Source organism: Brienomyrus brachyistius, chromosome 12 (genome assembly GCF_023856365.1).
Source record: "Brienomyrus brachyistius isolate T26 chromosome 12, BBRACH_0.4, whole genome shotgun sequence".
In the NCBI taxonomy this organism is placed as follows: domain Eukaryota; kingdom Metazoa; phylum Chordata; class Actinopteri; order Osteoglossiformes; family Mormyridae; genus Brienomyrus; species Brienomyrus brachyistius.
Window position 1 is genome coordinate 3,736,510 of NC_064544.1, and position 61,280 is coordinate 3,797,789.

The window sequence follows — 61,280 nt, forward strand, 5'->3', positions numbered from 1 at the left end:
CACTTGTGTTCTCACGTACCTGTTTTACGTCATGTTCCAATGCCGGAGACCAGTTCCAATAGTGAGAACAGAAGGTTGACGCTAAAGTCCCCGGATGTCGTTCTTGCCCCGCCCCAAATATCAATTGGTTACATCGGCTGCATCCTCACCAAACGAGACCTATCCCATCATTCATTGCCTCACAAGTTTGATCTTGGGGGGTAGAATTAGCAAGACCACAAGTATGATCTTCGTGTTCTTACTATTCAGAAGATTCCGTAAGAATGGAATAGTCTCTCTCTCGATGTGAGACACACGTTTTCTATAATGTTGTTGGAAATTTAAAGGGAAAACCAGCTGGGTTATAACAGCGCCTCCATTATCCTACTGTTCGACTTTCTGGGGCTTTTTCTCACGCCAGAATTTTTTGTTTGTTTTTAATGAAAATGTTTTTATTAAGGGTACTTCCGGATACGTTCCTCTGATCTGATTTAAAAGTTTAAAACTTCCCAGCTTGCCGGGTTGTCACACAATTTGCAAAAAAAACAAATGTCCTTTAAGCATATAAATAGTTACGTTCCATAATTAGATGCGATAATGTTGAAATTGGGTTTTCCAGGGGAAATTGCAGTAATGATTGTCTGACTTCAACACATAATAGAAAAAAAACAATATGGTTGCTTGCATTCTGCTCTCAGAATAGAGCTTATTAATGGTGACGAGTTCGTTTCTCTTTGGGACAAAAGTATTGCCTTATTCATCCGGTGAATGGGATGCGTTTCATTTGCAGGCTACCTGACACCGTGTCAAAGAAAACAGCAGAGATATGAGGCTCCTGCAGCTGAACAAACCTAAGGAAAGACGCAGGGGTAGATAATCGGAGTTAGACTGGCAGACACGCTGCGGGATGATTACATTTTATATCATTTTGGAAACGGGCGACAATTTAATGCAGTAATGTAATTGTGAAAAACCGTTGTCATACAGCTTCTTAATTACTTGAAATAATCATTAAGGTAACTGCAGCCCTGATCATTAAACATAATTGTGACATTAAACATTTCTGCTTCGGCTCATCTGCTGAAAGCCATCGAATGAATGTGAATAATAGTGCTGATCTTACACTGAGATTGAGAGTAATGGTCATACTGCTAACTTTACTATTATTATTTTTAATTCTGAGTAATGACCGTTTCTCATTTCTGAGTTTATAAACCCATTCAAGGAAGTTTGCCTGTCAGAAGTTGGCTGTGTGCACAGAGAAGCTCAGTAATGTTACCCTCACTGTAATTGTAACCCTGGATGAGATTCGCCAGTTACAAAAAAGGACTTTAAATGGGTTTGTTTGTTGTCTAAAGTGCCTTGGATATGTATGGCCTGACAGAGAGTGTGGATAATCATCACAAAAGCATAAAGGTGACCTTTATCACTGATGGGACAAGGCAGCTAGACCGGGCCGGCTGTAATGACATCACGTGCCCCCCGCTGCAGTGTCCCTAGGCAGGTTTTCCGTCCTACCTCATCTCTGATGAATCACACCTGGTCTCAAACAGATAGTAACTCATCAGGTAGGATGGAGAACCCAGCACTGCAGGATCAGGGCTGCCTACGTGGGAATTTTTGTTGTCAGGTCATTGCCGAGCGCAAACTTGCAATTACATACTCAGGGCAATTCAGAGAGATCAGCTGACGAGAATATGCACGCACAGAGAAGACTTCACCCCACATAATAACAACAGCAACAAAAATCAACAATGGAATAAGCAATTATAGTTTGGAATCTCTTGGTAACATTAATCAGATAATTTGTTCATTTCTGGGTTACACCACTAGAGGGCTACACATCCTTACATTTGCCACACTGTGTAATGTCTGTGTGTGTGTCCGTCATTGTGACATTAAAGGACAAGTTCCACTCAAATTATCATGTATTTGTATAATAACCCTTTTATCTAAACCATATAGTGTAGGATTTTCACATTTCACTCATTTAGATAAACCTGTCACCTGCAGGTATGATGCATGTTGTTTTATTATCTACTAGTCAGCTGAATCCAGAAGGGTTTACAAGCATTCATCCTGAAGTCCATTCCAGGCAGCATGGGCACGGGGCTGGGGTACACCCTGGACGGGGCGCCGGTCCGTCACAGGGCACTGGGCTGGGGTACACCCTGGACGGGGCGCCGGTCCGTCACAGGGCACTGGGCTGGGGTACACCCTGGACGGGATGCCAGTCCATCATAGGCCACGGGGCTGGGGTACACCCTGGACGGGATGCTGGTCCGTCACATGTGATAGGACTGAGGTACATTTCATGGGTGTTCCAATGTGTAATTTTACTAGTTGTCTATGTGCATGATTGGTAACAAAAACATTTTTTTTGGAGGGGGGGCTTGCAGACCTGTTATTTTCCCAAGTGCCCTGAAATCTTTGGCCTGTAGGAGGAAACAAAGATGAAGCTGCACACACAGAGTATCGGGCTCATTATGTGGCTGAGACTGAACGTGTTCAAAATGCAACTGGTACGGCCATGACCCCCCTCCGAGCCCCCAGCCCTATTACTCATCTTCCTCAGTGGCATCATCCTCGTCACCCTCACCCTAGCCAGCCCCTTAGATGCCTTGGGACACATAAGGCCATGTTGGATTTTCTCTGAGCGTTTTCCCAGACTGGAAAGTAAAGAAAAGAAAACCTCAAACGTCGCCGAATCCAACCCTAAATTAGGGTTATATAATGATGTACGCTGGGAGAACTGTTATGACTTACAGACATTAGAGGTGTTTGTTAGGGCCATTAGACAACGTGGTCTTTGCTGGAATCTCAGAAAGCCGTCTGTGGAGAGGATAATGACGAATCAAGGCAGGTTTACTAACACAAAGCTTCACACTTTCCATTGTGTAGCTGGCTTTTATTCCACAGCTTTTTGGGCTGAAGGTTCAGGCCTGAGAGGTCAAGTGGAGGATAAATGTTCTCCCTGAAAGTCCATTAACCCTTCGGCCCCTGATCTGATGACCATCTCATGACCCTCCTCAAAGCCATTTGCCATACTTTACTCAATTGCTTTGGTTCGGCAAACATACTTGAGAAATCATGTTAACCTTGGAGGGAGTTGTTCTTGTCATTCGTAACCCTTGTGTCACTCAGCCAACCGTTGAGTGTAGGGTCGGCGTCCTCCTGGAGATTAATGTTGCTTTGCTACCTAAAACGGTCACAGTCTTCAAGATCAACCTTGAGTTCTTTCAAGTAAAACAAATAGAAAACCATGTCAATTTTCACGTCACCTTGGAAATCCGCAGGTAAGAAGGCAAGAGTTTAATAGTCAATTCCACTTTTATTTTGAAGCCAACTTTTATTTTGAATGTGGAGTATGGGGGGGGGGACTGGAGAATATAGATTTTTAAGTTTGTGGCAGTTCTGGAGAAAGCCAAGTGTTCTGACTTGGCTGAGGGGTCAAATAATAATAAAGCTATCAGTGGATTCGTAACGGGTTGGTTATGGTAGACCCACACCCGAAGTGACTAATATTAGTAGGCTGAAACAGAACACAGCTCCTCGCTAAATTAAGGATTACAATGGCATTACTACCCGTCTTAGTGGCAGGACAAGCAGTAAGATGAAAAATGAACCAGCAAAGTATTATTTTGTACCAGGCACTGTTTATATATTTATATATATATATTTATTATATATTATATATATTAATATTTTCTTTTTCGAAATGTAGGCAAACCCTAAACCTCTGGATGGGTTTTCTTGTTCAACACACCTTGTTGACACTGCAGTACAGATTCTGAGCAATTTTTGTCCATCAAACAGGAGTTACATTAATGTGAGCAATTGACAAGTTGCATAAAAGCACCTCTACAATTGTGTGAATTGCTCACAATTTTCTTCTGGAGTCTGGCACACTTTCTTATCATCTAACCTGTCTCTTATTTCCTCATTCTGTTTTTGTGATGAATTATGAGCAACTACTACATGTTTACCCCAAGGTCTTATGTCACACTAAAACGTCTGCCAATGATTTTTGACGGAGGCCATAGATTCTGTGATCGTCTCATTATCCCCGGGTTGATGTCAATCAGGAGTCCAATAAGGCAGCGATAAATTATGCATGCTATGCAATACAGTGGTGCAGTGGTGTCTTCAAACTCAATTAGCAGTTGTCGTGCTGAAGGAAGTACTCAGTTAATTAGACAAAGGGGAAAGATGATGCAGAATAGCAAATGAGATGCTTCAATACCTGGAACAATAGCAGCAGAGGAATTTAATGGCTGACTTCATGCAGTGAGGCACCTTGACGTTTTTTTTATTAACGTTAAATGTTGCGTCACGTGTGACACCAAAACCTCTCACACACAGGTACCCTGCCTGTTGAACATGACCTGCAGAACTGAGAAGATGAGAAGAGCGAGTCAGGTTTTAAATTGGAAGCACTGGATTCTGCCTTCAGTTTGGGTTAAAGAAATGTCCATCGGCCCATTGTCCATACTACAAATCCAATGCATGGTTGCAGAAAGCTTATATATTGCAGGAAGGAGAGGGTATGAGGTAAGGACCACTTTGGTTGGGATGCCAATGGGTAAAGATGCTCGAATGTACTAGACACATATGTTGGGTAAGACTTTACTTGAGGGGACAAGAATAATGTAGTAGTACATGCTTACTTAATGCATTAATTAACCAGTAACTAAGTGTTTGTTAAGTACTGATCCCATGTTCATTCATCATTAATTAATTATGTACAACCAAGGGTATTGGAGGGGTATGGATACCCTGGCAGATTCAGGGGGCCCAGCACTTTACGGGGGCCCTTGAATACATAAAATGATATGTAAAATTAGGCAGGGAGACCTTAGGGGGGTATTTTGCCAGGGGCAATCTCAATTAATCTGACTTTCAATCTCAATTAATCTGACTGTCAAGGCTGACAGTGAGAAGGAGATTTGAGGCTCAAGAGTGACGTTTTGTTGGTAGCTAAGATCTGGACACCAGGAATAATACAGAACTACATTTCTATATGAAAAATCTGGGCATTAAAGTAAGTCATACTATCAGTTTACCATATTAATGCCCCGATTCATGAAGATATCAAATGCCTTGGAAAACATTGTTAATTGTATATCAGAAAGTTATGAAGACAGGATAATGCAATGCAAAGAGGATGTTATTTTTATATGCGTACGATGTAACGCATAACGAAACACAAACCTTAGGCTGGACCGGCACTGCAACTAGTTTGATGCCTTTTTAAGAGACTGTTGCAAAGTCTCACCCATCTCCCGTGTCACAGAATGTCAAATATGACGTGACAGGCTTATGTGAATTATGTTTTAATAACAAGGATTCCCTGACTGATCATATGACGTCATTATGTAATCATCAAGTAATCATACAACGTTTTTTCACTACATTTTTTATCATACTATATACGTATACTGTCGTTTTCTCACAGTCTCAATTTAGGATCCTAGTCATGTCTTAGTGACACAGAGCATATAAAACACGTCTTACCGAGTAATCTCTTTGATTCGTGTATCGTGTAATTTTTGCAAATGTTGGTTCCGTACATATACAAATACGCACACCGCCCCCTTGTGGGCATGTTTGATCCAACAGCTATTTTATTACGCACTTCGCGTGCAATCGGCAGGCTGCTGTCCCCGGTGACTAGTGGCGTCGCGCGGCCATCGTGTACCGTTGCTGGCGCCTACTGAAAAGATCCGATACAATGGTCCTGTCCCCTTTCCTGTCATAAGAGGATTGTCTGCATTTCATTTTTTTCTAAGCCTCTTTTACATATTAAATATTCCTTTGGAGAATTAAGTCAAATGCATTATAAATTGTAGCATGCACTGTGTTTGAGTACATTTTTATTTTGAAAATTGATGTCATCATAGAAAGTCTCCTATAATACTGATTAGGCTACAAAAAGGTGTAACGTAATGAAATACAAAATGAAAATAAATCTACACTGTTGCTGACGTTAAAAGCATCATTCAGTGCATTTTTAATGCATGGTCTGTCAAAAAAGTGTCACTTTAATATATTACTCCATTCTGGCCTTATCCATTAGCTGCTCTAATTGAAGAGACTAATGACATCGAAAAAATACAACTGCGATATTCACATTTACAAAGAAATCCATATTTACTACAAAAAAAAAACAAGGGTTTTTTCATGGCTAATAAAACCGCAAATTAAATTTCTCACCTTGGAAGAACAGACTAAAGAGTGAGAAAGTAAAACTCTTTTTAGAAATGCAGGGTGAGCCTTTTGGGTTGATTTCTGGCACAGCCTTCAAAAAGAGCATGTCTCTGGACTGTAGGTAGTTATGGGAGACGGATGGATAATATATTTGTTCATATTTAATCCGAGACGCCTCCACATGTCTTTCTCCACGTTAACAACGGTTTGGGGATTTGTGTCACGGTTTTGACGTTGTAAGTATTTAGAGTGAGTAGCTTGCGGATTTCCCCTGCAGTGTTGGGATGCCCTTCTCTGTGCTCAGTCACCCCACCCCGTCTTGGTTAACCGGTATTGCATTTCAGTCACACGGGCAAATAAACATCTCTGTGGTCTCATTGTCCAACTGAGTAGCAGTCCGTAACGTCCGTTATGATTTATTCAGCCTGGATTAGTCAAAGACAGCCGGACAAGCTCAGCGCAAGAGCTTAATGCATTCACCCGTGAATGTAATGTCCGTGAGGGCCGCAGCAAACTGGGGCACCCCTCCAGTGAGCAGTGACTCTGCGCAGGCCTAGCGGTGGATCTCCGTGACATCTTCATCTTCAAAAAGCCTATGCCAGTATCTACGTTCCACAGTTTTAACCATCTTTTCCTGTCTTATGTCCATGACTCGATATGTTTAAATGTTTTTGTACATAGTAGCAGTCAAAAGTTTGGGCACAGCAAGCCGCCTACAAAGGAAAGTGATAGTGTCACATCACATGACTTGGCCACCTGACCTAAACTCAGTAGAGATGGTTTTTGACCAGAGAGTGACGGAAAAGCAGCCAATGAGAGCTCAGCATATGTGGGACCTCCTTCAGGACAGCTGGAAAAGCATCTCAGGAGGCCTGGTGAAACTGGTGTGGAGGAGACAGTAGGGTCAACCAGTCCCTGAAGCAACTGAGGTTAAGGTCTTTACTCAAGGGCTCAATGGTGGGATCACTCTGCCAATCTACGGTATTGAACTAACAACCTTCTGAGTCCCAACCCACAAAACTGCCCTCCCCCCCAAAAAAAATGTTGAATGCTTTCTTCGGACATTGTATAATTCCATACATGTTATTTTATAGCTTTGAGGTCTTCATAATTATTCTGAAATGCAGATAGTAATGCAAATAAACCCTGCAACTTCTATAGGTAGGTGTGTCCAAATTATTGAGTGGTTCTGTGTTCATATTTGGTTTATTACTATTCCTTGCACTCCAGCCAACAAGATCTAAATGTCATCTCAGCATGTGACCCAAAGATCGTACAGCTGCAGATGGCAATAAAGACACTTTGACTACGTCTCGCCGAGGGGACCGTCACTTTGCGTCAGTCAGGCGTCATTAAGGACCACGATTTGCTCACACCGCACCTCGAGGGAGACAGAAGCCTGAGACAACAACGGAAATGAGGGTTTAACATTTATGACTCACCAGAGTAAACACATAAGCATGCAGCTTTCATTTTCAGAAAATTAACACACTGCTCCAGACGTTTACACAGAGGGGGCAGAGAAGATAAAGGGAAGAAGTGCGGGAGATTTATAGCAGGTGTTATTCTTAAACAATCTAATATTAATTATCTAGCCACCATTTAAAAGCATCTCTGTAAGCCAACCGGCCAGTTTGTCTTACAGAAGCAGAAAGAAGCTTATATACTGGGCTAATTAATGGCGGCAGCTCTGCCTTTTGATTCAACAGAGACGGAGAAGAGGAATGAGGTGTTGGAGCTGATTTAGTGCTTGTGCTGTCGACTAAATGAATACATGGGCCAGCACTGAGATCGCTTTTGGCCAAGGATTGGGGGGTGTCAAGGGGAGGGGCGGTAGCCAATAGCGGAGCCAGAAATCACAGCGGGGGTGGGCCCGCAGAAGTCAGGCGGGCCGGTCCCTTAGCAATTCACCTGGCGACAAAATCACGCTACAGACTCAAGTACGTACTTTTTGCCAGTTTTTAAATGACACATGGCATTACTAACGCCAAATGAATTTGCCTGTCAGCAGCACATTTCCTCCGACTGATCTGATCACACACACACATACCTGTCAGACATAATCGTTTTATCGTACCATATCGCTCGCCATGAGTGACGGATGGGCGGCGCTAGCACGTTAGCATAGCAGCGGAGATGAAGCAGGCCATGGCCAATCGACAGAAGTGACACACAGTGAGGAAGAAAAGAAGCGTGAAAAGAAAGATGTACAGGAGGATCAGCGGAGTGGTAAGACAGGAAGTGAGAGAATGCATGGAAAACTGGGACAGGTAAGGAACTAGCGGCTGAAACGTTCCCTCATTTTACAACCTTTCATTATTTTTAGCTTTGTGTCGTATGCACTAGCGATGGTAATATCGCAGGCAAACCCAAAGCCAATGGTGAGCTCCATCCACCAAGCCAATGTTCCATCATGCAGAGAAGCGTCTCCCATAATGACCAGCATGTTCTGGCGCCTGGAAAGACTGGCCAGCAAAATTTCCTGCCGCAGATCTTAATTTGGCACTTGTGGCGTCACGTCCGACCACCGTATGTACTGGTGCAGAGCCCAGGAAAGTAGACAAGATAGGAGAGGCCCCGGCACCCACCAGAGTACGTATACGGTAAAGCGCTACTCACAACAGCGACTAGGAAAGGAACTCAGGCTCGTAGTAATGAAGGGTTGCAGTAAATGTCTTTATTGCATAATAATAGCAATATCAAGAATAAATGGACTATATTAGTACAATACCTTTTTAAAAATGAATACCTGAAAATTAAGATGACAATATAATATGTATGAGCTAGTGTGTAATTATAATATGACCTGAACATTGTGCAAGAAGCTGGAAATTGCAGTTTTCTGCAGAAAATACAATGTTTTTGAGAGAGGTGTCAGATCCAGTAGCAGTTCAGTGTTTTCCATCGTCAGTCTGTTGTGGGTTTGCATCCCGCCACAGCTCCTTGCCTGGAACTGTTAATTTTGCCGGTTAATCTGGGAGAATTTTAGCAATAATATCCAGGTCGGTGTCCCCCAGAAAGCCCAGTCTAAATGTAGCCCACTAACAGGAGAATATACACTGTAATCAGAATCTGAATCAGAATCAGATCTCACTTTATTGCCAGTATGTGCGAACACACCAGAACCGTTTGTGGTCCAGGACCAAACATGAAGTACAGGACATAATTATAAGACATACAAGGGAACAGCTCACAGAACAGTATGTGAACAAAAGAGGATCGGTATGAAGAGAATACAGATCAACAGAAGACAGAGCAAGACGTCTTAAGACAGTAAGTTAAACATGAGAACTAGTGCAAGAACCATTTTAGAGTGAGTTGAAAGGATACTGCATCCTACCGATGCACTGGGACGCATCATCAGTGATGGTTCCTGGGTCCATAGGCTGTTTCGAGTCTCATTACATGATCCCCTCACCCAGGCGGGGTCAATCAAGCCCCGACCTGCGTCCCTGCAGCATTAAGCCACGACTCAGCCCTCTTGATCCACAGCCCCCTGGAAGCTCGTTCTCCTGTTTTCCCCAGTGGCTGCCCTTCTGAGCAGCTTGTTCATGCTCGGCAGGGTGTAGATCCTGTGGACAGAGAGGCCTCTGCAGCTGACTTCCACTGGAATGCACTGTGCTCGCCACCCCTGTCTCCAACAATCCTCCAGATAGCCCCTGGTACTTGGCCCACTTCCTCTAAAAGGGCCTCCTGCATATGATCTTCCCAGGGCACAGTCAAATCTAGCCTCGGACAGAATGACAATGTCTGGCGGCAGTGATGTTACCGTAATACGTGCCGGAAATTTAAGCCGCTTGATCCACCGTGATCAAATTGCTTGATTTACCATTACCTGCCAATCCTGTGCAGTATGAAGTAGTTTCAGCTGCCCCCCTGCTTCCTGGGAGGACAGTGGGGTCTCTTTATTGTTATGACTGAGAAGATACTCCTAGCAACTGCTGCCAGCACCTGGTCAGGGCACCGCCGGTGGAGTCCCTCCCTAGGGCCTTCGGACAGCTGCTCAGGATGTGTTCCAGTGTCGCTCTCCCAGAACAGAATGGGCAGGAAGGTGTCTCAGCCTTGTCCCCCAGCTGGTGGTTTGCAGGGATGGCTAAGATGTCATATACACCTTGCATAAGAAACTGAATGTGTTGAGGTTCTGCTCCCCAGATGTCAGTCAAAGGGAACCATCATCCCATTGTGTTCTCCCTTCTTATCCAACCTCCCTCCTGCCTCCTGCCTGCCATCCTTCTTCTTCTTTCCCTGTCCAATGCTGCTCTCACCTCTTCCTGGACAAGCCATCACATCTCCTTGCCCTGGATCCTCTTGTATTGATGCGTCGAAAAGTTGCCCAGTCCTGATCTTCCCATCGCCACTGCCTCAACCACAGCCTTGTGCCTCCGCCTCGCTTCTGCCATCTCCAGCTCTCTAACGGTACTACATTTCCCGCCGGTTCAGATCTCAATGCCTGCCGCTGAGACTTTGGGGTCCTTGGAGTCCCAGTACTCCGGCGATTCTCTAGTACGGGAGACCTTAAACTCTTCTGTGACGCTGCAAAAGGTAACATGAATGCGAGATGTCAAACAAGAGCGGGATATTCCCGGGTTGTGTGAACCGCACCCAGGTGATGACATGATAGCACGATAATATCAGACATGTTTGTATATTTTTAAAAATCCAAACAAAATCTGCATGTTTTTCTCTGTTATGAACAATACAACCGTCAAACTAGTTGAGAAAATTCACGCTAGTTTTCCTGTCTAGTAACCAGCTCTTCGGTACCAGAGATAAAACGAATAAAAAAAATGTAATTCTCATTCCCAGTGGTCCGTATCAATAACGGCAAAAAGGATTTTATACTAAAGATCAGAAAAAAAGAAACGCGTATATTTATTCATTTTACTGTGTGCAGACTGGGACCGGGGCCAGATGACTGTACCTGATGGAAAAAGTGCCGCCACATTGCGTGTGGGGTTATCTGCGTGTGACAGAAAGCGACAAGACGCCCGGAGGGACAATGCATGGCGCGGCCACCTTGCAGTGCCAAACTACCGCTCAGTAACACTGCATCTTTTCGCTAAACCTCATCTTCATGCATCTTAAAGGACAATATCACCATCTGGGCAGGGCTATGATACAGCGACAGCTTTGTAATGAACAACTAAAGCGCTCTGCTTGAATTAGCGGACATCCTTAATTTCGCAGTGAAACAGTGACATTAATTTATCTTGTTGTTTGAATCAGACTAAAATATTTTACTATTAGATTTATACGAAACAGTTACTTTTCTAGGTTATTAAAGAAACCTGAGTAAACCTGATCGCAATGTTAAGAGTCTGCAAAGAATAATTCACTGACGTACATTTTTAATTCGGCTTCAATTTTTCCTTATGAATAGTAAGAATGAGTGAGTTTGTGCAGATGCCTTAATATTCGGTGTATAATTTTTTTTCCCAGTGAATCCAAAGGGTCGTTTTAAAAAAGTGGAAGAAGAGGGACAGCATGTGGTCTAATAAAAGTGTCTGTTCACATCGTCAAACGATCCTGGCGTGAAAATACATCTTAAATTAACACGCTGATGTTAATAGTGTCGTTCCATAACTCATACTGAGGAATGTCTTCATAAATGCCATCCCACAGTGTTTTCATAGTTTATGTTTTTAATAAGCATTTTAATGTTAAAATATATAAATTCATCATATTTTAGTATCTTGAAGTTGTCAGCTTATGCTTAACACCACTCCCTTGTCAAAATGTATTAATTCTGTATTATTTTTCCTAACAGTGTTCCAGAGAGCCAGCAGTGTTCTGAGAGGGATATCTCTTACTGCAGCTGGTGGATTTATGACCATCTCTTAGAGCAGTGTTTCTCAGACTGCTCCCCTGGGACCCCCCTAGACAGCCCATGTTTTGTTCTGGGGAGGGAACAAAAACAGGGAACGTCTGGGGGGTCCAGAGGACCGGTTTGAGAAATCCTGCTCTAGGACGTGCTGCTCTTGGGTAGTCTAACACAGGAAACTAAATGAGGCAGCCATTTTGTACTGGAGTGAGTGCTCCTCAGGTTAACAATAAAGGATTTTAATTGGTTAGCCCTGAAGCCATCTTTTGGAAATCAAGATGTAGAGGTTATAGCTCAGGTTAAGGCCTTGGTTCGGCCCACATGACCTAATATCAGATGGTGAAGTCAGGGGCGATCCACAGAGCAGCTTGGTAGCAAAAGAGGAGGATTAGTGGAACTGAATTTAGCAGAAGAGGAATCAAAAAGTGACCACAAGGGGTAAAAATAAATATGAATGCAAAACCAGAAGTAAAAAAAAGATTACACTAAGCACCGGGAAAGGCTGAGGGAAGTACTACAAGCAATAGCTACACGATTGGGGGACACGCAGGGAGCAAACGCGACGAGTGACGAAAGCAGAGGGCAAGGGCACATGTGTACACTGATAATGAGGAGACAGGTGTGGATAATTAGCGATCAAGCCAACACTATCCACTAAACACTGGGAGATACTGTGAACTAGGTGAAGCGCTGTAACAACAAAGGTAGGTATAAGTGGGGAAAACCACAAACAAAAGAAAACAGAAGAACAAATACAGAAATATAAACACAAGCACGTAATAATGCTGGGGAAACTAATAGCTGAAATAGATGAGCAACACAGATGAGGGCCCAGCCATAATGGAATGGGAGCTAAACCTACAGAACCACAGTGAAAAGAACAGGATGTGCAGTGACACCTGGTGGCCAAATGGGGAAGTGACCGACAAAGCAGGGATGGACCCTGTGCTCAGAATGGGTGCTTTTACTGTCCATCAGTGAATTTCTAGCCACTCTAATTTGACTTAAAAATGCTTTACAAACCATCAAAGTGCTGGCAGATTTGCAGAGATGATCATGCCTCTAGATCCGCAGTGGCTGGTGCAACAGGTAGCCTAATTCGTACCTTTGACGCCACATTTTCAGCAAGTAAACAAGCGACTCGTGAAACCCGGGAATCGAGGGGAGACTGAACACAACAACCGGTGTGACGTGAGTCCCTCTGTTCTCAGTCCTTAAGGGGTGTTTGACGGATCAGTATCAGTCCCAACAGCACAATGCCTCCCAAAGACAGAGGCAATCAAGCCCACAGAAAGCATTCGGCGCCCAAATCCTTTGGCCAGACTGATGCATTGTGTTTGTGGTAGATGTTTTGTTAGATAGGTTGGTAGTGAGTGACGGAGCTTAAGCAGGGTGAAACGTTACAAAGGCCTTCAATTCGAGGGCAAAAAAATCCATCATTCTTTTTTTCTTGTAGTTATACATGGTAGTAAGTTATGTGTAAAATCACGAGATCTGTCCTGCTCTCATTCATTTGCATATATATATATAACTCAAATACAAGATGGTATTAAACAAATGTGTGTGTATTTCTCTCAGTGCCTGTTTCCTTGGTGAGGAGGGGATCACATGGGTGCCTCTTTCTCCATATAAGGTAAAAAGAGAACGTGGAGTAGAATGTTGATGTCAGTGGGGTTTATGTCGCTGACTTGACATCGCGGGACATGAGCTCTGTGTCCGACAGCACTGACAGCCGCCCTGAAAATAAGAGCGATTGTTCTCTGCACCGCTGAGAGCTGCAGTGCTATCGGGGAAACGCAAGTGACTCTGATGGCCTTTACAGCAGATACACAAATTCTGCACTGCAGTTCATCTCAGGTCACCTGCTCACTAGGCGATGACGTCACATTTATTTTCACTTTGGATTTTTATATTCAATTGCTTTTTCCCCTTGAATTGGTTTATTTCATTTTATATATATTTTTTATATGATTCTATTACTGCTATTTCAGCAAATAATACTGAATAGTTGTAGAAAACAGGTGAGGACCAGATGTAGAAATGATAAAGATGGACCAGATGTACCTCACAAATCAATAACATTTTTCAGGTCCCCACAAAGATCTGTGACTGCAATCAAAAAACTAAAAATGCCACAAGTCTTGTATTTAGTTTGGTTGCTTATGGTTAAGGTTAGGGCTGGGTAGGGGTTAAGGTCGCCATGTTGGGATTAGGGTGTTACCCATAGAAATGAATGGAGAGTCCCCACAAAGATATGATTACAAACCTGTATGTGTGTGAGTGTGTGTGTGTGTGTGTGTGTGAGTGTTGCATTGTGCTACAGCCTGCTTTAATGTACGTAATTTTCTAGAAAAATGAATGAATAGTTTAAATCGGAGCTTGCCCTCGTGACAGATGAGCGGCCATCATTAAGTGTGAGATTACCTGTATTTACACTAATCCTGTGGCTTAACTCACTTTTACTCACCATTATCAGTAACTGATCCGTCTATATCGGAACACACTGACATCGCTCTGCAGCGTCGTGGGAATTATTCAGCGTGACGCACGGCTGAAGGCACACGGGGACACATCCAATTCAGCGGATTGTCACAGATGTCCTTGTATCGGGCATTTGGTGCTATTCCAAAACCGTGAACAAGAAAGACCAGCTCAAAACAGTGACGCTGTGTCCTTGAGCCAAACATGCTACCTAAAATGGTACAGAAGATAACCTGCTATACCACTAGGTTAAAGAGCTACCGGTATGTATGTGGGATGCTGGGGATGCGCACGCCTCCTCAGGGGGCCCGAACCGGTCCTGCCTGCTTAAGATTTCCTGGGCACAGTGGTAAATTGTCTAGATTGGGCCGTGATCCCTATGTGAGCCGGGAAAAGCAGCGGCCAAATAATGCTGGCGAGTGTTTGCCGAGAGGGACACCATTTAAGGAGCTCGGCCAGTAGGGCCTATCCAGGCGTGGAACAAAAGCTTCCAAGACACTTATCAGGGCTGCGCTGGCTTCCAGATGCTGGCACTCAGAGGGACTTCGCTGCTCCAAATGGAGAGCGCTGCTGTAAGTGATGTGCACTCTAATTTATTTAAAAGGAGAAAGTACACATTAGGTGTAAGGTAATCAGACGTAGCGACACAAGGAGAACATTAAAACGTTTATACTTTAGTGATGAATGAAAGGGGAGAGGAGATACAGACATCTGCTCAGAAGAGTGCGGTTTGCTTGGGTAATTAATTCAACTGAGACACGTACTATTTGAGCTGGTGTTTTGCAAATGTTCCTTTAGAATGGGCCAAAGTAGCAGGAGAGATCAGATTATGGGCTCTGAATCCCAAATGAACTGTGAACTGCTCACAAGGCAGATACTTTGTTCGACACTTTCTCTAACATCTTTTCAGCAGTGAACTGCACCTGGTCTTAGCTGATGAACAGGATGCCGTTAATAGTAAGAACTTACTATTCAATAATTGACATAATTAGTAACATAGCATTTGGCGAATCAGTTCATTAACTGAGTGATGTTTTAGTTTTGTGAAACTAAATTTCTGGAAGCAGATGAGGTATAGGAAGCGAGCATCCTACATGAAGCATTCCCACGTGAAGGCGACTTTGGTAAACACTGGTCCATGCACACTTACTGCAGGCTAGATTATTGATGATGCCGGCCAGTGGTCATGTGACCCAGACACGCCATGTGATGCATTCTGTGATTATATACAAGCTAAATAATTTATAATTGAAGGCATGGCAGCTAATGGAGGAAAGGGCAAATGGCCTTTATTTATGCATGTATTCATTTGCTTTTGGGGGGGCATGCTGTGCTGTCAGGTGATGCGGTGTGCTCTCGTGAGGCATGGTGTGCTGTAGGGTGGGGCGGTGTGCTCTCGTGAGGCATGGTGTGCTGTAGGGTGGGGCGGTGTGCTCTCGTGAGGCATGGTGTGCTGTAGGGTGGGGCGGTGTGCTCTCGTGAGGCATGGTGTGCTGTAGGGTGGGGCGGTGTGCTCTCGTGAGGCATGGTGTGCTGTAGGGTGGGGCGGTGTGCTCTCGTGAGGCATGGTGTGCTGTAGGGTGGGGCGGTGTGCTCTCGGGATGGTGGAGGATGCGCAGTGAGGTTCACGTAATTTATGCATCGTCCCAGGAGGAAAGTGTGTCTCCACTCCAGCAGAGGACGCCGAGCAGCATGATATGCCCCCTAGGCAGGGGGGAAACTTGCAAATGAAATGAAAGGATTCCCTCTTACAAAAGAAGGAATAAGGGAACATAGTGACATTTATTCATCATCCAGCAGAGGGATAGGAGGGGGAAGGGAGGTTGAGTCCGTTGAGCAGGACGGGACACAAAATGTTGAACACCCTGGACGGGACGCACAGCAGTGGACATGGGAAGATGGTGGCGCAGGAGGTAGTGCTATTATTCGGCAACCGGAGGGTTGCAGGTTCAAACCCGGGTTCCTGACCCCATCAAAGTACCCTTGAGGAAAACACTGAACCCCAAATTGCTCCCGGTGTGCAGGTTGGCGCCTTGCATGGCAGCCTCTGCCACTGGCGTATGAATGTGTGTATGAATGAGTGAATGTGAGGCAGGAAGTGTAAAGTGCTTTGATAACTCGTAAGAGTAGAAAAGCACTAGATAAATGCAGTCCAGTTACAGTACATCATGGACAGGACGCTAGTCCAGCATGGTGTTCGAGATGTCGGTCCCATCCTCAGTCCACACCTGAAACATCCAGACACTCCCCAAAACTCACAATTTATACTTTAAAATAGCTACTCAAAATTCTATTATTTCTATTGAAAAGAGAGAAGAAGAAAGTACAGCTTTCATGACATACTGCTGCCAGTCAGAGACTTTGATTTGATTTGTTTATTGAACAGTGAGTAACTTTATGCCCGTAGTCCCCGGACTGGAAGCACAAAATCACACCATGTCTTAAAAATGAACCACACGCTTTACTGTAAATAAATGAAAATAATACAAAAAACACAATTATATTCAACACACCAATCTAAATATATATAGGTATATATACTAAAAACACATAGGTAACTGACCTGCTTTCTCCTGTTATTAAGCAATGGCCCTCTTGGGGCAATGTACTGTAAAAAGTTTTACATTTCATTATGTATTTTTTCCAAAGCCAATGACATAATACTCAGTGCATGTGATATTCAGCCCTTCCTGCGAGTTGAACATGTGCACTATTTCCTGATCAGAGCTACGTCTATTGGTTCCATTCCTTGTGACACAAAGATGACAACATCATAGCAAGATTTCAACACCTCAGCCTGTACTGTTGTTTGCTATACCACGCTCCATAAAAACATTCTAAGCATTTAGCGTTTAGCATAAAAACCCACACTGTACCTACTATACTCTCTTTCAACAATGCTGATTCCTTTCTGCAGTACAGAAGCAATATCAGCGGTAAAAAACAGCTGACAGGCATCTTTGCGGTTTCCCGAAAAAACACAGTTTAAATGACTGTGTATGTGGCAAGAACATCACCGCTACCTGAAACATGACAGATGCCAGATTCTCCGTCTCCGCAGATGTTAGTTCGGACTGTTCATGACTCAAGAACTTCACTCACTTTCACATAACGCATATCTGCTACACAACTAAAGCAGGAAGATCAACTCTGCCTTACTTCTCGATTATAACCTTCTGATAAAATCCCAGTCAGTCGTATCAGGGAGCTTTTATTTTTGACTTTCCTGTGCCGAGATGAAAGGATATCGCTTAATGTCTGTATAATTGTGCCAAACTGAGTGCGTTGGATGACCAGACCTGAAGAAATATATTGCCCAGTGTGAATTTGGAAAATCAAAAGTCAAACAGGCCTTTGCAATAGCTGGGTAAAGGTTTTAAATTACACTTGAAAATACGCACAAAATATTCTTCTCGAGTAGCTACTTCGCTCCCGATGCTATTATTTTTTTTCTGTACAAAATGTGCTTCAGCTTAAATATGATATTATTAAAATAACAAGACAATGGCTGACTGGCAGAAGACGCTGTGCTTGTGAAATGTCACAGTAATTTGTTTCATGGAAGTAATTACCGAACCGACAACTCTGCAAACAAACTGTTCCAAATACAAAGCGGACTCTGCTTGAGTAAACAGAATCATTGTTTCATGTATGATGAGGAAATTCAGCATGACAGTTTGTCTTTGATGGGCTTTTCACCTCACTGATAATTAGTCTAAGCTACATTTCAAACTGGCTGCTTAACTGAATATTTCAAATGACATAATTTAACAGCTGCACCAATTTGTCTGTGAATTCAAGAATGTGCATTCAAAGCACTGATATGTTCTTTGATAGTTGCCCACAATTAAGACAGCAGTTTCACTGTTATTGTATAAGTATTAGAAGATGTTTGAATTTCACCAGACCATCGTATCAATGAATACAGGATTCAGCTGTCAATTCCTTGGTATATGATTATAACATTTCCTAGGCAATGAAAATATTATGTAAATTACACATCTCTTAATAATGAAATCTATAAGATAAAACTGGAGTTACTTTTAACAGAACATGGTGGAGCTTTTGTGTATAAAGAGATCAACTTCTCATCTAAAATTGGGAATATTCCATCCATCCATTTTCCAAGCCTCCTACTGGGTCACGGGGGGTTCAGAGCCTATCCCAGAAGCAATGGGCACAAGGCAGGGAACAACCCAGGATGGGGCCCAGCCCATCTTAGGGCACACTCACACACCATTCACTCTGACATGCACAACTACGGGCAATTTAGTAACTCGAATTAACCTCAGCATGTTTTTGGACTGTGGGGGGAAACCGGAGTACCCAGAGGAAACCCCACGATGACATGGGGAGAACATGCAAACTCCGCACACATGTGACCCAGGCGGAGACTCGAACCCAGATCCCAGAGCTGTGAGGCAACAGTGCTAACCACTGCACCACCATGCCGCCCCGGGGAATATTCCATTCGGTGGAATTTTTGTCCCACAACAATGACACAGGTGACATTGCCATTTACTGCAAGAATAAACCGTACAGCGAATTGGCAGATCCACATGCCAAATTTCCTGAAAATGTTAGAACAATCACACAATTTACTCACGAACCAAATACCAAACTTAACAATAGGAGGCGGTCTGACTATAAATATCTTCTTCAGAATTTCTGTGTCTCGTTCCATTCCAGTGATCACTCAGTTCCCAACAGAAGGTTAATCCTTTGCAGAAGTGAGGGATATTTTGTCACAGTTAATAAAAATCTCTTCCAAAACCTTTGCAGTATTTAATGCTGACCTGGGAGGGTTCTCCAGTTGTGATTCTTCTGCGTTGGACCTTCTGTTCCCACAAGTCGGGAAGTTGGAGAGCAAAACACTGAAAGGCCTCGTCCAGAAGCTTGTCGGCGTCAGTTTCTCTACACGAAGCAAACATATTACTGTGCACAAGGTGTACGGCAGCGGTATGTCGCAGCCTAAATTAACAGGAACGTCTCTGAAAGTTCTACGTGAAAATGAAAACAAGCAGACATGGTGAAACGCAAGAAAAACACTCAAGTGAACTGGGAAAGAAATACAACCGACCGCTAAGTCTAACTGTTCTGAAGTTTAATTGTAACAGACATTTCACAGTGAGACGTCACCTTTCTAATCTTCTCAGGAAACATGAAAAAGACGTTAAATTCGGCGAAGAGAGGAGCCACCAATGTTACGCGTTATTTATGTGGGTGTCTATATATAGAACTTTAAATGTGTATATAAATGCAAACTGAAAGTGAATCTGTACTCATTTGCTTTATCATTTCTCTCTCTCTCTCTCTCTCTCTGCCGTTCACCCTTTCCGTTGCGATGGCCATTCACAGAAGTTATGTAAAGTCCTTAGATACGGCCTCGATGAAGTTGGGCGCAGACATGAGGATGGTGAAGGTGCAGATGATGGAGAACAGCGAGAAGGCCACCAGGCAGAGGCGGTCCACCACGGCCGCCGCAAACTTCCACTCGTTGCAGATGGCCTCCCCCTCGTCCTGGTCCCTGAAGCGCTGGGCGATGTACTGCACCTCCTCCAGGATCTTGGCAATCTCCGGCGCGTGTTCCCCCAGCGGCCGGGGCAGCTCCCGGTCCTCGGCCGGCGAGCCGGGACTCCGCCCACACATGACGCCTGAGTCGCTGCTCGGGGGGAAGCAGGGGTTCTCCACCGTGTGGTAGCTGTAGTAGATGTTCATATTGCCGTTGCTGCTGCTGCTGGCCATCTGGCTGGGAACAGCGTTCATCTCCATACTACTGCTGCTGGAGCGACGTTGGAGGGACGGAGGGCTGTACCTGTATCCGAGGATCTTCCGGTCCTCCCCGGGCTGCTTCATGCGTAGAAACCAGGCGCACCAGTTTAACAGGACCACCCTCACCTGGGGTCCAACAAAACCACAGAGAAGGACAACGGGATCAAGCCAAGTCAAGAACACATCATACCCTTAACCTCACCTGGGCTACAGCAAAACCACAGACAGAGAAGGTCAACGGGATCAAGTCAAGGAAAGTCAAGAATCCAAAATATCTTTAAAATTGTTATTGATTGCATATCAGTGCAATAATGAATGAGCAAGGTGAAAATCACTTCTCTCGAAGAACATGGATGCTCATGTCACGTTTGCCAGAAAGCTACCTTCTGGAACAATGCTCTGTGAACAGATGAACAAAGAGTGGATCTTGTTGAACTTCTGTTCTTTGTGATGGAAATTCAACGCCATACTGCACAATAAGATAAGTGAAGAATGATACTCTTGGGTTGGTGGTACCATGGTTTGGGGAAACGTTTCTGCAGGAGGAGCCCGACAATGTACCATCACTGATGGAACCGGCAATTCCACTTTGCACAAGAGAATCCTATGAGTAAGTTTCAATCCATCTATCCATAAAACACAGCTTGATCGTTCAGCACAATGGCTGAAGACTGTAAACTATAAATACATTCTGGTCGAGAAAACCAAAGCTTGGACCTAAACCCCAATGACGTTTCCGAGTGATTTGTGCTTGTCAGCCCACAGACACCGCTGACGTGAATCAGTTCTGCATGGACGATGGCTGAAACGTCTCCCGGGTAGCTGTGACAGACTGATCGATAACCAGGAACATTCAGTTGCAGTGTTTGTTTCCAGGGAAGACATAGCCAGTTATTGAGTGTCAAACAGTCACACTGAATGTGGCATAACTTTCTTTACTAAATCAATAACATAAGCATTAAAAGTTGTGCTATTCTCTAGGGTTTCCTTCAGTACCCAGCGGAGGTCATATGGCAGGCAAGCTCCACTGTTGGCTCCCTCCATCCGATACAAAGTGAAATCGGCTGGCTAAGTCAGTGCCCCCTCAGAAGATAGCGCCCTAGTTGGCTGCCTATGTTGCTCGCGGGATTTTAATTTGCACAAAAAATGTTCTGAGGGCAGAAGGAGAAATGACTGGTTTAGAGAGACAGCCAATCAGATTGTAGCGGAAGTGGGTCCAAGCAAGAGGAGGCAGGACCAAGCCATTTGATTGGTCATTATTGGCCTTTGCTAATTGGTTGGACCCACCCCCTCTACAATCTGACCAGAAATCATTTTTCCTTCTGCCCTCAGAACATTTTTCTATAAGTAAAACTCCCACAAAGCCCGTATTACCTAATGGGCTGACCGGCACCACTTTCCTTTCAGCTGTTACTTTTACGACTTTTGAATGAAGATCAATTACTTTTCGGCTGCTTTCATGTCAAACAAATGCAAACATGCAGTAAGTAAGGGATGGCCCATGGTCTCCTTGGTATTCTACATGGGCTGAGTACTACGCATGTATGACTAATGGCAGCTACATTCCTTCATTCTTCTTCACTTCGCTGGGCAAACCTTAATGAAATGTATATGATCGATGGAGCCTGCTGCTGTTCATGACGGCCCAAACAGTAATGCATAAAGGTGGTACTGATGCTACATGCGCAATATTAAACTGGATCGCATTTGTCAGGGGCACTAAATCACATGGAACACGTCACAGAACCTCACTGAGCCTGACATAGAGTGTCTAAGGTGACTGAATATCAGCATTGCGTTGCGTAATATTTTTACCATCATTTTTCCAACCCTTTCACTGGCTTCCTATGCGTATTAATGCACTTGAAAGAAAACATAAGCATGCATTTTGTGCAGTTAGATTTAGCTAGTTGCTAAAACCAGTGAAATGCATTAAAAAGATATCAAGTACGATCAGCCACTGCATGCATCGCACTGTAAACTATGACACATTAGTGGTGTGGCGACCGGAGCGCTGTTGTCCTCTTACCCCACAAGCAGACATAGTATGGGAAAGATTTCGGGTGGCTATTGGACCAGGATATCAGGAGCTAACATCTGCAGACTTACCCACTTTGGCATCTTTCCACCTTGAGGATCGTGATGGTGGAACTGAAGAACCAGCACTGTCACCACCACAGAGAAGCCCACGATCATCATGATGCTAGCAAAGTATTGTGCTGGAACAGCACAAAGCGAAGTTAAAGAACCGCAGGCATCCCACAGATATGTATAAAAGCTTGTAACATGTTATAGATGCATGAAGTACGTGGATAGATACTTGGAAAGAGGGTAGCATTTTTGGGAGTAAGAAACATGGTACATCTTACCCATGCTAACAGGCATCTGTGAAATGCTTTATGAAAATATTTCTGGGGGTAACGGCCACAGAACATCTTTGCACATATATGACACTGTCTGTTAAGACAGGGTTTCTCAACCCAGTCCTCAGGGACCTCCAGACGGTCCACATTTTTGCTCCCTCCCGGCTCCCAGCGCACCTACACCAGGTATTCGGTGTCCTTGATTGGTTCAGGTGTGCTGGGAGGGAGCGAAAATGTGTACTTTATGGGAATCCCCATTGATTGGGTGGACTGGGCAGTGGTGGCTTCATGGTTAGGGAAGCGCACTTGTAATTGAAAGATTGCAGGTTAAAATCCCCGACCAGCAAGGCACCTCTGAGGTGCCCTGAGCAAGGTACCACCCCCCCCCCCCCCAGGTGCTGAATTAGCTGCCCCCTGCTATGTCAGTTAAATGCAGAGAACACATTTCGTTGTTGTGCTGTGGCGTGTCAACACTGATCTCTAAATTCTAAACTGATGCTATCTTGGTGTATAGTTAGTCACTGTTTGGAATTTGTAGCTGAAACCCAAGAACAACAACCCACAGTAGAATATAGACGACTGGCATTTTCTAATGTTCAATGTGTAATTTCAGCAGAAAAATACACACAGGAAGTCAGAGACACTCTTCTAAGGCATCGTGGGTGAAAGCATTGAAGGAATCTTTGCATGCAGAAAGAACACAAACGTTACTCCTCCGTTTCCAGCTGTACAAAGCTGCACATTTCATGTTTCATCTATAGTCATGACACATTATCTTCAAAGGTTATTGTCAACTTCTCAAGCGGTTTTTTTTTCCGGAATATTTAGAAATATATACAGAAAAATGAAATAGCAAACAGTATCCAATTTAATACTGCCTATGTGGGAAGAGTACTGAACCCTCCATCACATTCTCTCGATTTCACAGTTGGTTTAACATTTAGTTTCTGCTCAGTGGCAGCTTTCAAGACAAACTTCTAACTTGCCAGGTCAGATGAGCCTAGGGACTCGGCAGTTTTTTTTTTCAACATTTGATTTTTCCAAGTGACAGAAGAATCTGAGAGACAGTTAATTTAGAAAATGTGCCACAGAATTATTATACGGCCACGGGGACAGCAATAACCGATTAATTTAATATCTGTCACACTTTGTTAGCTAATGATGTTAGCGAGTCAGAGGAGCCCTCCTAAGCAAGTGTAATAAAAACTGATATTTAAAGATTATCTAAAATCTGACAACTTTTTTTGAATACAACTTTGCAGGAGATTGATTATTAGAACGACAGATTTTCCCCTTTCATTTCTTTTCCATTCAAGACAAATTATTTGCTCGATAACAGCTTTGATCGTGTGCGACTCACATTATTGCCAACACAGTAGGTACTAACACACGAGAATCGTCTGTGGTTCGGTGCCAAGCTTGGACTACATACAGTAACGATGCTACAAGACAGACAGGAGAAACACTTCACAGAACACAGTGGTGGATTCCCTCCTCCTCTCTGCCAAGTCCCACTGACCCTGATTCATTTTACGTAAACTCCCCTTTAAGCCTCGATAAGATGGCGTGATGTATGACTGTCTCATGTTCTCATCACCATGCATGTGGTGAGACGCTTGAAAATACCCAGCAGTGTAGCTACCATCCAGCTTTAGATTGGATAGATAACAGTAACTGGAAGCCTTCCAGTCAGCCCAGTTCATTCTCTTTCCCCCTTTTTTTGGGCTCTTGACACGTGTGGAGACCTTTAAAATCCATACTCTTAGAACTTTTCTTTAGGTAATTGATTTTGTCTGTCAATCTCCTTTTCCAATTTTCTCGGCAAACAATCCTGGAGTCAGGGTCTGAAATCCAGTGCTGCAATTCCACGCAGGGTCAGCCCTGGGGTGTGGACCGCCCCCCTGTTTGGGAGGGCAACTGACTGCTGATCCCTTTGTCAGCTTAAAGCAAGTGACACATTCACTAAAACCCATTAACACGAATAAGCACTGAGGTTGCTTAATACTGCAGACTGACAAAAAAAAAAAACAATCCCTGAATTTGCAGACAGAACTTAATTTCAAACCAACGCGACGCTCCGAGTGAAGTTAACATTGCTGGTGGTGTAACGATTATCTTCAGTAATTAGAGGAAATTTCAGTGACAGAAAAATGCAATGCATGACGTTTTTGAAGAACGTTTTTTGGACAGACTTACCAATGAGAGGGACAGAGTCAGACGTAGCCGGCATAATTTCGGCCACCAGCAGCATGAACACAGTCAGAGACAGAAGGACCGTAATTCCTGTGAAAACAAAAGTCAAGCATCCTTTGCCACTTTCGTGGAAATCACAAGAGAGACTTGAGAAACATCTTATTATACTAACGCTTTTTACATTAGATACATTTCCAGACTCTGATCGGTTCAGTCCCATATCAAAATGTCATCAGTGTAAACCTACCTGGTAAACTGCCCAAGATCTGCTGAACGCTCTTACAAAATGTGTCAGGAGACGAGGTCAGTCCGAAAGGAACACATGTGAACCTCAACTTCCCAGACAGGGCACTGAAGGTACCCCCCCCCCCCCCAATCTGGAAGCCAAAACATCTAGTTTTGCAAAGTATTTTGGCACTGTGCTGTCACAAGAAATTTGTCGTCTTATCAGCAATACGTAAGGTTGCTATTTCGCATGTTACTTCATCTCATTTTTTTAAATCTATGCATAATCTTATGAGCCTCTTTCCTATCCATTACTATGAGCGTCGGTTTGGGTATGGGCAGTAAGGACATGTCCGCACCAATATTTTGGGAGTGTCGTATGTTTAGGTGGGTGGTGGGTCCGGGACGGATTTGGTCCATACTCCTGTTGAAACCTACACCCTTACTTTTCAGAATTCTCCATTTGCTTATTGGGATTCTAGGCTTTGCAACTATGCTGTTAGCCTTTAGCTTCTGCCATAGGGCTTGGGACACCTCTCCTGCAGCATGGATAACTGCTATATTCAGCTTTTCACACGTTATTCTGTTAGGGTTAGCATCTGTGTTAGCATCGTTAGCATTCACATTGGAAATGAGGTAAACAGGCAGCGATTCAGCAATGGGATCACAGCACACAAACATACCGTCAGTGGTGCCGCCTGTGATTTCCTGCCTGTGTCAAACGCTAGAATACCACATGATCAGTGAAAGGTGAGCTGTCTGTTCCTAGTGTACTCCTGAGGCTCTTAGTCTCAAAATACACGACTCTAAGGTTTGGAAGCACTTACTGAAAATCATTTGTTTGCCATCGAGGCCTTTTACTAAACGTTGAATAACAGCTAAAACAGGGACAGACGCATGAAAAGCAAGTGCATCCAGACATTTAACTGGAACTGTACAGATAAAAAAAAACAGACGCTTCCAAGGCCATGTCTACCAGGGCTGAGATGGGCATCACCATCTCTCAGCGTGACATCTGCCTGAAGGGCGAGAAGGTTACCGTGAACCGCAGAGCAACTCACCCAGTGAGATCTTCTCGCCCGAGTCGGCGGGGAGCAGGAATACGAGCAGGGCGAGGCCGGAGATGAGCACGCAGGGGATGAGCAGGTTCAGGCCGTAGTAGAGCGTGCGGCGGCGCATCACCACCGTAAAGGTGACGTCCGGGTACGGCTCCTTGCAGCACTCGTAGTAAAGCTCGTTCCTCTTGGCCGGCATTTCTGCGAGCGCATTAATGGTCGCAGGAAAATCATTACCGTATGTTTTCACCACCGTCAACAAGAAAGATTCACTGTCTTCTCGGTAATAATGTCTGAATATTTTAAGCCAATGTTCAGTGTTTCCGTTCACATCCCTCTCGATCATTAATTATACATGCTGCTGCCTGTTTAAGAGGGACGGCTGTAGGAAAACTTAATAGTTTCACTTCACCTAGTTCACCATAGGTCATTTGAGGGAAATAATTTGTTTAATCGAATAAAGTCCCGGCGCAGTAGTAACTGTCCTGGGAACTCCTCGGTTCCCGGTCCTTTTGGGGTGTCGATTAAAATGAATTCGGCACACTATGTGGTTAAGGAGAAAAAAAGTCAAGTTAACTATTTTAATTGCATCTCGAATGTAATTAACGAAAGTATTAATATGTTGATTAGCCAGCACTCCCGTTCAGTTTTAAATATGAAAGCATGCATAACCGATCTGTCTTAATCTCTTAAAATTTTGTAACATGCTTTGTATATATATATATATATATATATATTTGTATATATTGACAGTCTTACCATGAAAATCATCTTATAGATATATGGCTGTGGACCGAAGTCCCAGGAGGACAACACTGGTCAAGTTAATTGTTAATGAACGTGCTGCCAGACAGCGACATGGCAGTGGCTGCGAGGGACAGTTGTCTATAACTGATACGTTTTCAGCTTACAGAAGCTGGAATGTCCTTGGAGACCCAAAAGCTTTAGATTAATTGATCGAGAAGATAAAAAGAGAGAAGTTTTTTGAAAACTAGGAAAATTCTCCAATGTACATTCGTTTCCAGGATTCATCTACACATTAATAGGTAGTAGTGCCACAAGGCTAAATGGGCATTTCTATCAGTGCTCATTGATGGGACGAGAACATATGGTATGAGAAGGAAACAGACAAGCTCCCATACCAACGAGGTCCCATTCTCCATTGGGGATGTAGGTAGAGGTGTCCACGGCAAGAATCTGCAAGTCAAGCAGCCAGCCGTTGTGTGTCCAGGAGCCGAACTTGAGCTCACATTTCTGCACGTCGAAGGGAAACCAGCGCACGTCGATGTAGCAGGTGCTTTTCAAGATCCCTGCGCGACACAAGATGCTCGTCACATCTATCACATTGTCGGTCGACCAGCCGACCAAAGGAATCTTAGCGGTAGCCCTCGTTAATGCTAACATCACATTGGCACATGGCCTTCAATACTTCCGGGGATGTTCATGTAGAAAATAGCCGAGGATCTTAAATGGACCACAGGACAAAATATGTCACATTCAGTTAGGGCTGAAGGCCCTTGAACTTCAAGGACCCTCACCTGGTGGAATGTACTGGCAGTACCCTGAAGCATTGACCAGGACGTTGGTGTGAAATGTGGCATCAAACCTTTCATCTGCACTGGAGGTAAGACAAAAGAGGACAGACAAAGAGCAATTATGGCATTTGCATCACTGCTCAGAGAAATCTCAGTACATATAAATGATACTTATCTTGAGTTTTCATTCAACCTGAATATCGTTCATTCAACCCGAATATCATATATGAAAAAGGTTTTTTTATTAATTTGACACAATGCATCCCATCTGGTTCCATATCTCAGAGTCACTGTCATTTCCAACTTGCCTTATGTAGTTAATCAATATCTGATTACAATCTTGTCAACCGTAAGTTCAATTCTAATTAAATGTTTTTTTTTTTTTTTTTTTTTTTGCTCTTTCAAATTTCTGGAGTATTGACAGCTTTTGTATTCTGTACATTTCATAAGCCTGTTCCTTTCTGTAATTATTCAAGGTCCTCACTGTAGAATGCATCTTTTGTTTTTCATTTCAGATTTTTTCTTCTGTTTTCATCTTCCATAATCACTTATCTGGTACACAGTCACACTGGGCCTGGAGCCTTTCCCAGAAGCAGCTGTCACAAGGCAGGGCATCACCCAGGTTGGGATGCCAGTCTATGAAATGGCACACCATCACCTTCTGAGGGATCTTTAATGACAGCGCTTCATGTAAGTACAATTTACCTAGGAAGGAAATCAGAACCCCCTAGCGGAACCCCCCACAAACCCCACACACAGAAAGCCTGGAGGGAACTCACACAAACCCCACACACACAGAGCCTGTAGGAAATCCTCACAAACCCCACACACAGAGAGTTTGGGGCTGCAAGCAAATCCACAACCATGGAGAGTTTATACTGTCTCCCTGTAGTATTTTTATGATTTTTGGTTGAATAATGCGTTTCCAAACAAAAACTAAAGTTTTCTAAAAGGTGACAGTAATCACAGAAGCCGGGAAGCAGGAGAAGAGAATTATGCAGGCCTTAATATCCTGAGATGTAAAAGACAGAATGAATGTCAAATCCTGAGCACTTATACCACAGCATTCCTAGCTGGAATGCAGAGTAACTCCCGACAGACAGACTGCCAAGTGAGCTTCCTCAGGCGTTTGAGAGAGACGCAATGTTAGTCTAGGGAGGAGATGAGCATCCCGGCGACTCAGAAAGGAGTCGAGAGTGAAGCTGAGCATCGCGGATGGGAGACCACTGTCACATCACCGGTGCTTTGACTACTCCTGTTTTTTTAGATTCTTAGATTTGGGCTGCCGGCACTGAGAATGTGTTGCAGAGGCATCATTCATAGATGTGTTATTCTATAAAGTCACCGTTAATGTTGTGGATCATCCTTCCGGTTTTAATTAACGTGTTTCCACTTAATTAGCTTCTATTTAATGAATTGTTTAGTTTGTTTTGGGTGTGGCATGATAGATCAATAAGGAATCTCACCTCTCAGGCCCTGTCCCCGTTACCTCTGTGTGTGCATGTTCTCCCAGTGATTGTGAGTGTCTTCCCACAACCCAAAATCATCTAGCTACGTGAATTAGGCTACGTTCACACTACCAAGCTCAAGTGACTCAAATCCCACCGAACTGTTTTGCCTGAATGTGACTCAGATCTGAATTCTTTCCGGGCTGTGTGGACACACAAATCCATTGTTTTCACATCAGATTTGAGTCACTTTCATATATGGTCCTACATCGGATACGTATGCGATTCATGGCCATGCGATATGATTGAGAAGAGTCAGATCAGAATTCATGTGGTTCTTTTCGCCTATGTGCTCAGCACTGTCATCATCAGTCAGCGTATTGTTGCTGATGCTGATGACTTGTGCAAAAACATATCAGTGTGAACATGCGTGCCATTTCGGGGGACAGATGCGTTCACGTTACAGTTAAATACAGGTAACATAATTATGAATGTGAGACAGGCAAATCCGATGTGAGCAAAAAAATCAGACAATGAGGTTTGCAAAGTGATTGTAGCCTTGGTGTCTTGAAATTGCTCCTGTTGCAGGAATAAATCTGTGAGTGGATGTCATGCGATGGACTGACTTGCCCTTTGTTCCGGACTCACCACAACCCTGCTCTGAATAATCAGTTCAATTTGTTTTTCTATATCTATACACAGTTGCCTTAAGGAACTTAACAGCAGTGCGTGGCAATGCATCATTAGTGTAAAAAAAGCTAAATGATGTGTTAGACAGGGGGAAATGATTATGTATATTTTCTGTTTGACATCAATTTGTTTATTAGTTTCACGAGAGTCCATAATCATCGTTACTCTCTCTAGATCTCTGTGGGCAACAGTCTGAATTTGAATTCGCAGTTGTGGGAGTTTGTTTCATCTCAAATGACGCATAATAGGCATCTTAAAGTAGCTGTTCTGTCCAAAATGATTTGGAACAATCTTCAAAGTCTAAAATTTAAAAGGTAATTTAAAAAGTAAAAGTCAATTAAAAATTTTAAGACGCAAGATAAAGATCTGCTAACATAGATAAACTTTTGGGTTTAAGGCGATTTTGTGTTTCTTTACCAGCTGATCACCATCCCCATCTGCGTGACTGCGGCTCAATTAGCGAAATTCAGCTGGTTCTAATGAGGCCAATTAAACTGCATAAATTGGGCCATTTGAGCAGGCTTGTTCCTTTTGTGTGATGCTGATTCACTGTAGTTTGTGTTTACGGCCTTCTAAAAGCGTGTTTGCAGCCTCTTTTCTAAGCTTGCCGCTTGAAAGGGGATTTTGCATGTGTTAGCAGAACAAAGATCTTTCGGTTTTGGCAGCCTAGCTTAAAATACCACAGCTGTTCCATTTCGTCTGGCCCGTGTAGCAGCACTCCGCCCTAAGAAAGGCCGAAATATCTCAACTAAATATTTTGCACTGGAAATTAAGGTACTTCAGAAACGTCGATATTTAGTGATATGGTTGGGCGAATGGTGCATGTCCTATAACTCAACCCCAGGCGTGACAGTTGGAACTATCGTCTGCCACATGTAGCCACATTTTGAGCCGCTTCAGATCTGCAAAGAACCACGTGGCACCTGTGAGGTTCCAAGGTGTCAAGACTCTTGCCCTGAGGCAGAGACTAAGACCAGTAAACCTATCAAAGAATTCATACTGTATACAAACAAACAGGTTTTCCAACAAAGCGTTAATCGTTTGCAAGGCTCAGAAGTTTAATTTGTTTTCCTGATATCTGGAAATGAAAACGAAACAGGGAAGAGCAAGAAAATGCACAAGAGTAAAACGAGACTGATTCACCATCTGGAAACAAATATTCCCCAAGCCTTGTATTACGTTTCACTGCTGGGATCAAACGCGATGTGTCTTTGCTGACGTCCCCTCTGCTCTTGTGGGCTGTCACGTCTTTAAGCTTTTTGTAGTTGATAAGTGATTCAGAAGATGCCAGAATTCTTATTCTTCTAAATGATTCATATTTCAGATTTCCTCCAGCTTTCAAATCAAATATTTCAGATGTAACCAGTACAGTTCAAGGTCAGCAATATCAGTCATTATTTTACAGACATGAATGTCTTCAAAATATTGGATAGCGTCCATTTCATAGGATATTTCTCCAATACGAGATCAAAATAAATTTTACTTTCTGATATATTTAGCTGTAATGGTCACTATACAAATTGTGTAACAAAAAAAACTACATGTACTCAATAGTGATGTTTTAAAGAAGTTCCTGAGAGTTCAAATCAGAGTGCGCCGTCTGGGAAGCTAGAAAACTGATTGTACAGGAGAACAGAGACGTTTGCTGTACAAAGGATCTGACCCAATTCTGTCCCCAGCTTCTAGTTAGAAGTGTGAAATGAGATCATGTCAAGGAAGGTGGGCGGGTCAGACTAAGGAAAGGGTAGAGAACAAACGCAGCACCGGTCAGGGAAAGGATACAATATAAACTGGTACTGCTGCTTGGGGCCTCTGGCATACAGGCATTAGGAGACAGAGCAGGTCCTGGTCGGATCCCATGCGGCACCCCCAGGCAAGCTTAGCCGTCACTCCACCCTCGGCAAACTTCACTGCCCAGTTTTTTTTGTCCCTACATGTTCACCTCGGGGGGGGGAGGGGGGTGGGGTGATGCCTGCCAGGATGGTGTCACTAATGGCTTATTAAGTTAGCGCTCACTAAGAAGATGGCGCCCTACTCAGGCTACATCACAGGCGCCCCCTGTCTGAGACAAAGTGAAATCGGCTGGCTAAGTCAGTGCCCCCTCTACCCACTAGTAGATGTTTTCATGTCTCGGCTAAAATCACACGGACACACTGTCACCCTGCGTGGCACTTCTATGCCCTTTCGGCTTCATTTCTTATGTCAAAACAGAAAATAGTTTTACTTTTTATTACTTTTATTTCTATTGTTTTAATGTTTTTTTTAATGAAATTTTTACTTTATTTTTTCTTATGTCAAACATTTTTTTTTCCGCACACGATCCAGGGAGCAGTCGGAAAACGATTTGGTCTCCTAACGTGCAGCTTTTTTGTCCATGTGACAAACAAAACTCGAAACTTGAACTTCGAAGAACTTGCCCGCATAGGGAAGCGTAGATGCTGACCGACTGTCACTACGCTGAAGGCCGAAACGCCCTTTTCTGCTGCAGATTCTCCTAATCAATGGACCTCATCGCTATGTGGCACAGCTGCCTCTTGTATAACTAGAAACGACAGAGATGGAGAATAGAATAACCCCCCCCCCCCCCCGCAGATGCCAGTAAAGGGACTCAGATGAGGAGGATAAGGCAGCGAGAGCCCGTCAGGAGACGCCGTTCCACGTAATGAGCCTTCTGTTTCCTCTGGATGGTTACCATGGAGTCCCGCGGAATTCCGGACCGTGTGGGCCAGCCTTGCTGCTCATTTAAGGAAGCATTTTTTCGTTTTTGGTTTTCCTGAGCGCTCAAGCCAAGTATCTCCTGTCGGCCGGTCAAAACGTGCGACAGAACATAACCGCAGTGGAACACAACTCACAAAACCAACTGGATGCAAAATGGTGGTTTTTGATTCGTACTGGAAATGAATGAACCGGGAAAAATGTTCAATTTGAAATGGAGAATTCACCCTCTTTCCAATAATGAATGAGTATAGTATACAGTATATAGTATAGTTTACCATATCTACTAACCAATGGGTTTCTGATGCAAATCCAGCGTGACTTCCATTGTGGTCTCTTATATGGCCCAGGTTACTCATGTTATTGTGGCACAAAACAGATCTTAAGCAGTTGAATGATATTCGTAAATCATTGTTGGCTGCCAGTGACACAGGAGTTAAGTATCACGTTGTATTACGTTATTTATCTATGAAGTATCGCATAAAGTAAACAGTGTATCAGATTGCAAATAAAATCGCATTCTACAGTAATACTGTAATGTTAAATGTGACACTGCTCTGTAATGGAGGATCTCAGCTCTAATTGGGGAGACGCACTGCCTTGGGACTTCTCCTTTCATCTTACTGTTCTGGCTACATGGAGGATTTGTGGGGCATGAGTAGCGCTGCTTACCCTGATCCTCATCAGTGCGGAGTAAAAACTGCCCTCCTTTAACAGTCTGGTATGTGAGGAGTACTCTAGTTAGTCTGTAATTTACTACTAAACTGTTAGTGGGGTGTTTATGCAGCTGCTATGCAGAAAAGGTTAAAAAATTTTCATATTTAGTTTCGCATTCTGACTCATTAAATTCTTGTTTAATAAAGGTGAGACATGGACGTTCAGGGCACGTGTGAGGCTGAGCAAACTAGGCCTGTATGCCAGTTTCAATCCCTTGCTCAGCAGGGTAGCTACTTCTCCGTCGGGCCCCTGAAAACGGCCCTTAACCACCTGAAAAGTGTACCAGAATGTCTGGCCTTGTGCGTTACGCTCACCCCTGCAGGTGTGTGTGTCTTACAGGGATAAGCAGGATGGAATATGTGAACTAACACACTCCAATGTACATCACCTCATACTTGTACAAAATCCAGATGGAGCCGTTGTTTTGTTTCCGGATGTTACCGTAATCATCTTCATGCTCCTTAGCATCCCGCCATTAATCTTTCATTCTGACCGTGAATCGTTTCGTGTCATATATCATTCCAGAAGATAATGCACCTCGACTCCGTTTTGAAGCTTTCGTCCCTGAGGTGGCCGAGGGTGCCTCGCTTTTCGAGGAGGTTCCCTTTCAGGTCTGTGAATTTCCTTCAAGGCGACGCAAGACTCTTTGATAAATCAAATGTCGGCGACAACATTCATATCTTGACTATAAATTAATACTTTGCTTTTTCAAAATTGAATTGCCAGAAAACTACATTTTTGATCCTATTTTTAGAATGGATAATACACTGTCGTTTGCATTTTCAAAATGTAAATGATTTTCATCTCTAAAATCGAGGGTGAGGGTCTGAAGGAATGAGGATCGTCCCAAGGCATCACGTGTTGAGAAAATCTGAAAAACTCCCAGTAAACTTCAGGGGTAGAGTGTGGCTCCTTCTGATAGGATGGTGTCTATAACCAGAAGGTCTCCAGTTTAAATCCCAGTTAGCAGAGTGATTGTCACCGTAAGTCACTTTATATATGAACTGTAAAAATAAAGGGAGCCAGTCCGTGAGTAATGATTAGACATTGCCACACAACATGTCATTTCCCATTTTTGTTTTAAACAAGTGGCTATCAGCCCATCGGAAGTACGCTCACTCTTCTCTCCTCTCTGGTGGCTCAACTCTTACGAGACGCTAACTTAGATTCATCATTTGATTAAAGGTTTTGCTAGAGAACTGGGATACATATCTGAGAGGGAGTGAATCAGAGCTTGCTGAAGACCCGCAGCTGCAGCTGCTCAGTGTTTTCCAGAATTTAATGATGTAATTAAAGTTGCTGAGATGCTACAGTACAAGTAAAACATTTGAAATGTATTGGTACAAAGCAGAACGCTTAAGTATAATTAGAAAAAACAAGAAAACCTACGACGGTTAGGGTCTCGTCGCAATGTTGGGACAATGCCTAGTTTAAATGCATGTTTTTCTTCAGGCAACAGAATGTTCCAGAAGTTGCAAATCGATACAGCGTTTTAACAAACAGGCAGACTTTATCTTCATGATTATTGGCCCCCAGTCACCGTTAAATCCAGACGTTTCTCTCATTTCACTGCCAACAGAGGTGCAGCTAGAAATTTTAGGCCCCATGAAACTAAAGCGTTTAGAGCCTCCAACTCAGACCGATCCATTTGTTAGGGCCCCTGTCACTCACAGGAAAACCAACCCTCCCCCCCCCCCCCTTTTACAGCTCCTCCCCTTGTGAAAACCATCATTTGCTCAAATTCTGTGTAAATTCTGCCTGCTGCTTCCACATGACGACGGATATCACTGAAGACCCGACAGCCCGGCTTCAAGAGACCCTGCATGGTACCAGGAAGAGCATGCGGGGGATTCTGGGAAATAAACGGATATGTGAATATCCGGGGCTTCCTTGACTTATAAAAACTATATTTCTATAAAATAAAGCACCTGTGCTTTTATTAGCCATCTAGTTTTGTTTTCTTTAAAACTCTCCTTATCGTTGGGCGCTGTATGTTGGATTTTTGTAACCTGGAAAGGCTGAATGATGAAGCATTCCAATGAACCTGCTGCACAAGGCTTGCTTCATCATCATCATCATCATCATCATCATCATCCCTTCCAGAATTTTCCTCTGCTCTGGGCCCCATGCTGCCTGATTTTACCCTCCCCCCACCACCTCCATGACCTGATCTCTGGAGGATGGAGGTTGACTGGAATAACAATAGCATGAAAACGAATGATCATCTTCATCATCGTCATACAGTAATGGTTATGTCATGTTTATTATTAATTATGCACTGGAAATGGACGCCAGCTCTTTACCTGTTGTAGAGGAGGATGTCTGGCACCCAGACCTGACTGGACGGGAATCGTAGGTTTTTCACCCCCGGATACAGCTCAGGGTTCCAGCTCAGATAGACGTCGGTCCAGTGCTGAGGACAACAACACTGAGTGTGAACCCCCACTGCTTTGGTCCACTGACAGCTGCCTCTCTAAATGAGTTTGGGATATGTAATTAACAAGGGACGTTGGTCCGTCCAGTTTAACGGCACCGACTTTATATTCATAACCATGAAAAAGATGCAGATTTTCCTTTTATTTGATCTGCATAATTGATGTTCTTTTGTCATTCAGTTGTATTTAGTATCAAAATACTTCTAATCTGTATTTGTTTCCTTCAATGCATTTTTCATGATTATAAATCTAAATATGTTAATCCCCTTGAATAACAAAGGTAATGTTTGGCTGCATCGTTCAAATTTGTTTGTTCGAGCTCTGCCGTGCCTTTCTGTAGTGAGATTATTTATTATTCAGTATCACGCTGTGACTGAAATGAAAACAGTCTCCAAGGAACACCTTTGTAATTTTAATATTCTGGGCAAATTCTAGGGCACTGTGTGGAGCACATGTCTTGCCAAGATCGTGCAGTAAATGGTAGCTTGAGGGTCAGCCGGATTTGTCCATTACTGAGGAAATTAATATATATTTTTTTTTTAAAAGAAATGAAAAATGAAATATTGGTGGTATTTAACAAAAAGCAAGATTCCCGGTTCCCAGACACGTAGACCAGCACTTGATAATCGTCAGCCTGAAAGGATCTCGATATCGAAGTCCATTTCTCCTTGTCTGTGACAGACTTTGCGATGCTGATTTCTCAGCTGATCGTAGCAGGACAGAAGATAATGGGGACTCTAAGCCGTGAAATTGTCCTGAAATGATCCGGTTCCTGTGACCAAGCGTTACAGCTTTCTAAACTCGCAAATTATCCTCACGCAAATGCGTCCGACTTACCAGCTGCAGCCAAGCATTTGTAATCAGGACCTGATTCTTTTCATCCTAGAGGAAAGATGGGGGGAAAAAGGAGCAAAATCAGTCCGGAAAATAACGGTGACCACTCAGACACTCCATTTGAAGGACCCGCAATTACGCTCGGAGGGTCTGTAAGCTGAATCTGGAAATGCTCTCCTCTGCTGGTAATAACTGATGAATGACAGCAGATTGAGAGACTGAGATGAATTAAAAATAACAGAAGCTGTCAGCCTGTCTATCCCGGTTTGACAGTCGCCATGGCTCCCAGCGGCCACTGGAAATCAAAAGCTACAGAAGACTCCTGAATTTCATTTTTGGGCGTCAAGGCAACAGCACATTATTACAATGCTTTTGATTTTTCCTTTGTGCTTTGAGGATACTGAAACTCTGGCAGTGTTGCGGAACACAAACGAGTGTCGTCTCACTGTTTCCGCTGAATGCGCGGCGTGATTTACGAAAGCCGCACGCCACAGTTACAGCGTTCCGACGTGAGGGAACGTGACCTGCAATCCGTCAGTCGCTTTTGCTTAGCAAAACCATGAGTTAAATAAATCAAGTACAGCTAAAAGTCTCTGCAAGACAGACAGATCGCCACCTTCTACAGCTGCCCAGATGATCACTGTCATCCCCCTGCAGCTGCCAGACTCCCCATTATTAACAGCTAGACTGGCACAAGCAAGGTGGCGCCAGACTGATGGGCACCCAGAAGATCCCAGCATCCAGAGGTTAACAGGAGAAGATCTTAAACTAATCCACCCAGTCTCCTGTGCCCCCTCACCCATCCTCCATTTAAGGAAAGAGAATCCTCCCTGATGTGTGAACTTCCTTTTTCATAACAATCCACGGCTCTGCTGGGAGAAGCGGAGAATCGTTGGCGTGTCACGCCAGGGAAGCTACTCGCCAGCCGCCTCGTCACGAATCCGTCTCCCGGTTAAGCATTCAGGTGACGGCGCTAGCAAGCACTGTGAAGCAAGTGTTTACATTAATCTCCATTTAATGTTATCTGAACATGTTTTATTGATTTAATCGTTATTCGGCGTGTGGTAATAGATTGTCTGTAGTATATAAAATACCACTGTTTCTGTCCTTTGGGGGTGACAAATTCCACAGTTACATTTGTACACGAATCAGATGCTTTTGTCCAAAGCGACATACAATTACCTGCCGTGGCTCCGACAATATTGTAAGAAGGATGCTGTAAGACATTTGTCTTATTTAGCAGACGGCTTTGTCCAAAATGATGTACAAGTTACAAACGTATGGCTCTTGAGGAGCCTTCCAGGCATAAGTGCAGTTAGGTTATGCTTCTAGTGAATGGCTGAGTGGCAGCATTATTGGAGCATGAACTACGCAACATCTTCCAAACAAAGCGAGAACCTGGTAAGTCAATAGGTGCTTTCATCTTGAAGTAGCGGAACCAGGTCTACGGGTCCTTGAGCAAGATCCTTAACCCCCAGCTCCCTGGGCACTGCTATGGGTGGCAGCCCTACACAGACAACTTACTCTACAAAGAGCAAGTTGAGGGAGGCGTAAAGAGAATTTCCGCACAGGGATCAATAAAGTATCAGTTATCATTATTATTAGGCTGGAGTAGGGACTAAAGGGTTTCAGAATTGCCTTCGAGGAACTACAATCGGGCCGAGTTCCAGCGACGTGAGAATGACAAAGGATCCTTCTTGTTGTTGAAAAATGTTCTTGCAGCGTGAAAACTTCGAGAAGTGCAACATAAGACCATTCAGGGAACATCAGTCTAACGGAGGAATTCCCAGAACAGGTGGGTCACGTGGCGAGTGTGTGTGTGTGTGTGTGTGTGTGTATTGGGGGAGGGGGGGACAAAACTGTCACGGGGATGGTGGTAAACACTAAAAACACTGTTGGTTCAGACCTCAGCGCTTAGGAATGTTTTTCTCCCAGGAGAGAAAGATGAATTTTATCTTATAGGATGTAATAAAGGATGATGAATGTGCTTGTTGACTGAGATCGCCCCCCCACCCCCCCCCCCCCACTCAAGCCATGAGTGTTTAGAGTATTTGACACATACAAAAGTGACCTCATCTTTAGTTTATCCTACCCCCCTCTGTAATGGACTCCTGAGCCCGAACTCCTGGAAATGTTTTGGCGCCTTAATGGCCGATGATGAATTGTGGTAACAAAATTAGAGCCCATCCCCACATGGGACAAGTGGAGTTCTGGTCATTGTCCGAGTGACTAAGAAAGGCAGGAGATAAGGCTAGCAACCCCCCCCCCCCCCCTAAAAAAAAAAAACAAAAAACTGGAGCTTTCAAGACACCAGTCTGGCCCCCTTTTCCATTACCATTACCAGAGGCCAGTCAGATAACTTGGGTTGTCCTGGTTACAGTTTCATCAACAAGTCAACTGGATTTCTGGTAAAAAAAATCCCCTGATGTCTGTTAATTTCCAGCTTTAACACTGGTTTCTAACAATTACATGATTCTGGGCTACTGGTCTCTCACCAATGAGGGAGATAATAAATCAAATAGTCAGTGAAGCGTTCGACTGCCTTGTAGTTTCTTTTCTCAGGTTTCAACTACAGTTTTTGTCATGATTTATAATAAAATCGACAAAAACTTTGTTTTAAATCTGGGACCTGGGACCAGGGTTCGCGTTTCCACCATGGCTCCATGTGTCGTTCTCTGCCTTGCACCCATAACCTCCGGGATGGGGTCCAGACCACCTGAGACCCTGAATAGGGTAAGTGGGGATGGATGGATGGGAACGACATAGACGTGCATAATGTTTTCTAGCTTTTAGACACAATTGATTGTAAGCAGGATTCTCCAGACGTGTCCTTATTGGCTTGTTATTGAGTTTTATGGTTGACTTGTAACAAGTCTCTCATTAGCACTTGGTTGAAGATGGCTGTAGGAAGTAATGAGGGGAGAAATGAGGGCTGAATTATTGTGGTCTGCTATCTATTGCCTGGATTCACTGAATCGGTGAAGTAACCCAATGGAAAGACGGTAGGTTGAATGATATTCCAATGCCCCCTATAGTGAGTAATTATTTGATATCATTCAGCCAATGAGATGCAATTGACAGTGTATTAATTAATTATAAAGCAGTTTTAGTGATCTGGGAGACAAAGAGAGCCCTGTTTCATGTGGAGACGAGACAATCTGCTCTGCAGTCGGAGTATGTCGAGTCCCAAGGGATGAGAAGTTCTGTAAGCTGATTTACAACCGTGCAAAGAACAGCCAGCAATCCCCAGCTGCACAGTCATGATCCAACATCCTCCCAGACTTCAAATACTGACACAAAGAAATGAGAGCCTGTCACTGATTAGAGGCCCAGATGTGGCTTGGAATTAAGGTGGCTTCCAAAAAGCTCATTCATTCAGTTTATGTGAAAACGCCACAAACATGATGGGTCCTTAAATGGGAGATGGTACAACAAAAAAAATGCAATATGTTGGTTGCCATATGAACATCAAATTAGACTCTACTAAAGACATCCCAAAATCAACCCTGTAGTGGATGAGCAGTTATGTGAAATCAAATGAATTAACGGAAAAGGTATTTCAATTTGTCAAATGACAGGGAATCTTGTGGGTGGGAATACAGAAGATTATAATGCAATGTCAGTCACTGACAGACACAGCCCACATGCTGTTGGACACATTATTGGCTTCCATTGGGTTAAACCAAGTATTATTTTAACAAGGGGGGTGATAATCCCTCTGACCACTGCATCCAAAGCTTGGTGTCTAGCACCACTAGCTGAAGCTATGGCTTTAAAGCAAAGCACGCCGTTCTCCGTTTTTAATACTGCAAACCTTCCTTCATTTTTTTACCATTCTACTGATGTTCAAGACAGCTAACAGCTCCCTACCCCCCCTCCCCCAAGGCGAATGGAGACAACCGGTAATATATTGTTTCTGCTACTTCCTGCGCCTGCTCCTCATGATTACCACGATAAATGATTGTGAAATGGCCACGAAGGGCCCCATCGAATGTGACATTTCCTGAAATAAACTCGACTGCACTTCACTAGCAGAAAACAAATTTGATTATCTCACTAGAAGAGCCCATTTTTTGCTCTCAGGTTTATTTCTTTATCAGTCTCGCGTCTCTATCTGATCTGAAACCTTTTATCTAGAATTCCATTTTGAAATTGTCTAAATGGTATAAGATTACTTTATGGCCTTCAGTTGATTTTCTGCTCTTTAATTCCCACAGAACTTCTACCCTTCACTGTCCATAAAGATTATATTTTTATCCCAAAGGCTGCTTGGATCATTAGATATCATACCTGCATTATGTTTTCCACATTATACTGGGTAGTGGGGAAAAAATCATATCTGCTTTGAAAAAGGAGTCACTGAAGGAGGTCTGACCCCAGGGACGTGTTAAATGACCCAAACGCAAAGCCTTTTATCCTGGGTTTTGCTGCACATTCACCCTTTACTGTTACGGGACCGGTTGCTATCAGATGCTCACTGGATGCTGCTAGCTAAACCGCCTTTTTCATCTATTCCTGGATGTTTTCATTACTGTAAATGCTAGGGCTGATTAAGTCCTGGGCGGATTAATGTATTGGGCTATAATCTAGGCCTGTGTTTTATAGCCCAGTTCTCAGGGACCTTCAGACAGGTTTTTGCTCCCTCCCAGTCCCTTGGGGACCCTCAGACAGGTTTTTGTTCCCTCCCAGTCCCTTGGGGACCCCCAGACAGGTTTTTGCTCCCTCCCAGTCCCTTGGGGACCCTCAGACAGGTTTTTGCTCCCTCCCAGTCCCTTGGGGACCCTCAGACAGGTTTTTGCTCCCTCCCAGTCCCTTGGGGACCCCCAGACAGGTTTTTGCTCCCTCCCAGTCCCTTGGGGACCCCCAGACAGGTTTTCGCTCCCTCCCAGTAATGTGAACTCTCTGGGGCCACTGGGAAAAAATGCAAAAGTTAGTTAAATCGGAAACACCTGTGTGTCCACGGTGATCTCATCCCGGGACACCCATAATTTAATCCATCCCTAATTCTTACTTGGGACACCACGTGGGATATTACCAGCATGGGAAAGCCTGGCCTTCCGGAGGTTTCTGAAGGCACCCACATGAGTGGTAAGGTCAGCAGTGTGAGAGAGAGAGAGAGAGAGAGAGAGAGATGAAAAGTGTGCAGACACACCCGCGCGCGCATTCGCTACGCTCGCATTCGCTACGCTCGCATTTCCCTTTTGTCCTGTGTCATTTCGGTGTTTCTGTTGCTTCATTAATATAGCTACGATTTCTGTGTATTACTATATGCGCCATATGGTTCGTTGTGGCCGACGACAATCCGTAATTACAATTAAACACCTACATGAAAACTCATAATTCACCTATCAGTAAGAAGCATCTGATTTGCATCCGGAAGTTTTAGTGGGTATTTAGTATCTCGGACTGACCCTGAAAATACAGCAGTTAGATACAGAAAGGAAAAAGAGACCAAGATGGGGAGAGAGAGAGAATCATAGAATATGGGGAGAATAACAAAGTCCTATAGAAGAATTATTGTAAAGCACAAGACTGTTTGACGTTCTTTTTTGCCGTTTTACCACCATTGACCAGGACGCCCATTGTGGACTTAATATAGACCCATGGCACACTAGAGGGTGTCACTTTGGACCAGTTTTTAAACCATTAAACGACTAAGCAAAAGCTATTCTTTCAGTCATTCATCCATTTCTATGTTCTTTTATTTAGGGCTTCACCCCTAGATAAAGTATTATTGAAGGTCCTATGCCATTTAAGAGGTGACGACCTTCCCTTATCAAGCGCAAAACACTGAGTGGCCAAGCTCCGTATAACCCTCACGCATATAACCCTCACACGAATAACCCTCACGCGAATAACCCTCACGCGTATAACCCTCACGCGGCCTTGTGAGGTTCCACCGAGGAGGTGACATCAAATGATGGAGTAGAATCTTCACCGGAATCCTCAGTAGCTCTGAACCCAAAGCAGAAGGGGGTTCCTTGCTCCCAAAACCTTGCTGTCGTCTGACACTTATTTTTCAGAGAACAGAAGGACTGAAAATCAACGCGGCATATTACAGGCATCTGTTACGCCACCAGCAGAGTTCCGAAATTAGACGGAGCGCTGCCAGGCTCTTTACAGAAACAGTCGCCTTTCTGGATGGATACAGAATTTTACTGCTGTTTATCATGCCTACGGTATAATTGCAAAACAAACACAACAACAAAAGCAACACATTTTCCAAAGATCTCATGCTCTCTGCATCATTACAAAGGCAAAACACATCTCCGTCTAATACAGAGCTGCAAATGCGGAACGTTACTCCTAGTGCGAGATTGGGATTATTCCTAGTGTGAGATTGAGATTACTCCTAGTGCGAGATTGGGATTATTCCTAGTGTGAGATTGGGATTACTCCTAGTGCGAGATTGGGATTATTGTCTTAAAGAGCTTCAAAAAATCAAAACTGTATGACGTATATATAATTATCTGCAAAGTAATAGTGCTTCTCATTCACAGATATCGTATGAGTCAATCCGACACACTCTTCTCAATGGCTTTATCTCTGGGACTTGAACAAACGCTCTCCCGTCTCTCTTCGGCTCCCCGGCCTCTGACTCACCACGTCGATTATCTGCAGGAGCGTCATGCCCAGTTCCACCAAGATGGCCGACGAGTCGTTCAAGACGGGTCTCTCCAAGCGGTTGTAGTTCTCCATCAGCTCCTTGTACAGTTTCCGCTGGTGCTCCCCCTGCAGCGACCCTGACGTGACATTAAGAGGGAAGACAAGTTGCAGAAGCTCTACGACATGTTTGATACGTCGCTAGCAGTACACTGGTGGTTCTCGAATGATGTAAATCACATAATCTGGTAGACAAACCCTTACATAAGTCAAATTTTACATACGTTGGATTTGCTCCGTCCATACAATCCAGGGCACCTTTTAACAAACATACAAGCCAAAAATATACTCGGAAAATGTATTGCTTTTGTCCCTACTACGTAAAAATGTAACATTTCTTTATGGTCAAAGCTAGACAGGCCAGGAACATTAAGAAGTCATTTTTTAACAATCACATATTAATTAGTCTTAACATGTTATCTAAAATTGTGTGGTTTGGTAATATTACTATGCAAGCGTACAGATTTATATTGGTAACGTAATTATTTAAAAGGAGATTCTTATCCTTTGGTTATTGTACTAATGAAAATGAACACGTATAATTGGTTTCCTGTGCCATCATGCACCAGCAAGAAGGTTATAGTGACTCAGTAAATATCATCTTGTGGGTTGAAGGTTTGAATTTCTCCCTCCCTGAGTGGAGTTTTGTAGGTTCTTCCCGCGTTCCACACGTTTCCTTCCCGTGTTCCCACACGTTTCCTTCCCGTGTTCCACATGCCTCCTTCCCGTGTTCCCACACGTTTTATTCCCGTGTTCCCACACGTTTCCTTCCCGTGTTCCCCACCTTTCCTTCCCACGTTCCCACATGCCTCCTTCCCGTGTTCCCACATGCCTCCTTCCCGTGTTCCCACACGTTTTATTCCCGTGTTCCCACACGCCTCCTTCCCGTGTTCCCACACGCCTCCTTCCCGTGTTCCCACATGCCTCCTTCCCGTGTTCCCCACCTTTCCTTCCCGTGTTCCCCACCTTTCCTTCCCGTGTTCCCACACGCCTCCTTCCCGTGTTCCCACACGCCTCCTTCCCGTGTTCCCCCACGTTTCCTTCCCGTGTTCCCCCACGTTTCCTTCCCGTGTTCCCCCACGTTTCCTTCCCGTGTTCCCACATGCCTCCTTCCCGTGTTCCCACATGCCTCCTTCCCGTGTTCCCACATGCCTCCTTCCCGTGTTCCCACATGCCTCCTTCCCGTGTTCCCACACGTTTTATTCCCGTGTTCCCACACGTTTCCTTCCCGTGTTCCCACATGCCTCCTTCCCGTGTTCCCACACCTTTCCTTCCCGTGTTCCCCACACGTTTCCTTCCCGTGTTCCCACACGCCTCCTTCCCGTGTTCCCACACGCCTCCTTCCCGTGTTCCCCACGTTTCCTTCCTGTGAACTGAAGTTGTCCCGAGAACATGAGGAAGCGCCGTCCTTCCTCGAGGCACCAGCGATATAATGAAAAAACACAGATTCCTACTGACTCTCCTCAAAGCAAATTGTCACAAACACTTTAATCACAAAATCAAGAGTTTCAAACCTCTTCTGGAAAAAATTTAAAACATAATGTTTTCTGTGTCACAAACAAGAAATGGAGTTCATGTTATCTTTGTTCGAAAAGTAAATTAAAAATGCCAAAAAAAAGCTAGCAAGCTAAATTCTCTCGGTGGCGGCTACATTAATCTTCTTTCTTCACATGCCAGTATTTACACTGCTTCATTTAATTCAAACCTTGTGTGTTGATCTTCCTCCCAGTGGTGGGCCAACGGTGAAGATCGGGCTTTAGTGGTGCAATAATGGTTTTCAATATCGTCATTATTCATTTGTTTTGTTTTGTTTTGTACATCTAGGATGTAAAACGGTTCTACACTTGTCCCAAGGATATGAGAGCTGTGTGCCTTTTTCAAGCACAAACATACAGCCTGTTCTTCAGTAACCGCTTTGTCACCCCTAGGTAAGCCGCAGCAGAGTTTGGTTGGCCAGTCTGACTCAGAACAGGTTGACCTTAAAAATACTTCACTATTATTCATAAAAGTCTGTCTTCCTGATTCACCGTCACTCCCATCATGAAAACAAAGGTGCTGTGCAACTCAGGGAGTTAGGACTCTGTCTATGATCGGTGGGGGGGGGGGGGGGGGGGGGGGCTGAGCAAGGTTCCTAAAAAGGCTGCACACTGCATGACCCTTTTGCAAAAAGAAAACAAAATTAAGTCGCTTTGGTTTAAAGCATCTGCAAAATAGATTAAATGTAAGAGAAAAGCGTGTCATCGAAAGCAGCCACTGAAGGACACTGAGGGTAAACAACAAACACAAAGAGCCAACCGTTACATGCTGGCTTTAGTAGGTTGGATGGTTTACTGTGTGTGTGTGTGTGTGTGTGTGTGTGTGTGTGTGTGTGTGTGTGTGTATGTGTATGCCAGCAAATTACTGCAATCATCGCCATGCAAATTCAACATTAAACGGACCATTCAAAGAGTCCTACTGCTCAGGCACTGAAATAAACCGTTTTAAGTTTGGAAATCAATCACAATCTTCTGTAAAGGCATCAGAACTATATGATAGTTCCATAGCAAACACCACACATGCAGGAGGTTTTGAATTACTCATAAATTTTTGAACATTTGTATAAATACTGCAAATACAGTATTCTAGTGGGAAGTACTGGTACTCGGCTGTAACTCAGCAATAAATATATTATGCCAATCAAAACGGAGGGTAGGCAGTTTTAATTCAGGAATGGCAGATCTTAAGTGTATAATATTGCTCTTCGTTAAAAAAAAAGCATTAAAAAGTTTGTTATGAAAGTGTATTTTCATTTCATTTTCTATTTACTTTCTTCCCGATTCCGATAAGACATGCACCAGTGGGAAATTCCAGAACCATCTTTCATATCTTCGTCACTGTTGTGTAAATATTAATGAAGAGCCCAAAATAAGTATGTAATGATACTTGCTTCTGTCTTGAAATTTGAAAGAATATTAAACGTATCATTGCTCGCATAAACATGATGTAAATACCAAATATTGCAGGCGGAAACCCTGTTTCCATGGTGACCCATATGCGATGCACAGTGGCCCTACACTTCAAAATTCCTTTTTTTCCCCTCTTGAAAAGCATATTATTTTTCATAGCCTGTGCCCGACGCAGCAATAACATGTGCATTGTCAAGGTGAATATGTCTCTTTCTCGACCGGGACCGGCGCTGAAAGTACCCCTGCTTTGCTGTTCACGTTATTACTATGCGAAAGCTGGGAGTTTGAGCTGACAGCTCTTTCACATTATTAAATTCCAGCCAGAATGTGAACAGGGCCTTCCGGGACCCAGACTTCAGATAAGTTGTAGAGCCACACGACGTCTTACTCCGTCAAAGGTGTTCTAACTAAGGATGTCATCTCTAATGAATGCAGATCCATGCGTGATTGGACCATGTGTCCTTTTGCCATAACTACAATTTGGGCTCCTTTCTGAGGACGGGATGGTGATGCAAAGCGGCGACTGGGTTTGTAATTTTGTTCACTGTAATGTCCTCTACAGACACAAGAGGCTGATATATTAATAAGAAACCTCTTGCCCTTGGATAAACTTTGATCTAGACATTGATCATGTGACATTATCTTCAGTCTTATTGATCAGTCTGCCAGCTGAAGCCTTTATATTCATCTTCAGCTGGTTAAAATGACAGAAAGATTCAACAATACAGCCCAAAGTGTAAACTCTGCAAAATGAATAACTGTTTCTCTTTGGGTTTATTGCGTCACACACCTGCCCACAGAACCTGTGCTGCCTAGGAGAACCAACATAAATGTCGCTGGTATTTGGAGCTCAGGACTTTACGTGCATTTCTGGGATCAGCATGGAGTCTCGTGGCACAAACAGCCGATAACCAGACATGACCCATTTCTGCAAACTGCTCCAGTGCATTTTCAGTTTGTCTTGTGTCTTGTTGCTAACTAATAATTTCCCAGGAATTATTGCAGTCAGACACATCCGCTCTGCTGCAGATGTTATAGAGGAGGAAGACTCGCGTCTTCAGAAGGGCACCATGGGGCGCATTCGCGGTCCCTGCCCCCCCCCCCCCCCCCAAATGAGCCATAGTACCCCCCCTCAAACACCTCCCACCAAGGACACTGTCTTATTTTAAGTTATTTTATTTTTAAATAAAATCGTGTGACAACAAATAAGCATAGTCTCTCCCAGGGGTGATGATCCATATTACGGTTTGTCTGACCCCCTCCCCTACAAAGACCCCCCCCGCATGGAAACGAAAACGACATTTGTGTTGCTTAAATCTGTAAGAATGTTGCAAATTGGTTTTATAACAAAAATTTGCATATCTGCACATATCTTCCACACAGACGTTTCCTGTTCATTAGTCATTTTCTGACCAACTCATTCAGTTCTGCTCTTGCCATTTTGCTGTTAATTGCTGTTGTAGTCACTGGTTCCCAAAGGGACGGTAAACACGAATGTCTGGTGTTTTTATGTTATTGCAAAGGCGTCACTAATTAAAAAGCCACCAATGAGGCAGCTTGTCAATGAACTTCTTAACTCAGAACAGCTCCTTTAGAGCTATAATTTGGGTTTCAATTATTACAACTTGAAATAAATGTTTTACTTATAACTCCTAGTTGTTTCAAATATATGCTTTTTGTAAAAAAAGGAATAAAGTAATGATTCTTAATACCAATAAATTTGAAATATTCTACTGAATTACAGTAGACTTGTCAGCACTGTTGTGCATGATTATAATATCCATTTAGTGTAAGAACTCGTACATGTGTAGATGTTACTATCCTCGTACTTTTCAAATGCATGTTTTTATTCCAAGGACATACTAAAATATTCTATGACCAATTACGCAAATTAAGTGCACAACTTTGTGAGCCACGGAGCGAATCACAATTGTAATTAGTGTTCAGATCGACTGTGAATGTGATCTTCATGAGAAACGTATAGAGCGTCTAAAACAAATTAGCAATAAATGGCAAACCTGCTACTTAAAAATGAAATATAACTTGGTTTATAATTAAGAAAATGTTACAGTCCGTCAAAATATGACAAAATGGGGGGAGATGCATATCGCGGGGGGGGGGGGGAGTTTAAAAGCATGTTATTGATGCTAAAACAGGCAGATTAATATTAGGACTGGGGAGGGGAGACAGATTACTAGTGCTTTACAGAGACAAAATGGAACAGAAGAGTGTCAGGGATCAGTGGGGCCCAGCAGAAGCGAAGTGGGGCTTGAGCCCAAAATACATTCATGATTATACACATTACTTATCATTCACAATGATGAAAAATCACTGTGTCTGTATGTGTGTGTGTGTGGATTATGTTTTATATTACATTGTGGGGACCAGATGTTCCCCACAATGTAATACAAACCTGTTATTTTGACGTTTTGGAGAAAAATGGTCCCCACAGAGATCTGTGAATGCAATACAAAAAGTAAAAAAAGTCTCATATTTAGTTAAGTTACTTATGATTAAGGTTAGGTTAGGGTTAGGTTAGGGTTAGGTTAGGGTTAGGTTAGGGTTAGGTTAGGGTTAGGGCTGGGTAGGGATTAAGGTCGTCATGTTGGGATTAAAGTTTTCCCGTGAAAATGAATGGAGAGTCCCCACAAAGTTATAACTACAAACCCGTGTCTGTGTGACTGTGCCCTGCAATAGACCGGAGGGAGGGATGAAGGGAGAGAGGGAGGAAAGAAGGAAGGAAGGAGGGGAGGGAGGAAAAATGACTAATTACACAAATTAATGATCCCTACATTCCAGAAACACAAATATGTCAGGTTTTGTTATTTGGGCAGAATGGGGAACAGATGGAGGGATATTAACTATAGAATACAATGTGGAGACACACAGACTTCAGGATAGAATGAGTACATTCTGCAGTCATCATTCACAGATGTGCAGTAAACAATCCGTTAGGCAAAGAAAAGCAAATTTTCAAAATGAATTATATCTGCCTTTAGGGGGGGATACATGTCCCTAGGGGCTGTGATTAACTCCTCTCACGGCCGAAATGTCATTGCTGCACCTCCTCGCCTCGTCAGCGCCTGACGCCCCTATCGCCACCGGCAGCAGACGCCTCCAGACATAGTGAGGTGGTGTCACAGCACCAGAAATGACCTTCTGAGCTTCTGCTCATTACCTTATTTATACAGGAGTCCCACACCACATTAGGCAAAATACCCCATGTCTGTAGCTATCTCTGTGTCAGAGGAACCAAATCAACTTAAATGGGTAAAACAGGGGGTCAGATTCCATTTTACCTGGCAGACGCGGCGAGATTATCCAAGCTAGATACAATCTGTGAGCTTTGGAAACATTCCTGTGATATTTCAGCCTAATCCAAAGCATGTGGAAGTCGCTTATCTCTGCAAGCTTTAAAATCACCAGTGCCGCTGGTTGTAGTGCAGTAGGGTTAGGGAGTCGTGCCAGTGTACAGAAGGTTGTGTGTTTGAATCCCGACTGAGCCCTTGAGGAAAAACAACGTTAACCCCAACTTAACGTCTTGTACATCACTTTGGGCAAAAATGTTTAATAAATGAATGTGAAAGTGTAGTGGGTGAGCACAGAAGTATCCGGAAGGTGGGACCCCGTCACGTTGCGTCAGCAAAAAAGGGAGAATAAAACAAAGCTCTGTTACAGCAGAAGAAACATGGAGGTGAGAGTGAAACGTGGAGCCTGAGCACAGTGTCTGTCATTTGTCCACGGGCCTGGAGCAATTCTCAGCGGGTTAAGAACCAAAGCAGATGTGGCTGCTCCGTCGCGCACGGGATTCGAACCAACACCCTTCCGATCACAGCCACAAAAGCCTAATCCACTGAGCCACATACTGGCTGCCGTCCAAACCAGACACCCTTCCCTAAAATACCAGCTGTGCTAAATAACCAAATGGTCAAATGAAGAGGAACACTCTCCTAGGCGTGTGGGTAGATGCTGCCCCATTCCTACACGACTGTGGGCTTCAAACCTGCCTCTGGTTATGTAGATGTGGAGTTTGCATATTCTCTCTGCATAATACTCCAGCAGAAACACTCCTCAGGTAGATGAATCGGTGCCTACTGAGTGCGTGACTGGATATGTCAATGGCCTTCCATCCGGGGGGCCGTCCCCTGCCCTGTGCATTCTGGGATAGGCTCCATGGCTTATTGCTGTTAAGGAAGACAGACAGATAAAATACAGCCATCACACCCATAAAGACAACCAAAAACTCCGGTGGTGTGCAGCAGAATAAAGAATCCGTCTCCCATTCAACACCCTCCCGTGCATCACTTTTAATTACAGCAAGCATCCCGCGGTTTTGACAGCTCCGCGATAAACGCCTAATCTCACAGACGACGGGGCCCGTTCCGCCTGCCTCCCACCGTCCACCCGTAGTGCCGTCTCCTGCCTTTCTCCGGCTCCCCGTGAAGCCAAGCCGCAAAAAACACCCTCTGAAGGAGCATAAATATCTGTTCCCTACAAACCAAACAAACGCACGGGTCCCTGGGGTGGTCGAGGTGGGACTGTCCCCCATCCAGAAGTAATCCATTAATAAAATTAGGCATGAAGAGAACGGGGGTCTCGTCAACAGCAGGGAGCTCAAGGAGACCCTCCTCTCCAGCTCCATGATAAAGCCCACGGTTATGCTAATCCATAAATCTGAGCAAAACTGCTGCAGGGCTGAGTTTCCAGAAGCCGCCTTAAAGCTACGGTACGTCATTCTAAGTTCTACGTTAAAAGACATAACTTGCGAATGGAGTAGCGCTAAGAAGGCTTCGGGAAACTCATCCCAGTTTAGTTGTGAACTAGTTGGGAAAATGTCATTCACTGTCATATTAGGATTAAAATATGTATTCAAATGGAAAAGGGGCTACGTGTGATTTAAAAACAAGGATGGATGGATGGATGGATGGATGGGTAAAGGTGGCCTTAATCTATCCATCTTTCTCCACCAGATACTTTGCCAGCAGTTGTGAGGAGGCTGTGTTGCATTGTCTCAGGGTTGCCGACCCTCACACATCTGGCGTGACACTCACGCTCTCAGACTCTCGGTCGCACACGAAATCTTACGGCAAATCGATATTATTCCATTATAAACCTAAAATTTGTCAACATCAAACGCATTCAGCCAGTTTTAGAACCCTGTGGACTATTTACAAGGTAATAAAACTCATACATACATGTAAATGCTTGTGCAGCCAGCCGACCGAAGCTGGCAACCCCATTAACTACTGAACCAAAAATAAAGAATCACAATATAAAGAATGAAGGTGATTCTGACATCGTTACTTTCAGAAAAGAAGCGCTAAAATAAACACATACGCTAATTTAAATAGTGGTTTATTTATTTATTTACTTCCTAAACTGGACTTTTCAGTGTGACGGAATGACTTCCCCTCCACAGCAGATGTTACCTATTTTCGATATATAGAAACGTTTATTTTTCAGGCATTTCAGCTGGCAAAGCTGATATCAGTAAAAGCCTTAAGCGTCCTGGCCGAGCTGCCCTCGCGTCACGGATTAATGCCCACTCACCTCCCCCGCCCCCCCCCCCCCACCCAGAGCCATAAACTTTACAAAAATCCAGAGGCTGACAGGGGACATCAGTAATACGTTGTGTAATCCGTCTATTCTGCAGGTCCTCATATGGACACCCAACACTCAAGCCGGTGACCTGGGGACTGTTCCTGCAGACTTAATTACAGGGAGAAACCGTATACGGAATCTATGAAGGGTATATATTAATATTTAAAGCATTTCAGCACCTCTTTATGGACCCTTAAGTGTTACTTATCCATTGCTCAATCCATCCATTTTCTAAAACCACTTAATGCACATTTTGAGGGAGTTTTTATCTTTATAACGTGATTTATAACGTCATTTTTTTGGCCAGTAGTGTCTTAATGGTTAGGGAAGCGCACTTGTAATTTAAAGACTGCAGGTCGAATCTCCGACCACTGAGGTACCCTGAGCAAGGTACCTTACGGGGCCCCCCGGGCGCTGAATTAGCCGCCCCCTGCTATGTCACGAAAGTCACATATGGGTTAAATGCAGAGGACACATTTCGTTGTTGTGCACCGTGTGCTGTGGTGTCAGCAATGACCACTGATCTTCTAAATAAGAATCTGACTGATAAAATTCAGTGCAGTGATACAAATGATAACCATACTGATAAAAGCCCTTTTCCAGTCTTATTTCAGTACACTCCCACCAGTACCATGGCTGAGTATTCTCTTACCAGAGTATTACTTTAGCATTCTGTAGATTAACTCAATCCTGCTCTTCCATTTTTCTGCTTCTCATTCTTTTGCTTTCTCTCTCTATCTGCATCATTAAATTAACTCCCCATCTTAACAAATAAACAAACAAATAATACAATCCCCCGCGTGCAAACTAAACACAAACGGCTCAAAACAAAGTCATGCCCATAATACTAATCTCCCGTCTGTTTTTTTTTTTTTTTTTACAGGTTAAAGAGCAGCATGCAATAATACTTCCTAAACAAAGGGGGCAGCACCAATCATGTAAACACAGCCTAGCGCTCCCGTGTGTGGCTTACAATTCCATGCTGTGGTTTATGATCGTTTTCTAACCAATAATCAATCAGGCCCACTGTCTTGTTCACATAATTGATGCAGGGAGGAATGGTGGATTGTAGGTACGGCTGTCGCCTTAGGCTTGGGGATTCGACTCCCACCTGTATGTGGAGATTCGTCCAGGTACGCCAGCTTCCTGCTCCAGTGCAAAGTAATGCAGGGCTGATAAAATTCTGTTGTTCGTCACCTGTGACGGACTAGCATCCCAGCCGGAGTGTGCACCAGCCGTAAGGGCTATGCTGTCTAAAATATGCTCCAGTCCAACCACAATGATAAGAAGCTGGGATGGCAAATATGGCATCCAAAGTGGTTTAGTGACGCCTACTTTTGTATAAGGCGCTGATTGTCATTTTCCTATGCATTTTGTAGAAAAATGTACACAGTTTGTACATTCACCTGTAGAGAACAGGCAGCCAAATAAAACCCAACGCTGAAGGAAATCGGTTACAGCTTAGCGGTGTGTCTGTCATTGTGGTGATGGATGAATAACAACATCGCGGCTCACAAGGATGCGTGACTTTCAGTCACAAGAAACGCACCGCTGGAATGACGGGACGCATCACGTCCGATACTCCCGGCATCAGACTTTTGCATGATTTCTCTGCATTTCTAAAATACATCTCAAATTAACCTCACACCTGGAAGATACCCCCCCCCCCACACACACACACACACACACACACACACCACTACCATCAAAAAAACATTAAATTAAACCAGTGTTGCTTTCAAGCACCCGGCATACAGGAATGAGCGCCGTCACGTCCGTCTCCTATAATGTGGTAATAAGTGAAAACATTTACACGTGTTGAAAATTACAAGTTCGCACAGAAACAGCCGTAAAAATTAAGTTCTCTTCTACCCACCGTCAGCTGTCGGGTAAACGATTATTTACGTCCTTAAACTACTGATGGACGAGTTCAAACAAGTGTAATAAAATGAAGAAAATAGTGTCATTTATATACAGTTTACAGTTATCGATTTTATGTGAAGAGCTGTACCCATAATACGTTAAAAGGATGTTGAAAATCGCGAAAGCAGCTATAGAGCGATACATATACATATAGGACATAAATGTACAGCTTTGCACATATACACACATCCACACAGGCGTTTGAAAATCATTCTCAAAGAACGCGTTTGCTGTTAATGCAGTGAACCAATGATAATACCGGTAAAATTCACTGCAGAACAATAGACCGAAAGCATGCGAAGACAGTGAAACAACTTTATGTATTATTATTATTATTATTATTATTATTATTATTATTATTATTATTATTATTATTATTATTATTATTATATAGCGTCTCACCTCTAAAAAGAAAAGCAGAGCACAGAAACATCCCAAGACAAACAAATTCCAGAAACTTGCGAGCCGGCATTTTGGGAGATTGTTGCGCCCGTGTGTCTATCCGGAGTCTGAGAAAGGATGCGATTAACTGAGGGGGAGAAAGGGAAAGAGAGAGGGGGGAGAGAGCGCGCGCAGCCAAAGTCACAGGGTCACATCTTGGGTTTCACATCGGAAAACTATGCATCACTGCAAAGAACTGAACAGGTAAAGTCCAGACTATCTAAACATTAAAAATGCATAATTGCATGTCAAATCTCTTGCGTGCTGTGTATTTGATTGCCTTACTTGTCCTCTATACTCTGCGCTCCGCGTAACTTGCTTCGGCAACGCGGCAGACGCGCAAGTCGGGCGCGCTTTTCCGTTCAGTTAAGCTGCAAACGCGTCTGACATTACATACGGGCCCCCAAAAAACGATGAAACCTTCACTCGGTTTCTGAAACCGCGATGAAACCACGCGGTTTCAGATTTAATGTACTTTGGACATTATTATCAGTCATTATTTAAATGCTTTAAACGTGGCTGATCACGTCCAGTATTTTATCTTATTTGCAACGTACTCATGGTTCGAATTAATGGGGCGCTCGGCTGCCCCGTAACGCACGTGAACCCCTCTGAAAGAACCCCCCAAGACCTTTAGGGGGAGCTCTAAGAATGTCCACTTTTGTGTTGCGTTACAAGGCTGTGCCATGGAGTCAACACTGGGGGCACCAAGACGTAATTATAATATGTGCCCTTGAGAGGTAAAGTGGGCTGCCCCACAAAAACAAAGTTTTCAGAAAATGAGCTCCAACGTTCAAATGTTTTAAAAAAATCCCTACAATTGACATATATCATAGGTACACAGAGGTATGACTTAGATACCAACAGATAGACCCTCAATAATTAATATCGGACACTAAACTCATTTTTGACTGACATGTGAGATAGTCGACTTTACCTCTCAAGGGCACATATATCCTGGGGGGGGACGACCTTGTGAGCACATCTGCGTGTTCTGCCGCGCACGTGACTTGTGAAGTCGTGGTGCACACTGGAAAATGGGGCTCCCCCGAAATCCACTCCGTAATTGGAACCCTGGCTGTACATAAACCTACCAGAACAAACCAGATGAAGTGAGACATCGCGTCAGTCCGATCATCAGTGCCGCTTTCAGCAAAGCTACAGTATAACATACAAGAATCCACTATACCCTTGTTTTCAAATATTGCTATAAATAAATTAGAGATGAAATGTTTAATGAACTCTGTAATGGCCTCCAGTCCAGTTCAGGTAATGTTACACATTTTAAAATGATTCCTTAATCTGCAATATCGATTGTACGGTACATATTTGATTAAAGAGAACTAAGAGAAAAGCAAACTAATAAGCATCGTCCACTGCAACAATCCGCCCTTTGAAATATATGCAGTTCGCAACCTCTTTGCTCCAACTTCTAGCTGAACGAACTTGGACAGACCATGAGCAGATGGGGCTGAAGGCAAAAATCATAGCATAAGCTATCGGCGTTGCCCTCGTCATAGTAACCGTCACGCCAGTGGATGAAAGGGACAGAATGCAGTTCATAGCGTTGTCCATAATGTTCCGAGAGCAAGCCATCCACTGACACAGTACTCATCCAAGGGACACACTCTGCTTTTAGTACACTCTACTGTGTGGGGGGTTTCTCTCATGAATATTGCTACTTACCAACATCTTTTGTGAAAGAAATAACACCCAAGACACTGTTTGCTGGGAGACACGGGTAGGGGTCCCACCCGTGTGATTCTGCCAGGCGATATCAACAATTTGGCAGATACTGACCTGTACTCGACACAAAACTAGGTTATCCAAGGAGACAAATCAGCGTGGGTTACCTACTCTGCCCCTGGCATGGTGACCACCCTCGCACAGGCTGTTTGCTCCTCGGTATCTGATAGGAGGTTCTGCAGCCTCAAAGCCAGGACAGTTTGGCCCCTCCCAGCCGAAGCCTGGGTCTCTTGAAAGGACAAATAACTATAGACTGATGTCGTTCTTGCCCCGCCCCAAATATCAAGGATACGTTTGTTGCATCCTCACCAAACGAGACCAATCCCATAATTCATTGCACCCTAAGTTCGTTCTTGGGAGGCAAGTTAGCAAGACCGGTCTTACCACGACCACAAGTACGATCTTCTCCTTCTTAGTACTGAGTAACACCCCTATTTATGTATTACACATTCTGGTTCCATACTAGTTTGTACAATCTTTCCCCACTGATTAGGTGTTTAACAATTATATTCTCGTTTATGCTTAAGTCCAAGTCTTAGGATGTCATTTTTTTTTTTTATGCCTCAGTATTTATATGTTATTTATTACTTTCTCATTTGCGCTAACAGCAAGAATGATCTTTCACATCAGTGTACGACTCCATGCATCACGCATCTGAAGTTGATAATAAAAGACTTTGGCTTTGTGTAGGTCTTAGAAGGCACTGACTAACTCCTAATGTTAGATTGTCGTGGGTGAACCTGTCGATCGCAGATTTTGAAGTTGTTTTCTATTGGTTGTCACGATGACCTTTTTTCCTGGACCAGCCTCATCACATGCGTCTCCTGATGCATTACTGTATATGACTGCATGCAAGGAATGCGAATAACCAAGAACTGAAATGTAAAAATATACAGTGGCCCCGTTTAAGCCAAACAGAATGACACTCAAGCTACAAAAACCATTCGGATCTGAAACGCTTTCTTACAAGCGTAAAATGAGAGCTGTCCACATCTTCTGCCGGAATTTATTCAAAAATTTGATTTTGCATGGCACTGTATGTACGCATATTTACATCAGTGTATTCTCTCTGAAGTTAAAATATAAGAATTCGGGTCACAGACTATTTGACAGAAGGGTTTAAAAGTTTTGTAGAAAACGGTGCCATTTGATTTTTATTTTTTGGCTTCTTTTTATGTTTTCCCATAATTTCGAAGGTTCATTCCGGGAAAAAGACTATCCAGTCCTTTTGAAAAGGAGTCGCTGCACTTTATTTTCATTTAAAACTGACTGCAATTTTATAGACGGAAATGAAGGATAATGAAAAGTGATTTTCTAACTACATCAACAGGCGTTTATGCTTTGAGTATTTGTAGTGATTATGTATGTATAAATAAATAAATATATATACAAATCCTGTGCTAGTGATTCTGTGTGTGTGTGTGTGTGTGTGTGTGTGTGTGTGTATGTATGTATGTATTTTGTTTTTCTTTTAAATCAGGATTGCTGTATAGTTAATGAGTGTTTTTTTGACAGATACTAACGATCACTTGAGCTGATGAGGATCTTTTGCAGATGACTCACCTGAAATTTAAACCTAGGAAAGGTATCAACAGGATGAATTACTTGCTAGTTTGCATTAAATGTCTTAACCTTTATTCTCATTTGACCTTTTTTCTGAAAGTAGCAGGCGGAATTGCTTTTACCGCGGTAAGGATTTCATGATGGCTTGGAAAATACATTTTATAATATGAAAACTGTAGCCATGGTCTTAACATGAGCAGAAAGCATCCAGGGCCATTTAGAGGGTAAAAATAAAAATTATATATGCTACTATGCTAGTGTTACCTTACCAAGTTCTATCAGAGTATCTGATGATAGGGCTGCCTATTTGAAAATTCTATAATTATTTTTATTTATTCATACATATTTTGATGTAATACCTATGGCCACCTCCATGCATATCACAGGTGTCCTACCCTGAGAGGTGTGCACTGGTAAGACTTGCATGTTCATTTTCAGTCCAGTGACAGTGTTACAGTGGGGTACTGAATTGTTCCCCAGTTTCCACTTGGCTGCATTAGCAGTCAGCGCAGTGCCATGCGGCCACGACACCCCAAGACGGCTTTCTGGGCCGGTGAAGGTCATACAGAGAAGACATGAGCTCCGGGCTGAAACCACGTCTGGCAGAGTCATCTGCGTGTTCGTCAGGCGGCGTTACTGCGTGTGCGCTCCGAAATCGCTTTGTCGTTTTGACCTGTCGAGGGGACAATAGATTGTTCACTCATTTATTTATTTGTCTTTGCCAAACCAATCAAAGGGAACCCGTTAATTTTTTTTGTCCGGTGCAGGGAATGGATTTTTATATAATTTTTACGGTTTGTGAATGTAATCAGAGCGGGCAGGTGGCTGTCTATTACAACCTTGAGATTGTTGTGTTGGTCCAATCATGCTGAATTTGTACAAGCAATGTCGATTTTCTTTGGTTTTATTGTATCTTGTACGCCTGATCTTCATTTCTCCACTCAACATGACAAATATCTGTAACGTGTGTGTTGTCGAGGGGTGTGACACATGTATCTTCTCCACTTGTATCCATGCATGGTATTCCTCCAACAGCATTGGTGGTAGTGAAGTGACTCTGTATTTCAGTAAATGCAGCTGCAGGGCTGATTGTGTCTGATTTTGAAAACCTATTGGTGCAGTAAAATAAGTTACAGCACAAAGCCAGTGACTCTTTGGTCACGGAACGTTCCTAAGGTAACTTTGCTCTTTGGGAGGTGTAGCCTTGAATGAATTTATCATTGGTCGATACAAAGAGTCAGTAAAAAAATAAGAGCTACATCCATATAACCTTGTGTGGTATTTGAAGACTCAGACATGCAGAAGGTAAGTGAAAAAAATGAACCACCTAATATCAGGGTCACGCTCTGCCCTCAGAACAGCTCCTGTCCTTTCTGGAATGCTGTCATACAAGACATAATCGGATAATGGCAAACTGGACCATTCTTCTGGATGGAATGTCTCCACTTCTTTGAGGTATGATGGGGCTGGGACTCTTCTGCAGTGCAGGACATGGAACAGTGCAGTGCAGGATGAACAGCAGTGCAGTGCAGGACGTGGAACAGTGCAGTGCAGGACGTGGAACAGTGCAGTGCAGGACGTGGAACAGTGCAGTGCAGAACAAACAGCAGTGCAGTGGAGGACGAACAGCAGTGCAGTGCAGTGGAGGACATACAGCAGTGCTTGGTGCCTTGTATTGCTTTGAAAACTCAGGTATCAAAGTTCTGTAGTCATATCTGACTTTTATATCTTACAGGTGCTGCTCATTTACATTTAGCCTAAAATGACTCATCTTTCTGGTTGTGTTTGTGATTTACTTACTTCAAAGTTGAACTTCTTTCTCATGTGCTCTTTCCGTTTATTTTATCCACCCACTGTAAGTCACTGCCTTCCATCCTGGTGACAAATAACAAGGTAAAACTACCTTTGCAGAGCTTAGTACAGAGTTCACAGAAAGTCTGGCTAAACTTCCTTCATTCTGGAGACATTTTGCAAATTTATTGGTTTTTATAACAAAAATCTTTTTTTAAAATGAAAATATATATCACATTCGAAATAACCAGTAGTTTAAAGTAAAACATTCATTTAAAGTAGTAATCAACTGAAACCTAAATTACAGTTTTAAAAGGGCTGCACTGATTTTAAAAGCTCATTGACAAGCAATCAATGGCTGGGTAATTATTTTTTTTTTAATCGAAAACACCTTTGCAATAACATAAAACACCAAACATTTGTGTTTAGTATCCCTTTGGGAGCCAGTGACTACAACGGCAATTAATAGAAAAATTGAATTAGTCAAAATTATGACTCTTAATAACAAGAAAATGACTGAGGTATGTGCAGATATGGTAAACATTGCTTGTCAAGGGACTTTTGTCATGAAACCAAAAAAATTGCAGCATTGTTACAGAATTTCACTGTACAAACATGTACATAGTAACAGAGCCTGGAATCACCTGTACAGTACATCTCCCCCAGTAGTGTTTTGGGACAGGAAAGCACTGAGGCACTGTCGTGTCACAGCTATCTCTCTTTAATCTATATACTGAGAAGGGAATCGAGCCTCTGAAGTTGGCATTTTTGCCTCACAGCACCAGCGTTGGGATTCATCCAGGGTTCCTCTCTAAATCACCCCTGGTGTGCATGTGCTTGAGTCCCGCTTTGGCCTAGAATTTCATATAGGTTGAACTTCAATACCTGGGACAGGCTCCGCCCCCTCCCATCCTCCCACCTGTCCACAACCCCGGCGGGGGTCACCAATTAGAAATTGCATGGATGGTATATATTCAACCCTTATGGTAGAGTGGTGTATTATTCTTGTTTTGTCCTTAAATGCCCCAAGAAAGTGAGATTAATCTGTCCGGCTGATGATGAATATAGTGGTTATTATTAGCATGTAAATGTACACGGGAAGTTGCATGGATGAATTGGAAAGATCCATGAACAATACAAATGAGTAAAAGTGACGTGTGTTAAAGCAGCCGTGTTTCTGCTCGTCACCGGAGACTCAGACGGCCGTAACGGGAGCCGGGATCGCCCGGCCTCGTCCGTATCCATGTCAGCAGCCTGTTATCAGAAGCAAAATGTAATGCTGAACAAGCGCAGCACTGAGGGAATTTGCCGGCCGTGGATGAGACCGGCAGCTTTGCGGCAGCATTTTCTGCAAGAAGGCAGAGAGACGCACGCATGCCTCATTTTCACGCCATTGTCGTCCTGGCAAGAGGAAAAAAAAACAGAACTGGTAGCGGACAGAAGGTGACACTTTCACAGCAGATGCCCCTTTACCCAGGGTGGCGGGAGTGTGGAATAAACGGGCAGGGGTGCTGTAAAGAGGGAGGTGGGCAGCCTCTGAGTGATGGGGGCCTTAAAATATTTGGGACGTAATTGGATTGATGTGGGATGGGCGCCCGGAACCTCTGTAAAGAGAGGTAAACGTAAAGAACACTGAATCTCCCAGTAACGAACTGCGCTTTTCAGGACAAGGTCGAGATTACTGCTGAGGAACAATGGCCCATTAAAGCCCAATACAAGCTAACGTGTGGGGTTCTCTGGTATGATGTGCTTTACATGACGTCCTCTAATGATAATGTGAGATCTGTGTTTGCAAAGAAAGTCTCTGGAAGAACTAATCGCATTGTTTATAACCTTAAAACAATTTCATAGTGATAAAGCAAGGTCTGCCAGTCCCTGGATCAATGGGCCTAACAGTGATATCCTTCTGCTATTGCTGGAATTTGAACCTGCAACCTTCTGATTATAGGGACTGCAGCCAAACCAACTGATCCACATACCAGCCCCCAGTTTTGCATGGCTGGCTTTGTTAATCACCAGTGATGATAGTCATTTTGATAATTATTACATGATTGAGCCATAAAATCATGATGTATGTCTACCTTGTAATCATGATGAGTATATTAAGAGGATTAAAGTTTGAGTTTAATTTGTTATA

At 43.5% G+C, this 61,280-nt stretch overlaps 1 protein-coding gene across 2 annotated transcripts; it reads right to left on the minus strand.

Annotated features, from left to right (window-relative positions):
• Positions 1-16,848: 16,848 nt before the first annotated feature.
• Positions 16,849-54,108, minus strand: LOC125704594 (neuronal acetylcholine receptor subunit alpha-7-like). Of its 2 annotated transcripts, XM_048970379.1 has the most exons (11): positions 54,005-54,108; positions 43,074-43,213; positions 36,474-36,518; positions 35,505-35,614; positions 27,635-27,714; positions 27,239-27,406; positions 26,103-26,297; positions 24,820-24,906; positions 22,370-22,479; positions 20,304-20,386; positions 16,849-20,189 (listed from the first exon to the last, which is right to left on the minus strand). In XM_048970379.1, exons 1-11 carry the CDS (start codon positions 54,072-54,074, stop codon positions 19,850-19,852), a joined length of 1,428 nt encoding a protein of 475 aa, XP_048826336.1. In that variant the 5' UTR covers positions 54,075-54,108; the 3' UTR covers positions 16,849-19,849. The 2 variants fall into 2 exon arrangements, with proteins under 2 accessions (XP_048826336.1, XP_048826334.1); XM_048970377.1 differs by having other exon boundaries at positions 16,849-20,386.
• Positions 54,109-61,280: the final 7,172 nt, after the last annotated feature.

Coding starts and splice junctions, on each gene's coding strand:
- LOC125704594 (XM_048970377.1), bottom strand. CDS start 54,074: ATGCCGGCTCGCAAGTTTCTGGAATTTGTTTGTCTTGGGATGTTTCTG. Junction 36,519..43,073: donor TCCTGCAGATAATCGACGTG/GTGAGTCAGAGG, acceptor TCTTTCCTCTAG/GATGAAAAGAATCAGGTCCT. Junction 27,407..27,634: donor CTGCCAGTACATTCCACCAG/GTGAGGGTCCTT, acceptor TGTGTCGCGCAG/GGATCTTGAAAAGCACCTGC.